This window comes from Giraffa tippelskirchi, chromosome 4 (assembly GCF_054371585.1).
Source record: "Giraffa tippelskirchi isolate mGirTip1 chromosome 4, T2T-mGirTip1v1.2.pri, whole genome shotgun sequence".
Lineage (NCBI taxonomy): Eukaryota > Metazoa > Chordata > Mammalia > Artiodactyla > Giraffidae > Giraffa > Giraffa tippelskirchi.
The window spans coordinates 38,984,754-39,056,842 of record NC_137278.1 but is presented as its reverse complement, the minus strand read 5'-3'; the positions used below and the strand labels follow the sequence as shown (position 1 = coordinate 39,056,842).

The 72,089-nt window shown below is 41.8% G+C and overlaps 1 long non-coding RNA gene across 1 annotated transcript; it reads right to left on the bottom strand.

Annotated features, from left to right (window-relative positions):
- Window positions 1-32,793: 32,793 nt before the first annotated feature.
- Window positions 32,794-70,341, bottom strand: LOC145544912 (uncharacterized). The gene is made up of 2 exons (XR_014081700.1): window positions 70,146-70,341; window positions 32,794-33,885 (listed from the first exon to the last, which is right to left on the bottom strand). It is a non-coding gene; the product is annotated as an uncharacterized LOC145544912 (long non-coding RNA).
- Window positions 70,342-72,089: the final 1,748 nt, after the last annotated feature.

Sequence of the window (72,089 nt, the reverse complement as noted above, 5' to 3'; positions counted from 1 at the left end):
ACATCCTGGAATGTGAAGTCAAGTGGGCCTTAGGAAGCATCTACGAACAAAGCTAATGGAGATGGTGGAATTCCAGTTGAGTTATTTCAAATCCTAAAAGATGATGCTGTGAAAGTGCTGCACTCAATATGGCAGCAAATTTGGAAAACTCAGCAGTAGCCACAGGACTGGAAAAGGTCAGTTTCCATTCCAATCCAAAAGAAAGGCGATGCCAAAGAATGCTCAAACTACCACACAATTGCACTCATCTCACACGCTAGCAAAGTGATTCTCAAAATTCTCCAAGCTAGGCTTCAACGGTACATGAACCGTGAACTTCCACATGTTCAAGCTGGATTTAGAAAAGGCAGAGGAACTGAAGATCAAATTGCCAACATCCAAGAAAAAGCAAGAGAGTTCCAGAAAAACATTTATTTCTGCTTTATTGACTACACCAAAGCCTTTGACTGTGTGGATCACAACAAACTGTGGGAAATTCTTAAAAAGATGGGAATATCAGACCACTTGACCTGCCTCCTGAGAATCTGTATGCAGGTCAAGAAGCAATAGTCAGAACTGGGGAACAACAGACTGGTTCCAAATCGGGAAAGGAGTACGTCAAGGCTGTATACTGTCACCCTGCTTATTTAACTTATATCCAGAGTACATCATGAGAAACGCTGGGCTGGAGGAAGCAAAAGCTGGAATCAAGATTGCCGGGAGAAATATCAATAACCTCAGATATGCAGATGACACCACCCTTATGGCAGAAAGCAAAGAACTAAAGAGCCTCTTGATGAAAGTGAAAGAGGAGAGTGAAAAAGTTGGCTTAACACTCAACATTCAGAAAACTAAGATCATGGCATCTGGTCCCATCACTTCATGTCAAATAGATGGGGAAACAATGGAAACAGTGAGAGACTTTATTTGGGAGGGCTCCAAAATCACTGCAGATGGTGACTACAGCCATGAAATTAAAAGATGCTTGCTCCTTGGAAGAAAAGTTATGACCAACCTAGACAGCATACTAAAAAGCAGAGACATTACTTTGCCAACAAAGGTCCATCTAGTCAAAGCTATGGTTTTTCCAGTAGTCATGTATGGATGTGAGAGTTGGACTATAAAGAAAGCTGAGCACCAAAGAATTGCTGCATTTGAACTGTGATGTTGGAGAAGACTCTTGAGAGTCCCTTGGACTGCAAGGAGATCCAGCCAGTTCTTCCTAAAGGAAATTAGTCCTCAATATTCATTGGAAAGACTCTTGCTAAGCTGAAACTCCAATACTTTGGCCACCTGATGCAAAGAGCTGACTCACTTGAAAAGACCCTGATGCTGGGAAAGATTGAGGGCAGGAAGAGAAGGGGACAAGAGATGAGATGGTTGGATGGCATCATCAACTTGATGGACATGAGTCTGCGTAAGCTCCAGGAGTTGGTGATGAACAGGGTGGCCCCCTGGAGTACACGGGGTCGCAAAGAGTCAGACATGACTGACTGAACTGAACTGAACTGAGCCTACATTATCTCTTTGTCTCTCTCCCTAACCCGTGGAGTTAGCATTATTATTCCATTTTCACAGACTCAGAAATTTTTAAGTTATTTTCCTAAATAGCCTCATCTGGCCATTGACAGTATTTCTTGGGAAAGTGAAAAGAATGAGCACCAACAATTACCATGTTACCCTGTATTAGGTGTTTCACACACAGTCCACCATTTAATTCCCAACAGCTGGGAGGTGATACCTGAAATGTCCATCCAAGCTAGCCAGCCGATGGAGAACCTGGTCAGGGATGAGGGCATAAGTGTCACTAGGAAAAGTTGGGAAAACCTAACACTAAGTCCAAAAGATAGAAGCAGGGCTCCAAGCAAGAGTCAAGGCCCAGTGGTACTGATGAATTTATTTGTAAGGCAGCAATGGAGAAACAGACATAGAGAACAGACTTACGGACATGGGGAGAGGGGAGGAAAGGGTGAGATGTATGGAGAGAGTAATGTGGAAACTTACATTATCATATGTAAAATAGATAGCCAATGGGAATTTGTTGTATGTCTCAGAGAATTCAAACAGGGGTTTTGTATCAACCTAGAGGAGTGGGAGATGAGAGGGAGGTTCAAGAGGGAGGGGACTCATGTACACCTATGGCTGATTCATGTTGATGTTTGACAGGAAACAACAAAATTCTGTAAAGAAATTATCCTTCAATTAAAAAATAAATTAATTAAAAAAAAAAAGTCAAGGGCCTCAAGACACAAAGGAGCCTGGGGAAAATAGGAAGACTAGTGACCTGTAGGTGGAACTAGGCCAGCATGCCCAAGGACCCTCCTGTTAGAAAAAAGACAAAAGAGAAACTAGATCATTGCCTTTCCATTTTGCAGCTGTAGAAACTGAGACATGGGCCTTCAGTAGTTTCAGGTCACACACCTAAGTGGCAAAACTGCATTTGGCTTGTAACGCCACATCCATTCACAGAGCAGACATCTATAGTAACACTAAATCTCCATTCTGAGCGTGGCCTGAGGCCTCCAAAGAAGATATCCCACCCAGCAATCCCACTACTGGGCATATACCCAGATAAGACAAAAACTCTAATTTGAAGAGATACATGTACCCAGGTGCTCACTGCAGCACTATTCACAGTAGCCAAGACATGGAAGCCACCTAAACGTCTATTAGCAGAGGAATGAATAAGGAAGGTGTGGTATGCATACACAATGGCATATTACTCACTCATAAGAATGAAATAATGCCATGTAGAGCAGCATGGATGGACCTGGAGATTATCATACGAAGTGAAGTAAGTCAGAGAGAGAAAAACAAATATGATATCACTTCCATATGGAATTTTTAGAAGTGATACAAATGAACTTATTTAAAAGACAGACTGACAGACATAGAAAACAATTTAGGATTATCAAAGGGGAAGGGAGGAAGGAGGAATAAATTAGGAGTTTGAGACTAACAGATATACACTAACTATATAGAAAATAAACAACAGAGACCTATTGTATAGCACAGGGAAATATTTTCAGCATCTTGTAATAACCTATAATGGAAAAGAATCTGAAATATATATATATGAATCACTTCGGTATAAACCTGAAACTAACACAACATTACAAATCAACTATACTCCAATTTAAAAAAAGAAAAAGATATCCCATTCTTTTGAGCAAGCTATTGCATGAAAACATGCCAAATTGGTCTCTGCTAAGTTGAGTAATTGTACATATATCCCCAATACAATACCTATGGCTTAAACTCACAAGGAAACTCATAGCCCTAGCCAGCATTCTATGCTCAATGGATACACAGAAGCAGTGGAGAAAGGTACAATTTCCCCTTTATATCTTATCAAAGAAAAACTTGGGAGAAAATGGAGAGAAGGAGGCAGAGAAACCTGACCATTCAGTCTGCAGTAAAAAGACAAAAAGGGGCCTCGGGCATTTTAAGTCATCTATGTATTATGTGTTTGACATTTCCCAATCAATGGAAGCCCTCAGGATCCCCGTTTCTGTGGAAGGAGCTGTCTCTAATATTGGCTGGAGGGAAATTGTCTGAATGAGAGTCCATTTCAGCTGCCTGCCTCCAGCCACTTTTCTGAATCCAAGTGACCAGCCGCCTGCTTATAGTGCGGAAGACAAAGCGCTACAAGAGTGGTGATTAGAATGGGCTGGCCAGACATGACGGCCACACAGAGCCACAGCTCAAAAATTAACCATATAAGGTCTCTTCCACTCCTGCCAATGACCGATTTTAGAAATGAAATCCAGTTCACTAGGTTTGTTTCCTAAAAACCTCAATTTCTGTTATAGAATTTAAAATATGCATTTCCACAAATGCTCTTTGTGTATATCTATTCATTTTATGCAGTTTTCCTAACAGTCACTCATAGACCTAGGGAAACTTTCACCCTATTTTCATAACCATCCAGATATGTCACCTGATTAATTCAGTCATTTAATTGCAAACCCAAGCAGGGAGAGTCCTTTTTTTCTCTCTCTTTTTTAAAAATATTTATTGGAGTAGAGTTGATTTACACTATTGTGTTGGTTTCAGGTGTACAACAAAGTTAATCAGTTATACATACACATATATCCACTCTTTTTTAGATTCTTTTCCCATATAGGTGATTACAGAGTACAAAGTAGAGTTCCCTGTGCTATACAGTAGGTCCTTATTAGTTATCTATTGTAGTATCTATATGTCAATACCAATCTCCCAATTTGTCCCTTCCCCTTGCTTACCCCCAGTAACCAAAAGTTTGCTTTATACATCTGTGACTCTATTTTACCAGACCACCTGACCTGCCTCCTGAGAAATCCGCATGCAGATCAAGAAGCAACAGCTAGAACTGGACATGGAACAACAGACCGGTTCTAAATTGGAAAAGGAGTACGTCAAGGCTGTATATTGTCACCCTGCTTATTTAACTTATATCCAGAGTACATCATGTGAAATGCTGGGCTGGATGAAGCACAAGCTGGAATCAAGATTGCCAGGAGAAATATCAATAACCTCAGATATGCAGATGACACCACACTTATGGCAGAAAAGAACTTAAGAGCCTCTTGATGAAAGTGAAAGAGGAGAGTGAAAAAGTTGGCTTAAAACTCAACATTCAGAAAACTAAGATCATGGCATCTGGCCCCATCACTTCATGGCAAACAGATGGAGAAACAATGAAAACAGTGAGAGACTTTATTTACCTGGGCTCCAAAATCACTGCAGATGATAACTGCAGCCATGAAATTAAAAGACACTTACTCCTTGGAAGAAAAGTTATGACCAACCTAGACAGCATATTAAAAAGCAGAGACATTACTTTGCCAACAAAGGTCCATTTAGTCAAAGCTATGGTTTTTCCAGTAGTCATGTATGGATGTGAGAACTGGACTATAAGGAAAGCTGAACACTGAAGAATCAATGCTTTTGAACTGTGGTGTTGGAGAAGACTCTTCAGAGTCCCTTGGACAGCAAGGAGATCCAACCAGTCCATCCTAAAGGAAATCAGTCCTCAATATTCATTGGAAGGACTTTTGCTAAGCTGAAACTCCAGTACTTTGGCCACCTGATGCAAAGAGCTGACTCATTTGAAAAGACCCTGATGCTGGGAAAGATTGAAGGCAGGAAAAGAAAGTAATGACAGAGGATGAGATGGCTGGATGGCATCACTGACTCGATGGACATGAGTCTGAGTAAGCTCCAGGAGTTGGTGATGGACAGGGAAGCCTGGCGTGCTGCAGTCCATGGGGTCGCAAAGAGTCAGACACGGCTGATCGACTGAACTGAACTGACTCTATTTCTGTTTTGTAGATAAAGTTCGTCTGTACTATTTTTATAGATCCCAAGTATAAGGGAGAGGCCTTTTATCAAATGTCTACCCACCTAACACAGCCAACATACTAAGTGATGTAGCTTAATCACTCGAGAGCTATGTCACATCTGGAAATGCACAAATGAATTTTTCACAAGTCAGACAAATCCCTGGAGCCTGGTAAGAAGTTTTTAAGAGCCAAGAGGAGACACAAAGCCCCATTCTCAACAGCTTTCAGGAGGAGAGGTGGATCCCAGCCTGTGTGTCGGAGTGCTTTTCTTTGTGTGATCGCTGGTTGAATACAGTTCCAGTAGGAAGCCAGGAGGAGGACAGGGCAGAGCCATTGCAATTATAACTATGGGAGTTTGAGAGCTCCCTCCTGGGAGACCCCAAAGGCTTTGCAAAGTTGATCTTGGCCCAGTCCCTGTCTCCATACAAAACAGAACCTGAGTGGTCCCACAAACCACTTTTCAGCTCCCCTGAAATCTGATGTTCATTTACTGAAGCATTTATTTTACATCTGCTAGCATATGTAAATCTCCGCTTTGGCACTGGATCATGACTACAGGCTGGGAACACTTAATGCACTAACATCCACATAAAATAGGAAAGCGTCCACCACCACCAAGACGATCTACAGAGTCTTCTCAAGGCAGTTGGCCCACAGATGTTCAGCCTGCCCTGACACTGTTTACTTGACGTTCAAGTTGGGATCCGAATTCTAACAGGCCATCCAATGACACATTAACATTTCATAACGACTCTGTGTGTGTGTGTGTGTGTATCTGTACTCATGAATTTTTGGAGAAGAGGAGGAATTGAAGTCATAGCTGACAACATCTGAAACCTCAGACTGTGTCCCAGCTGCTCTAGCTGGCACTCAACCCCTCAGCAAGGAATTTGAGAACATCACATTTTCAAGGGGTCCATTTTCAGCGTGCACTCCGGCGTCTTAGCATGCTCTCTTGGAAAGAAAAGTCAATCCTAGGTCACCATTTCAATGTAGCTTCCTTCGTACTAAATCCTACTTTCAAGAAAATTCTTGCCATGGTTCACTGGTGTTTAACCTATCATATAATATCCAGGTTTACTGTGTTAGAAGAAGCAGAACAGTATTAAGCTTTTTCCCACAAGCCTGTGATTGCATTTGACCTAGTAACCTGTATTAGATTAACATTTATTCTACAACCGCACAGCAAGCCCTGCACCTTGGTGAGCTCCAGTTTATAGAGGACACTAACCATTTTTACAAGTGGAGCAGGAAAAGGGAATTGAATCTGAGGGAGTAATTCCAGGCAAGTATGTTGCTGCAGCAGTTAAATGGTTTATACGAGAAGTAGGGGAATTACTTCTGACTGACCTCTCTTTTTATCTGCTTAAAAGACAAAGTGCAGGTCTCCATCACTGGGGCAAACTCTGGGGAACGCAGCTTTAAAATGTATAGGAGTCATAGGGCCCCACCAATCCACCAATGAGGAGCAGCTTCAAAGGCAAAGCCGAGCAGGAATGTAAACAAAATAGAGTCTCGGGGATTAGGACGTTTTAACAGTAGCCAGGGTTCAAATGTTCTCCCATCCCCCCTCTAGCAGGCCCTCCAGGTCAGGTGGGACCCAAGTGAAACACAAGTTCAGGATGGGAACAGGCTTCCCCATCACGGATATTTTGATGGAATGGCCTCTTGGTTTGCCTTGGCCCCAGCTCAGTGTGTGGCAGATTCATTAAGGAACAAGTCAGGCTTTGAGGGGAGCTGAAAATGGCAACGAGGGATTGGTGCAGGCATCTGTTTGGGACCAAAAAACAAAAAAAAAACTAAATCCATGAGGAAACAATTATCAGGAAATCAGAATCAGAACTGTCTAAGCATCCACCCAAAATAACAATGAGAGGAGGTCACCCCACAGTATACAGTATCATGTAGTGCGATCCAATTTACCATTTCAGTGAACGCTGGATTCACCCACACATCTGGGATATTGGGGGATATTCCTCCTAACGGAGGCTGAGGGAAGCTGTTTCAATGTGTTGGACTCCTCCAAGAATGTCCAATGGTGCTTTGAAGCGAAGCAAGCAACACAGCAATAAAGAAAAAGCAACATACTTACACTTGAAAACGACACGATAAGAGTGCTAACGCATCCCTGATCACATGTCCCTCCCGTGGAAAAAGATGCGCCAGGAGTATTTCACAATTGCAGCATTTCTTTGTCTACTTGGTAACTTAGTCTCTCAATTTGCAGTGGAATGCTCCAGAAGTTTCTGAGTATTCATGCATGCTCATTAGAAGCACCTAAAAAGAGTGTACTAAACATTACCCAGCCTCCTCCCCAGACATTGAATCAGAGTCAGCCAGAGTGAGGCACCATCTTCTGTACCTTGAGCCACTCTCACAAAGGACTCATGAATGCTCTCAGCTGAGGACCAATGCTCTAGAACCCAGGGAATGTGAAAAATCTACCAAATGGGGGTCTGTTGAAGAGGTGTCAATCAGAGCTCAGTCACAGCTATTTAGGCCCAGCAGCAGAGCCAAAGCTGACCCTGTTCTATTTAGGAATCAGTTCAATTAAAGGTTGATGAAACATCGGCTTCTAAAACCGCAGTTAATAGATGCAATTCCGCAGCTGTCAGTGTCGTGTGGGAACTTGGTCCCGGAGCTGCCCGCCCTCTAAGATTTCCCTTCCCGTCATCTGGGAAGGGAGGTGGGTCTTCATGTATCAAGTTGTCACTGCTTGGGCCCCATCACCAGCACCCCGATTTGGGAGTTGGCCGGCCTTTTTAAGCTGCTTCATTCAGAATAACAGGAAGGTATTTCTTAAATTCTCCACGAGAAGCCTGGATGGCTTCTCTAATCAGATGCCCCAGAAGGGGTTGCTTTTTTGTTTTGTTTTCTTTGTGAGGGGCTAGAAAAGAATACGGATAGGTAATAGAGGGGCAGGTGAGAAGGCAGAAATAAACAAGGTGCACCTGGGAATTTTAAAAAGCAGCAATGAACGAGCTCTGGGTCCCGGATAAGAATGGAATCTGCCCTGGAGACACCACCTACAAACAGGCCTGAACACAGAGCAAAACAGCTCAGCTGGAACAATGCCTGCCAATAAGATGAGCACTGGGGTGAAAAATCTGCATGTGCAAATGCCCTACTTTCAAGCCCGCCTACTCCAGTGGGTGAACAGGGAAGATTCCAGACAGCCAAAGGAGGTGGCTAAATGTACAGGATGGATGCAATTCCCATTATGTCCCTCACCAGCTAGTACCAGAGCCTTGACCTGATTCTCCCACCTGGAGTGTTCAGAGCAAGAGAATGACACCAAAGAATGTGTTTCAGGGACAGATAATCCTGCAGTCAATGGGCTAAGGGGGCTTTCACCCAAATTCACCTTAATCCCAGGCATTTTAATTCTATAGGTTACCTCACTCCTACTAGTTTACCCTTTGGGGGGAAAATAGGAGAAGGATTGAAAAACCTGAACTTTGCTAGTAGAAACAGAAACATCTCTGGGCAGACGTCTACAAGGTTGTGTCATTTCAAAGTCACCATGCAGAGCGCCTCCTAACTACACATGTGTGCCACAAATAGGCAAAGGTAAGTAAACGTTCACCCTCTTCTGTATTTATACATGCAAATGCCTACCCAGGTATACCCATATTTACAGAATTACAAAGTAGATAAGTGACCATGGTAGTGGGGCAATGAAGCGCAGAGAGCCTCAGAATTCAAACCAGAAAAGACTTATCCAATTCAGAAAAAGTGACCCAATTCAATTCCCTCATTTTACAGACAGGGAAATGAAGCCTAGGAGAAGTAGAAAGTAACTTGCCCAAGGTCACACATCACCTCCTAGGAACTGAGTCCAAACTGGAACCCCCTCTCTTTTCTCCCTGTCTGGTGTTCTTCCTGCAGTACCACATTGACTCCATGAGAAAAAAGGGTGGAAAACATGACTTCAGACGTCACCCTGTCAGTATCAGGATGGGTCATAAAGCATCCAGAGCAGCCTCTTTAGCTGGTGTGCAGAATGTCAAGTTGTCGGCTGTGTGTAACGCATCCATTTCGCTGGAGTCTCTAGTGTTAATTACCTCTGCGAGATACAATATGGCTTCATGCAGCTTTGGAATCTGTATCCTTCATTAACCGTTTCCCCATTAACCTTGACTGGAATCACATTCCCCCTCTAACCGGTAAGATGTGTTTTATTTGTAAGCATTCCCATTTTCTCTTTGAAATCATTCTCATATTCTTATTTCATTGTAAATGGTCCTGCTTGCAATAAAGTGCCATTGAACGTATTTACTATTTGCTGCTTAATTTTGTCCTCTTGGAAGGAGACCAATGTCCGCTCCAACAATAGAATATACCTTTGAGCACACACTGTGACCTTTCTCCTGCTCATGCCTGACTTCATTCTCAGATCTCATTAAACAGAAGAAATTATCTTTGGAAAGAGCAAACCCAGAAATTGTGCAGGTTTTGTGCTCAGCTATAGAGAAGAATTTGATTTAAATAGCCCCATGATGATACGCATGTAGAAAATAGAAGAGGAGGAAATTTCCAGCTAAGATGGCCTGTTTTGTCTACCTACTGGGCAGTAAGTATTACATGCACTGTAACGTGGAGAGGATTTGAGTAATTTTGTGTACCTGACTGTCCTACTTTGTATATTACAATATGCAAAGTCTTTCATTGATACACAAGCTGGTTACTTATGAAGCTTGCCTGACCACACCCCAAACCAGGTCTGCATCAGTCAGGGTCTTACCAAAAAACTGATGAAACAAAGGAATGAGCCCTTAGGATTTATCAGGCCTCTAAAAGAGCCCTGAGAAAGACAGGCAGAGGAAAGGAACTTTTTTGAGGAGTAAAAGAAGAAAATTAAAGTTTGGAGAAGATCAAGGATGGAGTCAGTTCTTAAGAAAACAGATCTGGGTCAGAGCAGAGGCTCTGAGTTACTTTATTCCCCACTTCCTGCAATGGGGAAGTGAAGTGAAGTGAAAGTCGCTCAATCACGTCCGACTCTTTGTGACCCCATGTACTGTAGCCTGCCAGGCTCCTCTGTCCATGGAATTCTCCAGGCCAGAATACTGGAGTGGGTAGCTGTTCCCTTCTCCAGGGGATCTTCCCAACCCAGGGATCAGAACCCAGGTCTCCTGCATTGCAGGCAGACTCCTTACCATCTAAGCCACCAGGGAAGCCCCACTGCCAAAAGGGAACCCAAACACAAATAATGAAAACCAAAGACGACAATGGGTTGGGAGAGGAGAGTAAACCAAAGAGAAGTTAACAGAGAGACAATCTTGCCGCTGGACAGTGACCCTGTGCTAAGGGGAGAGGACAGGGCCAGAGATTTGTTCCAGAGTAAGTCAAATACCCAAGCTCTTCCAAGCTCTATCAACTTTCCAGTTTTAGGCTCTGACTCACTCAGCTCTCCCACCACAGACTTTGCTACCACTCTTAGTGGCTTTGATTTAGGTGATTCTTCTAAGACTGGCCTCTCAGTTCCTTGACTTTTGGTTGCTAATGACAATTTTCCTCTTTCCACCCCAGCCAACCACTCCCATGCTTATACCTCGGACTAGTGATCCTCAACGCTGGCCACACATCTGAATTATTTGAGGCAATTTTTCAAAATTATAATTCCCAGGTCCCACAGTTATATTCAGAATCTCTGGAGGGGAAGCCAGTAATCAGTATTTTTCACAAACTCCCCTGGCAATTTTGATATACAGCCAGGGCTGAGAACCAATGACACAGATACTGTTATTATCAATAACTGCATCAATCACAACTTTTCTATTTTAAGCACCTTTCACTCAGGCTAGTCCCCAATTTCAGTTTGCTTATTCTTAAACTTCAATTCCAAAATCCTTCGGCCCCACTGGGACTTCCCAACAGTAGACTCCACCACTTTTGCAGTCTATCCACCCTGCTCATGCCCACATCTCTCTCTTTACTTAGCTTAGAGTCCTCTTGCCATCATCATGTCTATCTTGCTTAGCAAATGCCCTTTCTCCTCTGTGAAGCTTGCCTGACCACACCCCAAACCAGGTTTGCATTAGTCAGGGACTCACGAAGACAGTGATGAAACCAAGAGGGATCATATGGAGAAGAGTTCGTAAAGAGACTATTTCTAAACATGTAGGCAGGTAAAGGAAAAACAATGAGGAGGAAGGAAAGAAGCCAAAGTTAATATCAGTGGAAAGCAGATACCAGCCTTATATTTGAAAGAATAAGAAAAGTGAGTGAATTCTGGGGCCTAAAAAAGCCAAAGCTATGAGAGGGCTGCCCTGTAGGAGCTGAGGGAAATTTTCATAGAGGGATGTAGCCATGCCTACCAGGGGCAACTGGGGAGGAGGTGCAGAAATGATACCAGCACCTTGCTGCCCTCGTGCCTCCGAGATGACGGGAAAGGACAGACATAATTAGTATGTTCAGCACAGTCATGGGATTACAAGGTGATCAGTGACGCTGGGGGTACAGTCTCCTCCTGTACATGCCATTGACCTAACCCCATCCAGAGGCCAAGGAATCCAGAAGTGGCACTCTCCCAGAGCACTGAGCTGAATGAAAAGGGACGAAGAACGGGTCCAAACAGCCAAATGGAGAGTGCCCAGCACATGCTAAATTCCCTTTCTGCTTGCATCTCCCTGCCATCCAAGCATAGCTGGAAAATTACACAGCTACATTGGTTGATCAGTCTCACAAAAGACTAAGATGACAGATGTCAAGTGAGCCCACAACACTGCCCAGAAGCCCTTCTATGTTATCTGTAAATCTGAGTTCTCACTACCCTAGAGGACTAAGAGTCTCCTCCTCTTATTAGTCCCATCTCACTGTCTTCACCTGACATTTACTAACCAGATAGAACCAACCAGAAAAAAAAAACAAAACATAATTCATCTTCCCACTAAATCTATCTTCCACATCTGTTTAGATCTTCTCCACCTTCCCTTCTGTCCCAGAGATGACCTGTCCCTCTTCCTGGCCAAGGCCAACCTCCCTACTTGCAGAATCCATCCTTTCAACTACTCAAAAATTTTGCTTCTGAAAATTAGCTACCTTCTCTCTCTCCTACATCATAAAACAAAACAAAGTAATCCTTGAAAAAAAGCTTTGCTTACACCCCTCACTGACCACCTTGTAATCCCATGTCTGTGCTAAGCATACTAATTATGTTTTTACTCTCCTATCACCTCCAGGAGGAGAAGGCAATGGCACCCCACTCCAGTACTCTTGCCTGGAAAATCCCATGGACGGAGAAGCCTGGTAGGCTGCAGTCCATGGGGTCGCTAAGAGTCAGACACGACTGAGTGGCTTCCGTTTCACTTTTCACTTTCATGCTTTAGAGAAGGAAATGGCAACCTACTCCAGTGTTTTTGCCTGAAGAATCCCAGGGATGAGGGAGCCTGGTGGGCTGCCGTCTATGGGGTCGCACAGAGTCGGACACGACTGAAGTGACTTAGCAGCAGCAGCAGCATCTCCAGGAGCTCTTTCTCAAGATATTTGCATGATTCACTCCTTCCCTTCATTCAGGTCTCTACTCATAGATAACTCATCTTCTCGAACCACCCAACAAAAATAGACTCTCTGCTTCCTCCTCTGCCCTTCTCATACTGTTAACCTGATTAACTTTTCATCATAGCCATTATCACTATGTGAATAGCAGGTATATGCAGTTATGTTTTCATTTTTCATTGTTCTTAACTAGAATCTATTTTTAGTGTCTTTTTTTAAATTGAAGTATTTTGTTAATTTACAATGTAGTGTTGGTTTCAGGTAAATAGCAAAGTGGTTCAGATACAGATATAAATAATATTTTTCAGATTATTTTCCATTTTGGGTTATTATAAGATGTTTAATAGTTTCCTGTACTACACAGTAAGTCCTTGTTGTTTACCTATTATATATATATATATATATATAAATGCATATCTGTTAATCCCAAACTTCTAGTTTATCCCTCCCCTACCTATTCCCCTTAGATAACCGTAAGTTTGTTTTCTACGTCTGTAAGTCTATTTCTGCTCTCTAAATAAGTTCATCTGTATCATTTTTATAGATTCCACATGTAAGTGATATTATGATATTTGACTTTGTCTGACTTACTTCACTTAGTATGATAATCTCTGAGTTCGTCCATGTTGCTGCAAATGGCACCATTTCATTCTTTTTTATGGCTAAGTACTATTCCGTTGTGTATATATACCACGTATACACATTCATGTGTCTTGACATTAAGGTTGCTTCCATATCTTGGTTCTTGTAAATAGTACTGCTATGAACACTAGGGTGCATGCTTCTTTTCAAATTAGAGTTTTCATCTTTTCCAGATATAGGCACAGGAGTAGGGTTGCTGGATCATACAATAACTCTATTTTTAGCTTTTTAAGAAACCTCTATACTGTTTTCCAGCGTGGTTGTACCAATTTACATTCCCATCAACAGTGTATGAGGGTTCCTTTTTCTGCACACCTTCTCCAGAATTTATTATTTGTAGACTTTTTGATGATGGCTACTCTGATTGGAATGAGGTGATCCCTCATCGCAGTTCTGATTTGTTTTACTCTAGTCATTAGGATGTTGAGCATCTTTTCATGTGCCTGTTGACCATCTGTATGTCTTCTTTGGAGAAATGTCTATTTAGGTCTTGCCCATTTTTTGATTGGGTTGTTTCTTATTTTGATATTGAGTTGTATGAGCTATTTGTATATTTTAGAAATTAATCCCTTGTCAATCTATAAATAAGTCCCACGAAGATCTTGTAGGTCATGGTTACTACTATATATCTAGTACCTGAGATAGTATCTGATATATGATAGATTTTGAATGGGAGCTTAGGGGGAAGAAGGAAATGAGGGAGGACTCAAGCACAGAGGTGAGTTGGTGAGACTATTTGCTTGCCACTCCTGCAGGAACCAGGCTTCCAAGGTGAAATGGCTCAGGTTTCAGTAGCTTAGAGATGGGTCTTTATATGCTAACGATTGTGTGTGTGTGTGCGTACTCAGTCATGTCCAACTCTTTGCGAAGTCATAGACCAAAGTCCACCAGGCTCCTCAGTCCGTGAATCTTCCAGGCAAGAATACTGGAGTGGGTTGCCATTTCCTACTCCAGGGGATCTTCCCGACCCAGGCATCGAACCCGGGTCTCATGCATCTCCTGCATTGGCAGTACTGCTGCGCCACCAGGGAAGATCCACCCTAGTGATGGGTGTAAACAAATATAGGGAAATGAGTGTGCATAGTGAAGATTGTGTGTGTGGTTAGTCGCTCAGTCATGTCTGACTCTTTGTGACCCCCTGGACTGTAACCTGCCAGGCTCCTCTGTCCATGAAATCCTCCAGGAAAGGATACTGGAGTAGGTTGCCATTTCCTTCTCCAAGTGAAGATTACAAAGTCCTATGTTTGATCCTGTTTATAGCACTTCGTTTTTGCTATTTTTTATTTTATATGTATTTTTTATTGAAATATGGTTGTTTTACAATATCATGTTAGTTTCAAGTGTATAGCACAGTGACTCAATTATATATATGTGTGTGTGTATATGTATGTAGTTATATACCTACATATATATAGTTCTGTATTCCTTTTCAGATTCTTTTCCCTTATAGGTTATTACAAAATACTGAGTATAGTTCCCTGTGTTGTACAATAGGTCCTCATTGGTTATCTATTTTATATATGGTAGCTGTTTCTAACACTTCTTAACTGTGCCACTTTGGCAAGTTCACTTTACCTTTCTGTGCTTCTATTTCTTTATAAATGAAAAAGGATCAAGAAAGTGAATAGATGCTGCAATGTTTCTGTGAATTTTAAAGCATTATGTAATTGCTTCTTGTAAACTATAGGATCCCACTGATAGTTTAAATTTTTCAACTCTGGCATGTTCCTCTTATTTTCAAACTAAATTGTTTCCTTGCAAAATTATGACCGGGGCCATCACTCATCATACAGGGAAATCGCCCACTATAGTCTTAGTATTCAACATGTTTTTTAATCTCTTCTTTCTGAATTATGAGAAGTGTAAAAATGATAATTTTTAGCCCCAAATCTTATATAGATAAACAAAGAAATATGAATATACAGAGTAAGGCAATATGGCAGGACTGCCAAGTGGGGCATGGAGTTTATGTTAAAAAATCTTTGTTTTCTTTTTTCTCGCCAGCTTCCAGAACTCTAAGGAATCCTGGAGATCTCAGGGTATAGTTTGAAGTCCTCTGGTCTACACATTATCCATTGAGGTACTTTGAACTCTATATCAGCCCTTCTTAACCTGGTAATTTCAAGTTGCAGAGATCAGTGGAAGTTGGAATTCCCCATCTCTCAGAAAAACGTACTAATACAGACAGTATCAAAGTGCCAACCAATAGACCAGGAGCTGCCAGGCCTTCCCTTCTGGACACTATGCTGCCCACACTCAGCCATTTACTACCATTATGGCAATGTGTTTGCAAGAGCCCCGACTAGTAGTATAGTGATTCGTACATCATTAAACACCCTGTCAGAATCAGTTTCCCAAAATAATAGAACCCGTTATTTTTACCTAGGTACATGACATAGAAGAGAGACTGTATATCCAGCCTCTCTTGCAGCTATGCATGGCCAAATAACCAAATTCTGGACAAGAGAATGTGAGTGGAAGTGACGTATTTAACACCCAGGCTGTGTTCTTAAATGATAAGCACCCTCTTTCCTACAGATGAGCACCCTCTTTCCTGCGGGTGCTTACCTGGATCATGGACTTAGGGAGCCATTTAGGATCATTTATATATAAACAGCATCCTAAAGATAGAAGAGAACAAAATAGAAGGAGTTAGGTCTTTGGACAACCTTGTAGAACAGAGCTCCTTGACAGCCCTGGACCTCCTGCTTCCAGATCTTTACATAAAAGAAAAATAAACTGTCTTATGTAAGTCCCTTTTGTTCAGGATCTCTATATTATGTAGGTTGAATGTTTATCCTAACTAATACAATAAGCAAGGTCAGAATCAGGAGAGTATCACCTCAGCCCAACTAGTCCTCCAGCCAAAGAGAAATTCAGTCCTGAGATCAGTCATCCCAGTGGATAAATGTAGTCCCAAGGTCACCTTCGGGAGCTACCACCCACTAGCATTCAAAATCCAACTCCTACTTCTCACCTTAAGGGGAGGAGTCATTGGAAAAGGCAGGTGCAGACAAATGTGAAACCACAGTTCCTCTCTGTTCTATCTCTGCATGTTCTGCAGGGCCTGTCTGTCCACTTCCAGAGCCAGTAGTCACAGCCAGGCCACAGTGCTCCACACTTGGGGAGCACCTCTGAATATGCTCAGCTAGGTAAGGGAGACTCCTAACGGTAGCAGCTGAAACAAACCAGGGCCCCTGTTTCTAACTATACATAGCTGCCATGCAGGCTGCAGGAGAGCTGTACCACTCCCCCTTGCTGAGCACACCCACTCATCCCTAGCCAAAGCCCCAGGCCTCACTCCTCTACCACATCCTACTAGAGGCTACCTCCTGTTTCAAACAGGAGGTAACTATTGAAATGCAATACATTTTCATGAAATTTTAGGAAGTTTCAACCTAATTATGCCTTGTAAAAAGGATATTTTTAAAAATCTTTGTAGCATTCTTTGATAACATCTTATATCCCATGTGGTTTTCCCAGGATTGTCCATTTGTACATTTTGAAATTCCAACCAGATGCAATGCCCAAGAAGGTGTATAATGTGGAATGAAGCTCTCAAGCTGAGCAAGGTGACCAGCCACTTTTCCCTACCCTGACTCACCCCTTCCTGAGCCCTGTTCACCCCATGCCTATACCCTATCCATCTTGGAAGATTACAGGGTGTTAGAATTGCTGGGAATCTTGTAGGTAATCTGATCTGGTGGCTTTCCTTGCAGCAAAATTGCCTTTGATAAAAATTAAATCTTATATGGAACCCTAAAGGTTTAAGGCAAATAAAAGCAGAAATTCACTAGGATATATTTATTTCATGAGTTCAAATATGCCATACATATTGTATATACATTATACATATACATATAAAGTATATCTGTGACAACCCTGAGACTAATTTGGTGGATGTAAAAATTGGGAACAGCCACAGTCATATTATTCTTAGCATCTGATCTATTATCTTACTTTGGTTTAGTTGCACATTATCTAGAGAATACTGATTCATCTAAGTATTTGCAAATTGTAACAGATTTTGTTTTGTTTCGTTTTAAATCAGCTTGCCTTACAGTTTGGGCTTCTGCTCAACCAAATTCATCCAGAAGCTTATAAGAAAAGTAGTAGGAAGTATCTGTTTCAAAGTTGAATTGATAGTAACACCTAATAAATTCTTGCATTTATACCTATAAAGTCAGAAAGGAAGAATTCATTCTAGCTCTAATGTGATATTTTCATGATGTGAGAGAGTTAGTGGTGGATACACAGACAAAGCTTAAGCCAAGAGGAGGACCAATGTAAATAAGCTTGAGCTGGCACTAAACTGAGCAGGTGCAAACGTACTGTGGTCAAGAATGCACTTGTGCAATATTATGCAGCAGTCATGTCAGAATTTAAGAAAGATAACAGTCAGATAGGTGCAAAATATTGATACCCCTCACAAAATATGTACACCCATAGGCAGGCTTTTATTCTGATGTTCATTCCAAAGAAGTTAACTGAGCAGCATATTGAATATGCTAATGTGCTTAGATAAATTAAAATGTGAAATAAAACACATCTGAATGTATGCTATTTTATTACAGTGTTTTAAAATCGTTAAAATATATTCTACAAGGGAAGTTCAAATGAAAAGTTGCAGAACTACTAAAACCCTTCCATGGAGGCCTGATCTGAAAACCACTCCTGAGATTCATGTAAATATCCTAAGTCCAAACAGGTAAATTTAGTTCCCTGAGTCATTGTACCAGGATCAAGACCTAAGGTCTCAGTCTCCAACTCCCATTCTAGTGCTCTTTCAACCAGACCAATCTATGCTTCTCACATCTCCCATTCAAGGCCATGTTCCAGACATGAGATCTAAATCTTGGTAGCTCAATGTTAGAAACCCATTTAGATGGGTGTGTGCCCAGAAATGTTAAGGCTTTTTTACATTCCCTAAAAATAAGGAAATTATAAACTCAAAATTTATGGCTTGGAATTGGTCACTCTCCTCATTGATACATTGCTGGATATGAGATGAGTAGGGTGTGATGTCCGGAGAAGGCAATGGCAACCCACTCCAATATTCTTGCCTGGAGAATCCCAGTGACGGCGGAGCCTGGTGGGCTGCCATCTATGGGGTCGCACAGAGTTGGACACGACTGAAGCGACTTAGCAGCAGCAACAGCAGCAGGGTGTAATGTCATAACTCAGGGCAGATGTTTTTTAATCCATGGTTTCCTATGATAAGGGTTTCCCTCATAGCTCAGTTGGTAAAGAATCCGCCTGCAATGCAGGAGACCCCAGTTCGATTTCTGAATCAGGAAGATCCGCTGGAGAAGGGAAAGGCTACCCACTCCAGTATTCTTGGGTTTCCCTGGTGGCTCAGCTGGTAAAGATTCCGCCTGCAATGTGGGAGACCTAGGTTCGATCCCTGGGCTGGGAAGATCCCCTGGAGAAGGGAAAGGCTACTCACTCCAGTATTCTGGCCTAGAGAATTCCATGAACTGTACAGTCCATAGGGTTGCAAAGAGTTGGACATGACTGAGCAACCTTCACTTTCACTTCCTATGATTAAATCTGATTTCCAAACTAGTTGGTAAAGGTTATGATAATTTCCATAAGGCATTATATTGGCTTCCTAGGGCTGCCATAACAAAATACCACAGACTGGGTGACTTAAACTATAAGAAATTTATTTTCTCACAGTTCCAGAGGCTGGAAATCCCAGATCAAGGTGTAGGCAGGTTGGTTTCTGCTGAGGCCTCTCTCCTTGGCTTGCAGACAGCTGCCTTCTCCTTCTGTCCTCACCTGATCTTTCCTCTTCGCATTTCTGTGTCCTAATCTCTTCCTGTGTGTGCATATGTGCTAAGCTGCTTTAATTGTGACCGACTCTGTGCGACCCTGTAGACTGTAGCCCATCAGGCTCCTCTGTCCATAGGATTCTCCAGGCAAGAATATTGGAGTGGGTTGCCATGCCCTCCTCCAGTGCCTTTCTTTAGGAGGTTTCAAAGCCTTAGGCAGGCACTATTTACTGTGTAATTTGCTGATTCCAAGAGTTGGACTGGACTGAGTGACTTTCACTTTCCCTTTTCGCCCTTCCATGAAGCAGGCCCCGAAAAGGCTGGTCCAACCTGCCATAGCCTCGGGTCTAGGACTTATAAGAAGCAGAAGGGGACAAGATTGTTAAGTGTCACTGAATTCAATCTATCTCGGCCACCCAGATGTGTAGAAATGTAATTTACATTTCCACATACATCTTCTCTCCAGTGCTAGGAAAATTCCAACCCTGCTTTCCTTCCCCAAAGCTAGGCCTTTAATACCCCAAATATGACAGTTTATAAAGTAATCACCATGTTTTCTTTTTTCATTCTGTTTTGCCCTTAAATTTAGGTTCTATGACTTAAAAAATATCAGTTCTGTCTTCCTCTTTTTTAGCTGATCTTGATCTTTTTTCCTGCCTTAACTGTTAAAAATCATATTTTCAAGGTCACTGAAAGGCTCAGTAATATACTTCAACCACATAATTCACAGAAATATCTGCCAGGCAGCTAAATTTTCAACAACTCACACTAACCCAAATTTACATTTTAGGAGAACATTAAACTATTAGAGAAAATGTTCTTTCTACATTGAGTTTTTCAGATATTTTCTAAGGCCATGCATCAAGGTGAAACGAAAATCTAGAATAGTCCCTTCTTTTATTGGAGATCTTCTCCTCAATAGTAAACACTATTAATAATGCTTCTCACTGGGATAGATAAGAACATCTTTCCCACTGACACAAATCACTGAAACTGGAAATATTCAAACCTCAATAACAACAAAAGATTTCCCAAATTCACACTTCCTTTTTTGCATTCTTATTCCTGGTGGCAAAACAAAACCAACAAACAAAAAACACTAGGATCATTTGACTACATCTGTTTTCTTCCTGAAAGCATTCTTTGAGGGACTTGTGTGTTCCCACTGTCACTGTCTTTTTTCCTGACTGCAGCCTGGTGTCGGAATATGTTTAGTCGCTCAGTCACGTCTGACTCTTTGCAACCCCATGGGCTGTAGCCCACCAGGCTCCTCTGTCCACAGGATCCTCCAAGCAAGAATACTGGAGTGGGTTGCCATTTCCTTCATGGGATATTCCCGACCCAGGGGTTGAACCCTAGTCTCCCACATTGTAGGCAGATTCTTTACCATCTGAGCCACCAGAGAAGGCCAGTGTCTGGATAAATAATGACAAAAAAGATCTAGAGAAAGTGAAAAGTATCTGCTCACAATGGTCGAAGGTCTCAGCAGCTGTTGTTTGATTGACCTTGGATGGAGTAGGGGATTCAACACCTACCTCCTTTCAGCTTTTAGTAAAATTCTTTGGATAAGAATACAAAATCAAGTCAAACAGCACGTTGGAGGCTGGCTGGAGCAGGAATGGAGCATTCCCATACTAGAGCATATTTATGCTCTAGGGAGAAAAGAGAGTCAAGAGAACATAAATTCAGAAATCCATGAGCCCTGGGAATAAATCTCACCATCATCTGCCTCTTCGCTGTCTTTGAATAAATAGTCGCTGCAACCTGCAAGTCTTCCTTTAAAGCTGCACCTAACCCAGCTTTCCTGAGGTTTGGGGCTCATAGTTTACTCTTGGAGAAATCAAAGACCTTTAGACAGCTAAGGTGAAATAGATGATCACTGCCCCCCAGCTCTGTGAGATAGCTGAGCACCCTGCTCTGAACTTTATTAGAGCATTCATCACATCGTTGTAATTAATGTTTACATCTCTCTCTCCCACTGGACTGTGAGCTCCCCAAGGGCAGGAGTCATTTCTCATTCATCTCTCTATTCACAGTACTTAGTTCTGTTCTGGGCACATAGAAGACTTCCTATAAGTGTTTGCTGGAAAATGGATGGATGGATGGATGGATGGAAGGATAGATGGATAGTTGAAGGAAGTGGTCCTGGCGTTTAAAAAAAAAAAAACTGACACAAACACACAAGAACAAAAAACAAACAAACAAACCCATCTCCCTATGCTGCTAAGTCGCTTCAGTCGTGTCCGACTCTGTGCGACCCCATAGACGGCAGCCCATCAGGCTCCCCCGTCCCTGGGATTCTCCAGGCAAGAACACTGGAGTGGGTTGCCATTTCCTTCTCCAATGCATGAAAGTGAAAAGTGAAAGTGAAGTGGCTCAGTCGTGTCAGACTCTTAGCGACCCCATGGACTGCAGCCTACCAGGCTCCTCTGTCCATGGGATTTTCCAGGCAAGAGTACTGGAGTGGGGTGCCATTGCTTTCTCCCTATCTCCCTATATTTGCCTGTAAAAAGACTTCCTTTCACTATACTAAAATCTGTATTGAAGGACATTTTCTTGGGTATTTTTTTTTTCAATACTATTCAAATAATCTCATTCTAAATCTTTCTACTTTGTCTATGAAGGAAAATTACTTTAATTGTCCAACATGTCTCAAACATTAGGTTGGAACAATATTCCATAAGATGTTACAGAAAAACCCAAACGAACTTTCCAGCCAATATTTCCAAATAAGATTTTGGGTGATCATGTGTTATTGGAAAGGCAGAAACTTTTCCACTCCAGTGTCAGGATGACCAGCAGCACCAAGCAAATGAGATCGCAGAATAGGAAGAAGGAGGCAGCAAAGGGGATGGGGGACAGGACAACCTTGGGGGTTTAACTGATTAGTCTCTGTGCCAGTTACCATGGTACCACCCCTGACCCCTTGACTCAAGGGAGTTCTCACATGGAAGGGGAGTTCCCCAGTATCTATCAACTGTGACACCCTCCCACCCCATCACAGTAATTTATATAACCAACTCTTTACCCCATGAAAATAAAGCTGTAGGGAAGTCCAGAACCTTATAAAATCATATGGAAAATTATGGGAATCCTGCTTTAAACCCAGGATAATGATTTAACCTAAGGTAGAGGCAGAAGTTATTGCTCCTAGTTTACTACTAGTTTAATCCCTCAGGGACACTTATTCCCATATGATCTTTTCTTTCTTAAGCGTCTACCTCTTCCCTTCCCCTCAACTCATCTACTCATGACCTATACTTCATCCTTGTCATTGGAACCTACAGTCCCCATAGACCTTATTTAACCCCACTAATGGCCCTGAGAACTAAAAAGAGTTCTGACCTTTGGTTTAGGCACATAAATATTCATTGCTATTTATTTCCACTGCACTTTTCTAAAGGGTTTCTCACATTTCACTGTGGCCAGATATATTCCACGAATCCCAAGAAACCCAAGAGACCTGAACCCAGATGGGCCAAAATAGCCACACAACTCCCCAAACCCTTCCGAAGCTTACATTCATCACCTCCCAAACCTTGCACACGGACCCTCAGGTACCATAATTTAGGGGGGAAATGTGGTTCCTATTAAAGAGAACTGTTGTCTCATATTTTGGAAAGTTGCTTTCCCTTCTTCTTTTTCCCAACTTCAAATTAAATCTGCACTTTTGTGGAAAAATAAATAAATAAAGCCCTCACCATGTGAGGAGAGGAGATGTACAAGATGGCTTTATTAACCTGAGTGTGAGCTCACATATCATCCGAACAGCCTCATGGCTAACAGGAAGGGGACAGGGGAGACGGGAGGTCTCATTGTGCTTTATTCGAAACACATCTGTGCAGATGGCAAGCTGGGAACACATCTTCTATCTCTTCCACTGGGAAGATGGAAAAGGAACTCCCCATGCTCTCATTTAAATTTCATGTATACCTTAGAAGATTGTTGGTATTTTGGTAACTAGAGTATAGGAAATAGAATTTGAAGAGACAGCCTCGACTTATAAAGGACTTACTTTTATGATTGCTGTGTTATCTACTCAAATATCCAATAAATAAAGTTTCCATTGCAGGATCAAGAATGACAGTCTCTCACCAGCTTCTATCTCGGTCCATTTTGTGTTTTCTCTCTGGAGGTCTGATTTGTAATCAAACAACCAATGAGACAGGTAGATAGAAGGGGAAAATTTTGAGGTGGGGAAAGGGAACATCCTAACCTTTTCAGCAACATTTTGTTGCTGAAATAAAATTCCAAGTTTTCCAGGAAACCTTGTCAACCACTGCATGAAATCAAACTTCTGCACTAAAGCCAGTCCAACACCATTTAGCATTCAATTGTTCTCCAAATGCTTGTCATCCGGTTGCCTTATCTCTCCAGTCACAAGGAAGGCTCACTCAAGTGGAGACCATGTTTACCTTTGCAGCAGAGAGCTTGTGCAACCCAGTACAAGGTAAAGGCATGTCTGTTGATTGATGGCAAAGTACGCCTCTTTTGACTTCACTTAGTAAAACAAGACTGGCCAGAAATGATCAAAGCAATATATCTTATATTCAAGATAAAATTCTAATGCCCATATTAAATAAGTAGTTTAATGAGAAAGTATATACTAGAAAACCACAAGGGAATATGACCACCAGGAAACAAGGTTTTTGAATAGATAATATATAGTCCCCTTGAGCTCTTATATTTTTGTATGTAGAGCCCATATACAAGAATTTAATATTGCTCAGCGTTGTGTTATTTCAATCATATTTCTCCAGATTTTATCTGGAGCCCCAATGTTGAAGGAACACATTGGAATAAATGCATTTGGGGTAATTTGGGGACAGGACCAAGAGTGCTGGAATTATATGCAAATAAATCTGAAAAATAACCAGAGGAGCTTTAAGTCACCGGCCTTTCCTTCTGATTCAGCTTTGAATATTAGTGAGAACTTTGTGGGGAATTTAGAGCACAAGAGCCCATAGGAGGCAACATAGAGGATAAAAAGGATAACCCAGTAGCTAGTAAAGCTGCCCATTTATAGCACCTTTACCACCCCACACCATATATAGCAGGGTGGAGAGCTATGAGCCAGGTAGGAAGCAGAGTCTAAGTTTTACAACACAAAGACACATTTCTTTGGGAGATTGAGAAGAAATCAAGTTGAAATTTACAAATCAATGAATGCTAGTGGATATAGCAAGTCAAGGGTCTGAAACCAAGAGAGCAGAAAGATACTGTATTAGTTTGCTAGGGCTGCTGTAACAAAGCACCACAAACGATGTGGCTTATACAACAGAAACATATTGTCTCACAGTTCTGAAGGCTGAAGAGCAAGGTGAAGTCTGAGACTAAGGTTGGTTCCTTCTGAGAGCTGTGAGAGAGAAACTGGTGCATGCTTCTTTCCTGGCTTCTGGTAGCTTGCTGGCTAACTTTGGAGTTCCTCAGTTTGTAAAAGCATCATTCTGATCTCTGCCTTCATCTTCACATGGTGTCTTCCTAGGCATGGGTTATTCTTGTGTCCAGATTTTCCTCCTTTTATAAGGATATCAGTCAGAATGGATTATGGCTCACCCTTTTGATGACTTCATTTAAAATTTGATTACGTCAGTAAAGATTCCATCCCCCAAAAATGTCACATTCTGAGGTTCAGGGGTTAGGGCTGCAACGTATCTTTTTTGGGAGGTGGGTGGAGAAGGTCACAATCCAACTCATGATCAATAGGAATAAAAGCAAGAATCAGTGGTCAGAACGACATTGTTCTGGAGCCCAGGGACCCTGGCAGAAAAAAGTAGAACCAATAGTAATTGAGATCATAGTTCAGAACTTTGCAAGAATTCCTTGAATATTCTTCCTGTCTGCAGTCTCTCCTCACTTTCATCTACCAACAATAATGCTGCCAGGTTTCTCACTGCACATAGAGATGACTGCAGCCACCTGTATACTCAGACCCATCCATAGCTACCCACCATTGCTATTAAAGTATAAAACAGCTCAATTTGATGGACCAACTCTTCCTTTGGCACCTTAGAAAGTTCAGGCCCAGAGAGAACCAAAGATTTGACCAGTCTTTCATTTGCCAAACCAGGGGTCACTTAAGCCTCAACTCCTCCCCTTAGTCTGCCCCGCTCCTTGAGTCCTAATTAAAAGGAAACTCTCGTTCAGATTGGTCAGACTAATCCAACAAAATTAGGTAATCACAGAGTAGACTAAGCTTTCCCTTAGTCCAAAAGTATTCTCAAGATGGAACTAGCCAATGTGGAACAAAAGAAGCTGCAACACCCAGAAACTATCTCCCCGGCCTCAGGAAGAACTATACCTCAAGCAGAGGGATCTTGATTAAATGATGCTTGGTTTTCTTCTTTGGCCCCCTCACTTCTCCTCTCACACCTTTTTCCTCTGCCTTTGCCTCCAGCTGCCCTATTCCTTGAACCTAAAATCAGGACATGTGGTCTAGTCAGCATGATTTCTGATGAGTTGGTTCATTCCCACCAATCTCATTTAAGCAGAGATTTTCATCACACTTAATTAGCATAATTAGTGGTTGACCTCAATGATCAGAAAACAGAAAAACAATCAAAACCTAAGTAAAAGTCTGGCTTTAAGGATGGATGCCATTTGTTTGGATGTACAAGGAAGTCTCCTGAACCCAAAATACAGCCTTAAAATGTAGGCAACACATCAGCCATAGTAAACTCTAGGCCAGCTGCCAGTGCCTACCCTGCTTTAGGGTGAAATCCAGCCAAGGGTCAATAAATGCATCTGTTTTCAATTCACCTGCACCGTGAAGGCGAAGGCATCACGGAAGGCAAAGGCAACTCCGCCCGCTGGCTGCACTCCGGCACGGTCCCCATTCAGAGGCTGATAATTAGACTAGCTAAATCTTTTAATCTCACAATTGGAAAGCATGACTTCACGTGGCTCTGTAAATGTTAATGACCAATAAAACCAGCTGTAGCACCACATTTGGTTCAGTTTATTAATGTGCTATTTTAGATGAGCTGAAGTAAAAAGAGACTCTATTATCCAACTTGAGAGCCCTCCCTTGTGCGCCACCTCTTAGAAAACGCTTTTATTCTACAAGAAACCCAGATTCTCAATCTATCCTTTTCTCCGAAGGGCTTAGTTTTTTGTTGTTGTTGTTATTTGGTTTGTTTGGTTGGTTGTGGTGTGTGTGTGTATGTGTGTGTGTAGCAGCATTTTGGCTAAAAAGCAATTAAGTAAAGATGAACAGTCCTTAGGGGCCAAGATAACTGCAACTCCTCTCATCCTCCACAATCACTGCTTCCCAGAACTCAGACATCCACCTCCACTTTTTTGCTCAAAGGTCTACATCTTTCAATCATGAAGTTCAGTGGGCTTGACCACTGTACTAGTGGGCTTGGCCCACAGCAAAAGAGAATAAGTGTCCTACATCTAGGGACTGTACACGTAAAAATCCAATCAATGGTTGCCTCAGCAAACATTGATGGAGCACTTACCCTGTCAGATATGGGGTACGTGGCAATTCAATGAAGTAGAACAATTTATTTATTCTTTCAATCAGCAACTATCTAGAGACCTAGCACATGCCAAGCTTAACTCCAGATGCTAGAGACATGGAGCAGGACAAGTCAGACTACCCTTTGCCCCCATGGAGCTCACTTTGAGTTAGTGAGACAGATCACAGACAAGCACATAAATAATTGTTGTTGTGTTGTGGTGGTTTAGTCACCTAGTCATGCCTGACTCTGCAACCCCATGGACTGCAACACGCCAGGCCTCCCTGTCCTTCACTATCTCCTGAAGTTTGCTCAAGTTCATGTCCATTGCATCAGTATTGCCATCCAGCCATCTCATCCTCTGATGCCCTCTTTTCCTTCTGCCCTCAATATTTCTCAGCATTACAGTCTTTTCCAATGAGTTGGCTCTTCACATTAAGTCACCAAAGTACTGGAGCTTCAGTTTCAGCATCAGTCCTTCCCATGAGTATTCAGGGTTGATTTCCGTTAAGATTGACTGGTTTGATCTTGCTGTCCAAGGGACTTTCAGGAGTCTTCTCCAGCACCACAGTTCAAAGGCATCAATTATTTGGCTCTCTACCTTCTTTACCGTCCAGCTTTCACAACCGTAAGTGACCACTGGGAAGACCAGAGCCTTGACTATACAGACCTTTGTTGACAGAGTAACGTCTCTGCTTTTCAGCACACTGTCTATGTTTGTCATAGCTTTCCTGCCAAGAAGCAACCTCCTTTGATTTGATGGCTGCAGTCACCATCCACAGTGATTTTAGAGCCCAAGAAGAGGAACTCTGTCACTACTTTCACCTTTCCCTTTCTATCTGACTTGAAGTAATGGGGCCAGATGCCATGATCTCAGTTTTTTAATATTTAGTTTTAAGCCAGCTCTTTCACTCTGCTCCTTCACCCTCATCAAGAGGCTCTTCAGTGCCTCTTTGCTTTCTGCCAGTAGAGTGGTAATATCCACATATCTGAAGTTGTTGATGTTTCTCCCACCTATCTTAATTCCAACTTGTAACTCATGCAGCCTGGCATTTCTCAAGATGTGCTCAGCATATAGGTTAAACAAACAGGGTGACAGCAGATAGCCCTGTCACACTCCTTTCTCAATCTTGACCCAATCAGTTGTTCCATACAGGGTTCTAACTGTTGCTTCTTGACCCGCACACAGGTTTCTCAGGAGACAAGTATGATGGTCTGGTATTCCCTTCTCTTTCAGAGCTTTCCACAGTTTGCTATGATCCACACAGTCAAAGGCTTTAGTGTAATTGATGAAACAGAGATAGATGTTTTTCTGAAATTCCCTTGCTTTCCCTATGATCCAGCAAATGCTAGCAATTTGATCTCTGGTTCCCCTGCCTTTTCTAAACCCAGCTTGGACATCTGGAAGATCTTGGTTCTCATAATGCTGAAGCCTAGCATGCAAGATTTTAAGCATGATCTTAAATACTACATAAATACTTTATAGAATGTTATTAAGTAGCTATTGTTCAGTCATTAAGTCATGTCCAACTCTTTTTGGCTCCATGAACTGCAGCACTCCAGGCTTCCCTGTCCTTCACTGTCTCCCAGAGTTTGCTCAGACTCATGTCCATTGAGTCAATGATATCATCCAACCATCTCATCCTCTGATGTCCCCTTTCTCCTCCTGCCCTCAATCTTGCCCAGCATCAGGGTCTTTTCCAGTGAGTCAGCTCTTCGCATCAAGTGGCCAAAGTACTGGAGCTTCAGCTTCAACATCAGTCTTTCCAATGAATATTCAGGGTTGATTTCCTTTAGGATTGACTGGTTTAATCTCCTTTCAGTCCAAGGGACTCTCAAGAATCTTATCCAACTGAACCACAGTTCAAAAACATCATTTCTTTGGCATTCAGTCTTCTTTATGGTCCAACTCTCACACCTGTATGTGACTACTGGAAAAACCATAGCTTTGACTATATGGACCTTTGTCAGCAAAGTGATGTCTCTGCTGCCATGAAAAACATAATAAAGCCAGATAAGAAGGTAGGCAGCAATTGGATTGCTTTAGCAGATGAGAAAGTTGAGAAATAGAATGAATAAAATTATAGAGTCAGCCATGTTCCTGCACACAGAAAAAGTACATGAGGCAAGGTGGTGAGGGTTGTCAGTAAAGACAGTAGGGCCATATTGATTAGACCCTTGTAGGCCACTGAAGAGTTTGGGAGAGGAAAGTTTTATGATCTGATTTTTACTATAGAAGAATCTTCTGGCTGCTGAGTAGGAAAAGGACCACTGGAATTCAAGTGGGGGTCGGGGAAGGAACAGGAATAGAAGCAGGCAGACCAGTTAAGAAGCTACCGGGGTCATCTCTAGAAAGAGATAGGATGGTGGCTTAGCTGAGGTTGGAATTGAAGGAGGGATCATAAATGATTGGATTCAGGATATCTTCCTATCAACAGGATGTGCTGATGGATGTGAAATACGAATTTAAAAGAGACAAGGATGATTTAAGGTTTAGCAATGATAGGGGCCTTTTAGTTCATAAGACACTTTCACATATACTACCTGGTTTAAGATTCATAAGGCCTTTGCTTCTCAAAATGTGATGAGAAGATAGGTATCATCAACATCATCTGGGAGCCTATTATAACTCTCAGGCTCACTTCAGATCCAAGTAATCCACATACACATTAAAGTTTGAAAAGCACTGATCTGAGTGGCAGAAATGATGATGATGATGGAGGTGTTGATGAGGAGCAGGTTGATAAAACAGGCTCCTGGAGGCTAAACGATTTGCTAAAGACGGTCAGGATTCTAGGATTCTGACTGCAAACCCTGTGTTCTTCCCATTACGCTATGTTTTTGAGACATAATAGGTTTACAGCCTATTGGGGAATAGAACCCCCACTAGGTAACAATTATTGTGTGAAACAGGTTCATTGGAGGTCACGATTTAGGGATCACAGGACCGGCTTCAGGGAGGAGACCAAATCATCCTGGATGTAAGGGTGAGTAGAAATTAGATAAGGAAGAGAGCAGAGGTTGTGTGTGAGTGTGTATGTGTGTGTGTGTGTGAGTGTGGAGGCGGAAGTCATGGTGAAGAGGAGAGCCACATGAACAAAGCCCAGAGCTTCCCCTGACACTGATAAATTACCCTCCCCATCACATTCTGCCTACCAGACATATTGATCCTGAACTAATCAAGTAGAAAGAGTCATTGGGGAAAAAATAACAGGCTTAAAAAAAATAAATCCCCCTCACACAATTACTGCTCCAGAAAGAGTGACCTCTGCCCAGCTGATGGCAAATTTGCCAAAGGGCATGGTGGTGGGAGGGAGGGGCAAGAATGTGGGAGGGCAAGCTCCTGCCAGATAGAAGAGGGTGCCTGCCACTGTTTGGTTTTAACCTGTATCCACCGAGCATCTCCAGTGTAACATCTGGGCTCAGCGCAGACCTGATTTAATAATGTGTTGGGAGTTGGCATTTGCTGCAGTCCCGCAGCAGCAGTAAATAATGGCAGGGAAGATGTGTACCAGACCTACGCTGCCCCCTTTTTCTACTTAGAAAGGCACATTAATATTTAATAGAAGAAAAATAATTCATGCAGATTTGAAAGCAAAATCCATGAAAAGGCACATTGAAAAAGCTGAGGGGAAATGGGTCTGTTTCAGGAAAGCTGGATTCTCCCCCGAAACGAACAAAAGCTGGTGATTTACATCCACAGAGGCAACCTAGGCAAATTTCGCCCACCTGCTTCCTCTTATATTTTGGTTCTATGGCTATAAACATCCCTTAACTTCCCACCCAGGCCTTGTGTTTCTGCCTCCTTAGTCTAGTCCTGCGGAGAAGGCAATGGCACCCCACTCCAGTACTCTTGCCTGGAAAATCCCATGGACGGAGGAGCCTCGTAGGCTATAGTCCATGGGGTCGCTAAGAGTTGGACACAACTGAGCGACTTCGCTTTCACTTTTCCCTTTCATGCACTGGAGAAGGAAATGGCAACCCACTCCAGTATTCTTGCCTGGAGAATCCCAGGGACGGCGGAGCCTGGTGGGCTGCCGTCTATGGGGTCGCACAGAGTTGGACACGACTGAAGCGACTTAGCAGCAGTCTAGTCCTGAAAAGGCAGGACCAAAGGCAGGACCTGATGATCAGAATGTCAAATGGGGAGTTGGGGAGGAGCTGAGCCTTCCAGTATCATAATCATTTCTTAGGACAATTCTGGGGCCTCGACTTAAGGTCTCTATTTCTGTTAACTACAGAGCAGGTGTAAGAAAGCAGTTTGCTTGGGGTCCCTTAAGAAAGGATTATATGCAATGGTATTGATCTAGGTGGGAAACAACATTCTCCATCCAAGGCAGCTGGGAGAGAGGGAGAGAAGACATGTCTCAAACCATTCTCATCCTCCTTTGGGCAGATTTCTTCATGAGGATTCCAGGTGGCCAGGGCACACTTGCTGGGCCTTCAACCTGGCCTTGACATTGTGCAGCCCATAGAAAGAAGATCTATACCTAGGCCTTTCCCATCTTCCTGCTCTCATCAAAACTTACCAGTCCTATGTCCTCTCACTGCAGGAGGCTGCTCTTGGCATCCCAGACTGACAGTTGCCAACTGATCCATCCTGCATGTCCATCAGCTCATTGGTGTCGCATCCAAGGAAGTACATTGGTACTTTACCAAGAGTTCTTTAGAGGTCGGGCCTTACTTCTAAAGAGTGACCCTATGTATATCTGGACAAACTATAATTCAAAAAGATCCGTGCACCCCTATGTTTATAACAACACTATTCAAAATAGCTAGGCATGGGAGCAACTTAAATGTCCATTGACAGATGAATGGATAAAGATGTGGTACATATATACAATGGCATATTAGCCATAAAAAGAAATGAAATAAGACTATTTGTAGCAACATGGATGAAACTAACAATGGACCTTATTTCATATTAAGTGAAGTAAGCCAGAAAGAAACAAAAACAGACTTCCAGATATAGAGAACAGACATGTGGTTGCCAAGGGGAAAGGAGTTTGGGAGAAGGAAGGATCGGGACTCTGAAATTACTAGATGTAAACTATTGTTTATAGAGCACTTTATAGCACAGGGAACTATATTCAATATCTGTGCTAAACCATAATGGAAGAGCATATCAAAAAGAATGACCTATAAATATATATGAGCCTACCCGATTGCTCAGAGGGTAAAGAACTGCCTGCCAATTCAGGAGACACACATTTGATCCATGGGTCAGGAAGATCCCCTGGAGGAGGGCCTGGCAACCCACTCCAGTATTCTTGCCTGGAGAATCCCCTAGACTGAGGAGCCTTCTGGGCTACAGTCCAAAGGGTCGCAAAGAGTTTGTTGCAAACAGTTGGACACAACTGAAGTGATATATATCTGAACCACTTTGCTATACAGAAGAAATTAACACAACATTGCAAATCAACTATACTTCAATTTAGATTTTGTTTTGAAAAAGACTGGCCTTAAAAGGGTGACTTGCAGGTGCAGCAGCATGTTGGCAGGGGCACCTGTCAGAGCTTTTGTGTCCCTCAAATTACACAATATAGAGGGGCTTGGCCCTGCTTCCTTGAAACATATCCTATAATACAATTCAGTGAATTTCAATCAAAGATACCCACCCCCTCCGACTCCATCACCTCTTGGGTCACATTAGCCAGCAGGGTGGGTTCTGGTTCCTCTGCCACACCAGGGTCATTTCTTTCTCTCTGCATCCTACAAATTGCCTTCCAAAAGAACCTCCACTTCTACATCTCAGGCCTTAACTCCCCTCAGCTCATGGCGTGAGCAAACTTGCTTTGATGATGAGAGGACAAAGGAGTTGTGGAAGCCAACAGGTGGGCCCAGCCTGCCTCTTTGAGACAGAGAGCAAACCCCACAGCAGAGGGCAAAAACAGTCCCACGAGCACAGGAGATATTGTGGTTATCCCTTTCCCAAGCCCGTAGGGGTAATTCCCAAGCCACATCAGCAGGTTTTCATTTAGCCCAATTTTGCCTCATTTCCTCTAAAATCATTACTGCCATGATTTAATGTTCAGTCTGAGAACAACACATCTTATCCTCTCTCCCTTTCGTACCACGAGCTGCTCTCCCCTGAGGATATAACGGAGACCAGTATGGTGGGCCAGCACCATTTAATAAACGTAAAGCAACATGATTTCACAGGGCAAATGTGTGACGGCATTTTTTCCATGTTAAAATAAGTTTTGTGACAAAGGGACCTTGGACTTTTTTTTCTATGAATAGGCCCATTATAAGCTGCACCTGACCAAGAATCATTTTAGAATTGTTCTTTCCCAAACTTTCTACTTAGCAAATATTTCCTGATGCTAAATCACCCTAAGCTATATTTTATGTCACTGTGAATTTGCTCAAAATAACTTCTATCCACTTCCTTGGATTCTACTTGGCAATGTCTCTCGGTGAAGATTTGACTGTTGAAGAGATTGTTGTTGTTGTTGTCTTAAATCTAGGAAGTTGTTAAGCGGAATGATTTGGGGAGGTGAGGTAGGATTTAGAGGGGGAAAAAAAGTCAGAATCCCTAGGAGTTTTTCCACTAAAGCAAAGCTTATTTAGAATTTGCTTATTTTCTTAAAACCAACAGGAAAGAAAGAATAGTGCTCACAGAGTGGGCTGTTCTCCAGCTAGGGGCCCAGTGGAACAATTTGCAGAGAGACTAGGTCAGCTCAGCCTGTCTCTGCCTCCAAGAAAAATACTCAGGAGAAAGCTCCAGCTTCTCTGGAGGGCCATATCAGCAGGTAACCACGGATGGAAACGGAGTATTAATTATCCCTTCCTGTGTTTTATATTTTCCGATTTAACAGCCATTGGAAAGCCAGACATTGATAAAAATGACAGGAAATATTCTTAGTCAATTAAATCGCCACAATGTCAGGCCTAACATCTGTTCTCTGAACCCTGCAGAAATGTGTGGCATTAATATTTAATTAAAAAAATAGCCCTGATTGGGACTCAACAGCCATTTCACACTGTTCTCCCAGGACATTCACTTCAGGTCTTATAACCCTACAGAATTTAAATACATATGGCTCTCCCCAGTGGCCCTTCTCCGTGGTGTTCAGAGGGGTGCTCGGAGAAGCTTGGCTTTTCCTCTTACTGGACCACACATCTTCCAATCCTACCGCGTTCCCCAGCGGTTTCTGCTCAGTGAAGGCAGCTGTCACAGGATTGACCTTGGACCACACTCACCTATAAATGAAGAGACATCACGTGAGACAACAGCAAAGCTCTGTACTCCAGAGCTCAGCCCACCAGCTGCCCCTCGTCCCTGTGGGCCCCAGCGCTCGGCTGTCTCCCTCTGCGAAAGGCTCAGTTCACCAGGGAGTCTCCCCAGCTGCCGTTTTCTTCTCTATCTCAGCCAACAAGGAGTGGCCCCAAATGGTCCCAACGTCCCTGGACACCTGTCACCTGTGTGCCTTCACTGCTGTTGGGAATCTCCACAGCCATTTCCCTTCAGTATCCACAGTACCTTATGTGGGACCCTAAGAAAAACCCATTGGTTAGAATTTTACCCCTCTCCTTCAGCAGTACCATCACCTTTCCCCCGTTTCTTTCTCACCTGGAATTTACGTAAAATGGGTGACCATAGTGTAGCCCCAGAATTTTCAGATGAAAAACTCCACCTGCCAGAACGAGGACAAGTACCCTCCCTTTTTTCCAGCAGGCCTATGGGAAAGCCACTTCTCCAGAAACTTTCTTTCATTTTCTCCATTTCCAGTCAATCCTGTTTCCCAGGAGCTCCACCATACACTCAACTCAAGTTTAGGAGAGTGGGATGTGAATTGCCAAGGCCATCTGTTTGGAACAAAAACAAAGCTCCTTTTACACAAAGCTTGCCTGGGCAGAGAGAAGGAAGGGCAAAGTCCACACCTGGCTGGAGGCTGGTGCAGCTGAGGAGATGGAAACGATGTTACCTTAGCTTTAGATCTCATGAGAGGAGGTGGCATCATGGCTTAAGTTTCACTTCTCTTCCCTCCTGAGTTCTGAGCAAGTGAGCCAATCTACTCAAGAGTCATGAGGGAAAAGGGTGCCAATGCATTTGTTTTGTTAATGTCCAAATAAATGCTCAATCAACCACAAAGACTGGGTTCTCTGTTCAAGCTGGTGGGGAGGGCACAGGCTGAATTTAGGGGCAAAGTGGAGGCTTCCTTCTCCAAGTTCATATCTAGTCCTTGGGACCTGTAGAGAACCTATCCTAACACATGGCCCAGTAGTCAGGAGAGATGCCAGAGCACGAATCGAGAGAGAGAGGGACTTGTTCAGTCTGACAACCACGCGCAGACAGGAAGTACACGTGCCCATCTGTTCTGGACACAGGCAGAGGCACCAGGCCACACTGAGCAATGGCCTTTCATACAGCCCTGTGGGTGGCAGCCTCTTGGACACCCAATTACCCACCTCAGCCCTCGGGAGTGGGGGAAATTCAAAGTGTTCACTCTCAAACTCCCTACTTTAGGAAACATGAAAGAAATCTCTTTATGAGAAATGTGAGGAGGAGGGGGCTTGGTTAGAAAGAGAGATGCTATCCAGGTGTTGGTAAGAACAGTCTCAAGGAGAAGGAAACAATGTCAGTACATTCGAAGAAAGTTCTGGAGCCATAATCCACCTTACCTGAAAAAGAAAGAAAAAGGGGCCCTGAGAGAAGCCACACCCTAGAATGGATACCACCTCCCACCCCACCCTTCACCCCACCACTTCCTTCTGCAGTCCCACTGCTAGTGAAGAAGCATCTAGCAAAGGAGAGGATCGCAGGAATCCTTTGTCTTCGTTCCCAGAGTGGTAATCCCACTTTGGAAGTACAATGAAAACCTGATTCCAGCCACAGTTCAGGAAGATTCTAATGATGGAATCAGCACCCCAGAAAATAAAGTTTTTCCTTTCACACAAAAATCAAATAACAAGCTCTGGGATAAAAAGATAAGATGTATTCTGAGCTTCTGTGGTGCATGTGATTACAAGTGACTTTATTATACTGTACAGATAAAGGAAAATGAGCCAAACAAATGTCAAGTGCAGAAAAGTGTTTGCTTCAAGTTACTTGAATTTCAACAAATAACTTTTTCAGAGTCATCATTTATAAGTGGCATCTTTCTGCAGAGATAGCATGGGATTATGTTAAAAATAAAGTTATCAGTGGAAAATAAGATCATTTGAAAGTTCTAAATCCTTGACAGTCCACTCCCTGGGATACTCCATCTGATGTTGACATCTCATCCATTCTTTTGTCTTAACCCATAAAAAGGGGAGTATTTAGATTTAATAGGATTTTCCTCTCTCCCTGATATTTCAACACAGCAATAGAAAATCCATCCCAAAATCTCCCAGAGAGTCAAGCACATACATAGCTGCCAACACAAGGGCTTGGCATCTTATGTAGGTCTGGCTTAACCTTGGAGCAGATGAGTGTCTAAAGTTAGCATCAAAATCAGCTTTGTCAAGTTCTGTTTTCCCATTGTCATCAAGTATTTAATGCTTTATCTCAGTTTCAGGTTGCTTTCTATTTTGTAGAGGGACTTAAATCTTTAGCCTGGAGTTCCCCAGCCTCAGCCTCTCCAAACAGAAAGTTAAGGATCCCTAGATACTCATAACAGCTAACATTATTGAGTGCTCACTCTGTCTGAGTCATTTTACTTCATTCATTTAATACTCTGCCTGATGAAGGCACTGATATTTTCCCCATTTTGCAGATGAGGAAAGGCAAGTAGGGGGAAAGATGTCTGCCTCATATCACACAGCAAGCAATAATAGAGGCAAGAACAGAACTCACAAGTCTTCCTCCATCACAAGACCTGATATCTAGTCTAAAGCAGTGCATGGTCCTGTGTTCATCGACAACTGCAGGGTAGTCACACTACAGAGGCTTTCAGTGCTCAATAATCAGGTTTGATTTTCTCAGAAATTACATCCAGGTGCTCAGCAGGACCTGGAAGAAACTTGAAAAGGACTTAAAATTTATCCCTTTTCCAAAAGGGGAAAAAAATCAAAGGGAAAAATGCTAGCAAAGACTCAGTTCTTTTTTTTCACTCCTTGAAGAGAAACCACACAAAAATATGGCTGTCCATTAAAAGGTTCCACTTCACGGGTGAGGATGGGATTGAACAGGAAGAAAGAAGTTTCTCCTGCAGTCATGCCAATGCAATATGCATTTCCCAGAATTCCTTGCTAGTGGCAAGAGAGAAAGAGCTGGTCTCCCTGGGCTCCAAGTCCACCACCAGAGCCAATGTAGTAAGTCCTCACATTTACATAGCATTTTGCCTTTCTAAAGCTGCTTCATGTGTCATCTCTACAGCCTTCCTGTTAAATGTACAGCAGGAATTTTCAACCCATTTTACAGACGAGAGAATGCAAAATCAAGATTTTGATGTGCTCAAGGTTCCCTCTCAGGGAAGATTAAGACAGGATGTAAGAAGTCTCTGAAGAAAAGCTAAAAGAATTTTCTCTTTCCTAACTTTTCCCATGCCTCCTTTCCTGGTAGCAGGGACAACTTGAGACAAATGTCACAAGAGACTTTATTGATGATAAAAAATTTCTCTCTGACATCTTCCACTTCTTTATACCTTTATTAGTGTCCCTCTCCTCTAGGGCCTCTGGCCTCAAGGTGACCTCAGCCCCCCACACAGGAATCTGCCCAGGTCAGTTCAACTCCCATACTATTCCACAATCTGAAGTTCTCTGTCTTTCTTCCTATCAATCAAAATTATCAGTTCATAGACAAGCCAAGGTAGGTGTTCAGAGGAAAGGAACCTAAAAGAATTAGTTCACGGTAAAGCATAGATGTTTGTTAGCCTCCAACATTTTCAAAAGTTGTGGCATTATTTTTAGAAGATAAAATTGGTTGGCCTTCATGAATCTCCACTGCTCAATTAACTGAAATTCTCTTCAATAAAATGAAGAGATTTGGGACACTCCTGGATAAATGACTACATTATACAAGCTAACCTTCCTAGAAGTCTAAGCTAGGAACTGATCATAGGATATGCTGAGCCTCTCACGATTTCTTCCTTTTCCTCCCCATTTCTGGACTTAGATATGTTAAAAGCTCGAAATTACAACTCCCATGAGGGTAGCACCATGACATTGGTGGAGGCTAGGAAAAGAAAGAGACACGTACCTCAGATTCAGAGTTTATAAACTAGACACTACTCTTTAGAACTCCTTGGGACAGAGGAAAACTAATGACAAAACAGAAAAATGTCAAGTATAGATGACCACAATGGTAGCTCAATGCCCCCCCCCCCATAGTCTACCAAAGACTAATGCAGCTGGCCCAGCTGGCCAGGAGATTAAACAAAACAAAAATTGGATCATTTTTAAGGTTAATATTCTGCCAATGGATATCTTTTTTTTTTTTCTCAGAAACCATCTTGGTATGTTAGAATAGGAAAACAAAATGAAGGAGAACAGACTGACCCAGCCAGATAGACTCAGGAGAAAAGTAACTCAACTAGGGGAGTAGCAATTACGTTTTCCATGTAGTGAATGACACCATGTGCCATGTGCTGAACATGTACATCTCATCGAGTCATCCCAATATTCCATAATAGCCATTTTGTCCACGGTACAACAAATACACAGGGACTAAGGCAGGTTAAGTCATTTGCCCAAGGTTCTATGACAACCTCAAGATTAGAATCCAGGTTTGTCTGATTCCAAAAGCCGGAATTCAACTATTATACTAATTAGAAGTCCATAAACTCTTAGTTCTCTGGACATGTTCTCAAGCCTCCAAAATAATGATTCATGAAAATTTAGCAATTTCGTTCTCTTTTTGTAGAAAGATGATAGGCCTTTGGGCACACCTAACTCACAAGAGCCTTGCTCTGGCACTCTGGACTAAACCACTGCAAGCAGCATAGTCACTGGGTGGATCCCGAATTCCTGTGAAGCACTTAGAAACGCTGATTAGCAAGAAACATAATAGCAAATGCACAACAAATACTTACTCTGTCTTAATTCAAACAATAATTGGATTAGCTATCCACTTAATGCAGGTTTAACTAACAATGCAATACTAACCTTTTCTGCTGATAGAGTGAGTAGGAGATGCCTCTTGAAATGGGCATTTGAGGATTGCCTCAAGGCAGAGTATGGGCTAAAAGAAAGGTCCAATTATCCTGAACTACCAAACAAGAACCTGAAGTTTTTAAAGCAATTTTCTATAGCATTCTTATGCAACCAGGCTTTCTCTGCAATAAGAGAGTCACTTTAGTCAACACAAAGAAACAGATAGTATGTAAAATTGAACTTGACATTATATGTCTCGATTACTAAGGATAATGTACACTCTTTCATTTCAACAAAGTGTTACCAATTACAAAATAAATTGATTTAGCCTTTCTATATGATTTTTAATTGGGGAAGGGTGTTAGAGTTACCTAAAAGCTATAAAAGCATAAGAATTTTTCCTTAACTTCATGCATGTACTTATTTAAAACAATTATTAAATAAAAAGTTCCAAGAAGCTTCTTCTTTATTCCTGTGAGAAGTGTTCCGTACATTCTCAAGTTTGGGAAATGCAGGTGTTAGTCATACTCTCCTCAACTATGTTCATAAAGATAAAGGGAGGTATTTTTTACTCAGTGCTGAGGAGGAAGAATTTTCCTCTCCCCTTCTAGGTTCTTCTGGCTGGCATAAGAATTAAGGTGACACAAAACAGATTAACAGAGTAATCAAACAGAAGTTTAGTAACATGTATCCATGGAAGAGACTAGGAAAACTGATTAACGCACCAAAATGGCTGAAGCCATCACGTAAATCTTTAGTTAAAGACAAAAAAGGATGTTGGGGGTAGTGATTTGGGACTTCAAAGGGGAAAAAGGAAGTTGACAAGGAGATGGAAAAGCAAATGTTTGGTAAATAAATGTTTGCTGGGCCATGCAGAGACACTGAGACACAGAGAAGAATTTTAACAAACAATTTAACAAATTTGCTGGATTCCTCCCTGTCTACACACCTAGTTCAAACTATAGTTTTCTGTTGTGATGGCTCCCTTCCTAGATGGCTCCCTTCCCTCCCTTCCTCTATCTACATTCTTTCAGGTAGTTAGGGGGAAAGTCAAAGTTCCTTCCTGAGTCTTTTGGATCTTGATTGTTTACAGCTCAAAATCCACATACCAAAGAGATATTTGGGGATGGAAAATGTTTCTCCCCATATCAGGATAGACTAGGTTCTACCATGCATGCTAAGTCGTTTCAGTCGTGTCTGACTCTTTGTGACCCCGTGGACTATAGCCCGCCAGGTTCCTCTGTCCATGGGATTCTCCAGGCAAGTATACTGGAGCGGGTTGCCATGCCCTCCTCCAGGGGACCTTCGCAACCCAGGGATCAAACTTCCATTTCCTGCAACTCCTGTATTACAGGTAGATTCTTTACTGTTGAGCCACCGGGGAAGCCCAGGTTCTTTCATAATGCCAAATAAATCCTGAAACCTCTATGGTTAATACATCAGTGGTTTACTTCTCACTCTTGTCGCTATTTGAGGCAAAAGAAGCAGTTCTTCTTATTTCTCTTCCATAGTGACTCAGGGAACCACGCTGTTTCCTGGGCCCACTCAGCCCCCTCCTCTGCTGTCACCCCACCCCTTCCTCCACATGGGGAGAGAGAACATGAGGAATTAGCACCAGATCAAAATTGTCTCAGACAAGAAATAATACCAGTCACTTGTGCTCATATCCCACTAGACTCAATGGAAGCACTCATATCGTTTCACATCAAAGAAGGGACACACAGGGAATACTGGGGAAGAACGACAAGGAATCAGAGATGATGAGAAAAGAAGGTTTAATCTACAATATGGATTCTTTGTTGAATCATATTTCATTTACAAAGTTTGATTTATTCACCTTTCCAGAACGTATCTGATGTATAAAAAGTACTTCACTGAATGTTAATTGAGTGTCTATTATGTCCCTGGTACTGAAGATGTAGAGATTCATCAGACAGAAATAAACTGAAAGGACACCCATAGTATCTAGTAACTCAGATGTAAGAACTGATGAAGACAAAACAGTGTTATCTTTAATTTTCAAATGCTTTGCTCCCCTGCCTTGAGCCAAGCTTCTGTTCCTTGGAAAGGATTTCTCTAAAATAAAAAAGAATCAAGAAAAAAATAAACTCGAATGGATTAAACTTATGTAAAGTCTATACCTTGATTGACCAAAAGCTATGTAAAATGGCCTAATTATTCCAAGTTTAGTGGAAATGCAGAAGAAACAGGAAGTTGTTAACAAAGGACTGCTCAGGTAAAGAGCCTTGGGGTCTGGACACCTTTACCACCATCACACACCAAGCCAGGTGGGTGATCCCAATCCCACTGGGCATCAGTCATCTTTGTGAAATGAAGATAATGCCACTTTGCCTTCCCACCTGCAGGTGACCAGTGGGCTGCAGTGTTGCAGGGAAGTTCCACAGGAGCTGACGGTACATTTTGAGCTGAGACAAATTATACTTTACCTGGCTGCTAGCGTGCTTCCTCCTTTCACGATGTCTCGTGTGGTCAGATTGGGGGCAAAATTAGAAAGGAGATAGCACCACTTCATCCTCCCCAGCATCCCTTTTCTGGGTCCTTTCTTCTAGTGGTCCCTCTAGCCTCTCTCCTGAAGACACACAACATTGCCACTACTCTCCAAATTTCCTTTTAGCAAATCCTGCTTCCAATAGGGAGTCGATAAATACACGCTCTTACTAACCACTGTGTGACAGATGTGAATATTTACTAATGATCTACTAGAGCTTCCCAGGTGGCACTAGCAGTGAAGAGCCTGCCTGCCAATGCAGGAGACTTTAGAGATACAGTTTCAATCCCTGGGTTGAGAGGATCCCCTGGCGAAGGGCACAGAAACCCACTTCAGTATTCTTGCATGGAGAATCCCGTGGACAGAGGAGCCTGGTGGGCTACAGTTCATAGGGTCACACAGAGTGATACACAACTGAAACAACTTAGCACAGTACAGTCATCTATTATGTGCCAGATAATATGCTGGGTGCTGACTTACAATAATGCGTAAGATGTATCCATGCACGTAATGAGTTCACAGTGTTATGAAAGAGTCAACAAACAGTGCTGCTTTTTACGAAATCATGCCATGTTAGCCACAGCCTACTCTTCAGAGAGACCAGAGGTGACTACACCCACCCGTTCACTGAAATAATTAATGTTTGTCTCAAGTTTTGTTTGTTTTGTTTTTTTAGATGTTGACTCCTGAGTCCCATTCTAGTTGATTTTACTCATCTAGTATTGGGCCTTTGTACTCTTCAAAACTCCCCATCAAGTGATTTTAATGTGAGACATCTATGTTCTCAATTCATTAAGAAAGTCTTTGCTTTCAGAATCAACTCTCATCTCTGTAGTAATTTTATCATTTGCATGAACCAATTAATAGTGGGATAACATCTATCTTCAACACACAACTGTGTGAATCCAAGTCTGAGACAATAAACTCAGCTAAAATCCACTCAAAGAAAAAAACAATTAGTAAATTCACAGGTTGTGGATTTTTTATTAGCTTGATCTTTACAGGTTTATTAATTTCAGCAGAAACTATAGCTGATATTTACTTTTTAAAGGATGTCTGCCAAAATATAACCCATAAACATATATATTTGTTTCCAAACCTTCCCTAAAACCAAGCTAAAATTATAATAAAAGAGTAATTCACAAGGAGAAAGGAAGAAGACAGTAGTGGGTAAGAGAGACAAAAAAAAATTTTTTTTAATGTTAACAGAATGGGAAATTAACTGAGAAATCAGTGTACCAAGTGTCCACGGATGGGTGAAAAAAAAGAAACATCACGTCGTAACTCAGAGACATTTGCTTATGTGGTCCACCTTATATACAAAAGAAAGATTATGTCAAATAATAAAGTCAAAACAGAATTTATAAGAGAGAGAAGAGAGAAAACTATATTACAGACTGTCTAAGAAGAATGAATCTTGTTTGCCCATTTTGGAGGTAAACTGATAGCCAGCAACTAGCAAAGAGGTAAACCTTGATCAGCCTTCCTGAATTACTAAATGTAGTCATTTAAATTTTGTGTCTTAGGGTGTTAAAGAAAACAACTATAGTTGGTAGGGGCTCTTAAGAAATTCTTGAGCTTTAGCTATGTGACTGTCTCTGACAGATACCTCAAACATAGCTCTACCACTTTAGTTAGACTAGACCTGCCCCATTTTCCTCCTTATAATTTCTCTGAAGTCAGTTGAATCTGCAGAACTAAGGAAAGAAAGAGTCTCAACTCTGTACAAAACAGATACCAAACTTACAGGTGCAATTACCCAGATCCTCCTCATCATCCTCTGTATCCAGGCAACTATCCCCTCTCATCCTCTGAAAACATTTGCCAAAGAGACTCTAGACTCCGCAACATAAGTTCCTTCCACCACTTTATGGTAAGAATGCTGGCAATTATCCCACATCACCACCTCTTCTGGAAGAAGACTGATGGATTCTTTCTAGAGACTTACCCATATGTAAAATCAATATATACTGGCAATTAGTATTCCTCTCACAAAATGGCCAGATGTACCTGATTATTCTACAATGAAAACCACTAGCTGACAAAAAAGAAAAGAAATACACCAAATATCCAGTGACTTGGTACTAACTCAAACATAACCAGACACTGAAAAACCAAGTTGATCTGAAACAAATAGACTGCCAGATATTTCTCCAGCAAAGATAGGTTTATTTGGGATTGGTAGAGAATTGTAATTCAGGGTCTGCAATCTGGCAAGTCACATGCAAGTTCACCACAGCAAGGGAAAGAGGCTGCTTTTATAGAGAGGAAAAGGAAATGGGGAGGGCTATAGAAAACAAAGAGCCTACTGCTTTTCATTGGCTGAGTTTTTGCCACCGAAAAAAAGTCTTTCTTCTTCCTGTTGGGTCTCTGCTACTATTGCAGAGTGTGACAGCTCCCCCTTCTGGTCTCCCAACTTTATTTAATTGAGGTTTTTGTTTATTAATTTATTACATTAACATGATTAAGAAAAGCCTCTAAAATGAAAAAAACAGTAAAAATGAACAAAGAATAACAGGAACAAAATCAGGAGCAGGAGAAAACTGAAATAAAAAACTATCATTGATATCCTCAGAGAAATAAGATATGTTGCATCCCTTATATAAAACAAGAAGCCATAAAAAAGAGCAATCAGAGAATAAACACAAGCACTGGAAAATTTTTTAAAAAGCAGAAAACTGTAAAATCCTGTAGAAGTGGTAGAAGATATACTTGGAGAATCTCAGAAAGTACAGAAAAGGTGAAAAATAGAAAAGGAAAGCCAAGAAAATTAAAGAATTGAGTCAAGATTCCTAATAGTAGAATAAGAGAAGCAACAGAAAGAGAGAACAGAGAAAATGAAAGGAAGAAATTACTAAGTAAATAACAAAAGGGAAAATGACCACACCAAAAGACTGTGAATTTCTATTTTGAAAGAACCCATTGAATATTTAAAACAATAGGTGAAAATTGACCCACATTAAATCATATCATCATAAACTGTCAAACATTGCCAAGAAAAGATATTAAAATATTTCATGGGCAGTGGCAGCAGAGGGTGAATTAAAACTTAGCATGACAGTAGCCTTTCCAGCCATGATACCAGAAATAGAGGCAATAAAGCATTTCTGAGGGAGAATGGTTGCAGATAGTTGCAAGCAAACAAAATGTACCAGTTATCAATTTATTGCCCCTCAGCTCCAAACCCACCCTTCTTTGCCCTACTTTGGAATAATAGAGATGAACCCTGAAACATATTTCCTTCAACACCCAGGTAAGCAGGCTTCATCAATAAAGGGTTCTGGAGAGACACTGGGTTTCCCATTGGCTCAGACGGTAAAGAATCTGCCTGCAATGCAGGAGACCCAGGTTCGATCTCTGAGTTAGGAAGATCCCCTGGAGAAGGAAATGGCAACCCACTCCAGTATTCTTGCCTGAGAAATCCCATGGACAGAGGAACCTGGCAGACTACAGTGCATGGGGTCACAGAGAGTCAGACATGACCTAGAGAGACATTGCAAAGTAGCAGATAGAGGAACTTCTCTTGTTCCCAGTTTGTATTGTCTTCAATTGATGACAAAGTTTCCAGGAGCATGCAGAAAGCCCACTATCACTTGCTCTTCAGCAAGCTTTCTCAGCATCCCAGTGGACACCAACTGCAGCCCAGGGCATCCAGTAAACTTCTCTGCCACCAGCAGCCAAACCATAGTCTCTCCAATATGTTCTAAATCTCAGCCTTGGGGAAGGGAGTACCCCTGATGTGGTTTCAGTCTCCTGACTAGACCCAGGCTGACACATAGTATCAACTATTTTCTTTCATGCATCCTTTCTCAGGAAGCTTCTAGAAATTACAGTCCACAAACACCAGACAGAAAATCATAAAAGAGAAAGGTAGCATATTAAGGAAGCAGATGATCCAACAAAGAAGAAAAGTCAAGAGAATTTTCAGGACAAGGCCTAGGGAGCTGACAGCTCCCCAATGTGTACTATACTCCCCAAGCGTAGTAGAGAGACAGAACACCTGAAGATTTATTTCTCCAGGGAGGGAAAATGGAGCTAATACATCACCTGATGTGTTTGAAATAAGCATTAATTCCAGGAAACTGTACACTTTTTGGTTTAGTGGTCAAAACAATACAAATATTACTTTGACATATAATGCTGATTTATAAGAAATTTTTATTTATTTTTAAATATAAATTAAATTAATTAAAAAATTAAATATGTAAGTAAAATAAAATAAATAAAATTGATTTAAACTCTGTATAAATTTGTGTTTGTGATATTGTGATTTTTACTAAAAAATATATATTTTGTCCTCATTCTCATTTCTGGCACAGAGCTCCTAAAACTTGAAGAATCAAGATTGCTGGAGAAATATCAGTAAACTCAGATATGCCAATCCTAATGGCAGAAAATGAAGAGGAAGTAAAGAGCCTCTTGATAAAGGTGAAAGAGGAGAGTGAACAAGCTGGTTTAAAACTCAACATTCAAAAAACTAATATCATGGCAACCAGTCACATCACTTTGGCAAATAGATTTGGAAAAAAGTGGAAACAGTGATGATAGATTTTATTTTCTAGGGCTCCAAAATCTCTCCAGATGGTGACTGCAGCCATAAAATTAGAAAACTCTTGCTTCTTGGAAGGAAGGCTATGACAAACCTAGACAGTATATTAAAAAGGAAAGACATCACTTTGCCAAGGAAGATCCATAAAGTCAAAGCTATGGTCTTTCCTGTAGTCATATATGGATGTGAGAGTTGGACCATAAAGAAGGCTGAGCACTAAAAGATTGATGCTTTCAAGTTGTGGTACTGGAGAAGATTCTTAAGAGTCCCTCAGACAGCAAGGAAATCAAACCAGTCAATCCTAAAGGAAATCAGTCCTGAATATTCACTGGTAGGACTGATGCTGACGCTGAAGCTCCAATACTTTGGCCACCTGATGTGAAGATCTAACTCACTGGAAAAGAAACCTGATGCTGGGAAAGACTGAGGGCAGGAGAAGAAGGAGGTGACAGAGGATGAGACGGTTGGATGGTATCACTGAGTCAATGGACACGAGTTTGAGCAAACTCTGAGAGATAGCGAAGGACAGGGAAACCTAGCATGCTGCAGTACCTGGGGTTGCAAAGAGTCAGAACAAACAAAAAATAAGCTTATGATAACCTGTGTGTGTGTGTGTGTGTGTGTGTGTTAGTCGCTCAGTTCTGTCCGACTCTTTGCGAACCCATGAACTGTAGCCCACCAGGCTCATCTGTCTATAGAATTGGGCAAGAATACTGGAGTGCATTGCCATTCCCATCTCCAGAGGATCTTCCCAACCCAGGGATCAAACCAGGGTCTTCTGCATTGCAGGCAGATTCCTTACCATCTGAGCCACCATCAGCAAGCTAAATGATACACCCACAGGCTCCATTGACAGTTCCAAGACTGGCCATAAAGATCAAGAAGTGGCAGTGGTCCAATTTCTGGAAATCTCTACTCCTTTCTCAGAATAGCTGGAATACTCCTCCCACTAATTAGCCTATGAAATTACTCAGCCTGTAAAAATCAACCATGCCATATTTTGAGGCTCTCAATGGCACCCCACTCCAGTATTCTTGCCTGGGAAACCCCATGTACGGGGGAGCCTGGTAGGCTGCAGCCCATGGGGTTGCTAAGAGTCAGACATGACTGAGCGACTTCACTTTCACTTTTCACTTTCATGCACTGGAGGAGGAAATGGCAACCCACTCCAGTATTCTTGCCTGGAGAATCCCAGGGATGGAGGAGCCTGGTGGGCTGCCGTCTATGGGGTCGCACAGAGTTGGACACAACTGACGCGACTTAGCAGCAGCAGCAGCTCACCTTCTGAAATGGCCCACAGTCTGTCTGTGGAGTGTGTTTCTCTCTAAAAAAAATCCTTTCTTACCTATCACTTTGTTCCTCACTGAATTCTTTCTTTGATGAGACATCAAGAACCTGAGCTGCATTAAGTCCTGAGATCAGGTGTGTGATCTGTTACAAGATCATGGGTTCAAGTACCAATCTGAGTTACATGGTTTCAGGAGGAACCTCTGATTTATAGGCAGTTGGTCAGAAGCACAGGTAACAACCTGGACTTGCTATTAGCTTCTGAAGTGTAGGGGATGGGAGAGGGGGAGGGGAGAAGGGAAGCAATCTTCTAGGACTAAGTCCTTAACCTGTGGAATCTGACAGCATCTCCAGACAAACAGTCAGAAATGAGTTGAATTGCAGGACATCCAGCTGGTGGTGAAGAATTGTTTGGTAGTATGGGAAACCCTCACACACACATTGGAATTGAAGTCAGAACTTTTGTATCTATGTATGAATTTTGATTTGATTTATAATCAAATTTTGGTTTATAATCAGGGATACTGGTGGGAGAGGAAGTGGAAGTATGTGTGAGTGTGTATGAAAGGGCAGAGGGACTATGAGAGACCTAAATCTTCACCTTAGTAAGCAGTCAACAAGTAACGTCTACATTTGGTAAACCAAAAATAGCACATAAAATATCATTTGCGAATATGGTAATAAATACCAGCAGTGACAGCTAAAACAGTTGAAAGTAGTTTCCTCTGGGAATCTGGACTTGATGATAGGCCTAGAGTGGGGTTCTCTTGTTTTTTATCGTAAGTCTTATATGACTATCTGATTTTTAAAATTATGTACATGCTTTGCTTAAATTAAAAAACAAGAGGTTAAAGCATATCTCGAGATCTTCACAGTGGCTACTTTGAGGTGAAGTTTTTTTTCCATGGACATTTTTTCCTAAGAGCATTCTGTATTTTCCAAGTATGCATTATTTTCATAATTGGTGGGGCATAAATGGTAAAGAGTCTGCCTGCGATGCAGAAGACCCAGGTTCAATACCTAGGTCAGGAAGAAACCCTGGAGAAGGAAATGGCAACCCACTCCAGTATTCTTGCCTGGGAAAACTCATGGACAGAGGAGCCTGGCGGGGTACAGTCCATGAGGTCACAAAGAGTCAACTGAGAGACTAACATGTACACACAAGAAAATAATCAATATATGTTAATATTTTAGCAAATGAAGATAAAATATGACAATACATGCCAGGTACATGGATGTACATGTGTATACACACATATGCATGCATGCACAAGTATATGTACTATCCCTTCTCCACCGGATTTTCCCAACCTAGGAATCAAACCAGGGTCTCCTGCATCACAGGTGGATTCTTTACCTGCTGAGCTACCAGGGAAGCCCCAAGTACATGTACACGTATGTTTATTTGTCATATACAAATACTTTAGATATTTTCTTTCTCATGTGTCCAAAAGTATGTTAAAACAAATTTTAATCTTGTGGATATTTGCCCAAAGAAGTCCATTTTCTTTGTATGTTTCTCCTGGTCTTCCAAGATGTGTGCAAAGAGGGGAGTGTCAGAGAAAGTTCCCCTCTGGAGGGGATGTTTTATCCCTCACTCTGGTGCAATGCATGCTGCACTAGCAGCAGCCAACTGTGAATTTTTTCCTTTCCCCTCCTCATCTTACTAAGACAGGCACTTCAAAGACTCCTTGAGGCCTAAACAGGTGGGTCAGGAGGGGCCAACTGGAAAACAAAATCTTTGAAATGAGACTATTAAGCATCCTGGCAAAGGCTAACAGACTTTGCCAAGAGGATGCACTGGTTATAGCAAACACCCTCTTCCAACAACACAAGAGAAAACTCTACACATGGACATCACCAGATGGTCAATACCAAAATCAGATTGATTATATTCTTTGCAGCCAAAGATGGAGAAGCTCTATACAGTCAGCAAAAACAAGACCAGGAGCAGACTGTGGCTCAGATCGTGAACTCTTTTTGCCAAATTCAGACTTAAGTTGAAGAAACTAAGGAAAACCAGCAGACCATTCAAGTATGACCTAAATGGAATTCCTTATGATTATACAGTGGAAGTGGCAAATAGATTCAAGGAATTTAATCTGATAGACAGAGTGCCTGAAGAACTTTGGACGGAGGTCTGTAACATTGTACAGGAAGCGGTGATCAAAACCATCCCCAAGAAGAAGTGCAAAAAGGCAAAATGGTTGTCTGAGAAGGCCTTACAAATAGCTGAGAAAAGAATAGAAGGGAAAGACAAAGGAGAAAAGGAAAGATATATCCATCTGAATGCAGAGTTCCAAAGAATAGCAAGGAGAGATAAGAAAGCCTTCCTCAGCAATCAATGCGAAGAAATAGAGGAAAACAATAGAATGGGGAAGACTAGAGATCTCTTCAAGAAAATTAGAGATACCAAGGGAACATTTCATGCAAAGACGGGCACAAAAAAGGACAGAAACAATATGGACCTAACAGAAGCAGAAGATATTAAGAAGAGGTAGCAAGAATACACAGAAGAACTATACAAAAAAATCTTCATGATCCAGATAATCACGATGGTGTGATCACTCACCTAGAGCCAGACATCCTGGAGTGAGAAGTCAAGTGGGCCTTAGGAAGCATCACTACGAACAAAGCTAGTGGAGATGGTGGAATTCCAGCTGAGCTATTTCAAATTCTAAAAGATGACGCTGTGAAAGTGCTGCACTCAATATGCCAGCAAATTTGGAAAACTCAGCAGTGGCCACAGGACTGGAAAAGGTTAGTTTTCATTCCAATCCCAAAGAAAGGCAATGCCAAAGGATGTTCAAACTACTGCACAATTGTATTCCTCTCACATGCTAGCAAAGTAATGCTCAAAATGTTCCAAGCTAGGCTTTAACAGTATGTGAACAGAGAACTTCCAGATGTTCAAGCTGGATTAGAAGAGGCAGAGGAACGAGAAGTCAAATTGCCAACATCCATTGGATCACAGAAAAAGCATGAGAGTTCCAGACAAACATCTACTTCTGCATTATTGCCTATGCTAAAGCTTTTGACTGTGTGAATCACAACAAGCTATGGAAAATTCTTAAAGAGATGGGAATACCAGACCACCTTACCTCCCTCTTGAGAAACCTGTATGTAGTAGGTCAAGAAGCAACAGTTAGAACTGGACAAGGAACAATGGACTGGGTTCCAAATTGGGAATGGAAGACGTCAAGGCTGTATATTGTCACCCTGCTTATTTAACTTACATGCAGAGTAATCACACAAAATGCCGGGCTGGATGAAGCATAAGCTGGAATCAAGATTGCTGGGAGTAATATCAATAACTTCAGATATGCAGATGACACCACCCTTATGGCAGAAAACAAAGAACTAAAGAGCCTCTTGATGAAAGTAAAAGAGGGGAGTGAAAAAGCTGGCTTACCACTCAACATTCAAAAAACTAAGATCATGGCATATGGTCCCATCAGATGCTTTGATAGCTTACAGTGAACGGTGTCGGATTCATGATCTCTGAAGATTATTTAACTTTGGGTCCAGGGACCAGGCTTGATCACTGAAGAGCTTTTGTGTAGCAGAGTTTTATTAAAGTAAGAATAGGGCAGAGAAAACTTCTGACACCGACATCAGAGGGGGATGGGGAGTGCCCCCCTCGCTAGCCTAAGCAAGGGAGTTATATACTTTTTTAATTAGTTATTACAATAAATCAAAAGAATGTCTCAAGGTTGTAAAGATCTTACTACACCCACTCCCATAATTTACATTTTAAAATAACAGGATAAGCCAAGAGGTTTTCAGGAAGGAGAAACTGTCCTCAAGCAGGATACATTGTTGTTATATAATCCTTAGTACAGACTTGAAACTGAGTTGTTTGTTGTGTAATCATCAGTTCTAGGCTTAAAGAAAAAAAAAAAATTTTAGGTGACTAAGACTAAGGAATGTAGAGAAAAAAAAAATATTTGTCCTTTCCTCCTCCTTGAGAATTCCAGACACCTATCTCCTCCTTGAGAGCTCCAGACCCCTTTCTCCTCCTCAGGGACCCAGGACTTCTTATCAACCTGCCTAGGAATTCACTCTCTCAACTTCATGGCAAATAGATGGGGAAACAAAGGAAACAGTGAGAGATTTTATTTTCTTGGGCTTCAAATCACTGCAGATGATGACTGTAGTCATGAAACTAAAAGACACTTGCTTCTTGGAAGAAAAGCTATGACAAACCTAGACAGCATAAGCAGAGACATTACTTTGCTGACAAAGGTCCATCTAGTCAAAGCTATGGTTTTTCCAGTAGTCATGTATGGATGTGAGAGTTGGACCGTAAAGAAAGCTGACCGCCGAAGAATTGATGCTTTTGAACTGTGGTGTTGGAGAAGACTTGAGAGTCCCTTGGACTGCAAGGAGATCCAACCAGTCCATCCTAAAGGAAATCAGTCCTGAATATTCATTGGAAGGACTGATGCTGAAGCTGAAACTCCAATACTTTGACCACCTGATGCAAAGAATTGACTCCTTGGAAAAGACCCTGATGATGGGAAAGACTGAAGGCAGGAGGAGAAGGGGATGACAGAGGATGAGATGGTTGGATGGCATCACCAACTCGATAGACATGAGTTTGAGCAAGCTCCGGGAGTTGGTGATGGACAGGGAAGCCTGCTGCGCTGCAGTCCATGGGGTCACAAAGAGTCAGACATGACTGAGCGACTGAACTGAACTGAACTGAAGTGTCCTATTCAAAGGTGTTTAAAACAAGGTTGATGGAGAGGTACATATGTATACATGTACAAATATATGTATATATACACATACATATGTACATTATGTACAAATATATACATGTACATATATATACATAATAGAGAGATATGTAAATAATTACAGATAAATAAGCAAGAGATACGACAGATGGATGTCTAGATAGACAGATACAGAGATATGCCCCCCTCTCCTTGAGAATTGATCCCATATGTGTTTTCCACAGGTCCTGGAGAACAAAAAAGTCATGATTTGGCCTCTCTTTCTCAAGTGTGTCTGGCTTTATGGGAGAGATACTGAATATTTTACTGAGGTCATGAATGGCCTTCCTGGAGTTGGGTGGGGGTGTGTGAGAGCAGTTTGGAACTGGTTTCAGCAATCATCATTTCCCAAATCAGTCACCCCTGACCCCACTCCTTGACGAGCAGGAGAAGTGCCATGCTCATCACCCTCTGTGGAACAGGTTGTTTGGACTGGCATTGGCCATACGAAGATTTCTTTCTGCATTGATCAGAAGAGTGTACAGAGGAGTCAGGGAGGTGGTTGCTGGTTTTGAGGGGCCACTGAAAGCTCAACATAAGTCACTGTAGTTTGCAGTTCAGGTCCATGCTCAGGGCTGCCTTCAGAGAATCCTAGCACCTGCCTTTATCAGCTGAACAATCTCGGTAGCCCTAAGCCCAGTTTTCCCATTTGTCAAACTTGCCAATGGAACTGTTTCAGGACTGACAAGTCAAAACTACCCCCACAAGTGTCTGCTATTGTTTGTGACTATCTTCTCTATAACTCTATTTAGTTGCCAGAGCTGTCACAGCATCTGCAGTCACTCTGTGTTTGAGGTGCGAGGGGTTGGCAACCGAAGCATCATCACCACCTCTGTTTTACAGAGCAAGAGACCAAGGCTCGTGCAAGTGAGTGAGCTGCTTGGTTTTGCACGTGGTGAAGCCAAAACTTATCCCGAGATCTTCTAAATCCACTGCTACACCTTTCCCTGAGCCTGAAGAAGCACCTGCACTCCAACTCAATAGATCATGATATTGCTGTTGAAATCTTGTACTGGTCTGTAGTGAAATTAAAATCACCAAGGATCTTTCCATTAACCAGGATCTGAACTGCTGACCACCTGAGAGCTGTGATCATGGCCCAGAGGCAGATGAACTATAGTTGAGTCCAGCTCTGACAGTGTATGCAGTCCTGGAAAAGTGACTTTCCCTCACTGGGCTTTGGGCTACTAATCTGTAAATCAAGGAAATTCGACTATAAATCTGGAAAGATTGCTAGGAGTTTTATCAGCTCTGAAATGCATGATTCTTTACACTATTTTTCCTCCTTTAAACAGCTTGGTCTTTGAATGACAGAGATGCCCAAAAAAGGATACCTCATCAAACCCAGATAGCTCTTGCACCCTTTAACAGGCAGCTTGCTGGGAGTAATGAGATAGTAATTAAATAGGATCAGTGCTTATCCCAGGAGAGCACCATGGATCTGAATTCAGAAAGCTAAACCTGAACAGTAAGAGAGCATCTCTCTAAACCTGATGAGTTCTCCCATTCACTCTTAGGGAATCTAAAAGTGACTAGGGATCCATCCAATTCTCTCATTTAACAGATCAGAGAACTAAAACAATGGGAATTTCAACGCCTCACCCAAGATGACACAGTTAATTAGCAACAGAGAAGCAACTCTGTTGCCCAGGGCTCCAGGCTCCTTGCCCATGTTCATTGCACTGTGCTGCACTTTATACTCCAGGTTTAGAAAATCTGCATTAATGGTTCAGATGTCTCCCTGCCAGGAGACAGACGTGTAGGGATCAAAGCACATCTGTGAAACTAATGACAGTCTAATTCACTATTGGCAGAAACGTGAGAGATTTGGGGAGAAAATTGCAACAGACTGTTACAGACCATTCTGCAGCACATTGTTGAAAATGGAAAAACACCTCTTAGATCACAAAGTATCATTGAAAGGGGAGCCAACATTCCCTGCTCACTTCACATTCAGTTCCTTTGGATGGTTGGTGGATCCCCCAGATCAACATGTTCCAAATGCACATCTGCTTCCAGGCTGGAGAAACGATAGCCAGGGCTCCACTGCTCTCATCATAAATTTATTTTTTCAAAAGCAGAGTTAAGAGCTTAACTGGATAGACTACAAAAATCAAGTGAGCGTGATGCAATCAATCCCTTCATGTTCCAAAACACAGCCATGGTCCCTGACATCTAGATAGCTATCTTTCCAGACTTTTCCCAGGCTTGCCAGCTGTCATCTGAGTTTAAATTCACTTCCTGCAAAGGAAGAACACAGAAGGATCCTTACTTCGTTGACTGAACAAGTTTTTACTGACCACTTTCCAGATGCCGGAGATGATGCTCAATCATCTCAGAGGCTAATTCTACTGCAATTCTAGTTTCTGGACTAATTTACCAAGGCCACCCTGAAGACCTACTGTCCAACTTGAAGCAGAATTCAGATTCAACAGCCCCAAGCCCCAACCCAAAGGCCTTTCCCCTTCCTGGTAACAAAACTTTATTCTCAAGGGTCCTTAAAGACCACATGATACATATTTTTTATAAAAAAAACACCATCTGAAAAGGTTATATTAACAATGATCCATACATACATATATTATATGCATATATGATGATTAAAATCTCAATTTCAGGTACTCTCCTTATTTAACTTTTATTATAAAAATTTCAAACACACACAAAAATAGACAAAATAGTATAATGAAACTTCAAATACCTGTCACCCAGATTCAACAATTATCCACATTTTCCCCTTGTTATTGCTTCTATTTCCACTTACTATATAAACATATGTAAAGAAATGCAATGTATATATACATATATATGTAGTATTTATGTATATATAGACAGTCTTAGATTATATTTCTTTGTATCAACTAATATCTATTAATAACTTCTAGAGTCCCTTTCATTTTCAAACGTGACCTGGTTGGGATAAATTCTGGGGTCACCTTACCTATAGGCAACATTACTGGTTTGAAACACTTAAGAAAAATGGCTGTACCTCATACTATTCATTATTACTCAGTGTTGTCTGGTTCTTCCATGCTCTTGCCTGTACTTCAAGGGTAGAAACTTGGGAACTACAGTTTAAAGATTTCCTTGCTAAATCCACCACTGAGAGAACTTGGCACGAGATTTGAAAGGCAAAAGAGAAAGAAAAGTCTTACTCTACAGCTGCAGTAGGCAAATAGGAATTGGACAAGAGTGGATGGCAGAAGTGGATTTTGCCTCTGGGGTCAAGGCCACAGGCAGCCCAGATAATAGATGACAACTCTCCAAAATCCCTGAACTTCTGATTTCTTGACAGTGTCCCGACCTTTGTTCCCAGGGTCCAAACATTATAGTGGCCACCCCTTCCCCACATGAAACCTCTTCCATCTTGAAATACCTCGAGTGAATTCTAGTTTCCTGATTAATTGCTGGCTGAAACTGTGAACAAGGGAATCCTTGTTTCTGAGTATTGCTTCCAAGGAGCTCAGCACCATACAAGGTGCTGATGACCATCCACCCCTCCACCCCAATTTCAGCCCCTCGAACCACATCAACAGCTGATACATGGTCAGGAACCTATGCAATTTTATGAGTTGGCCAAAAGTTCTTTTGGGTTTTTCTATACCATCTTATAGAAACACCCAAACGAGCTTTTTGGCCAACCCAATAAAATATTTTAGTATCTATTCTCAGGTTCATCTGTTAATTTCTTCTTCACCTTAGCCCAGCGCTCTTGGCTAATTTCCACTACTCATGCAAGAAGCCAAGTATTTCCTTCTCAAGAAAGTTCTTGCCTCTGTGCTCCCACAGCAATCCAAAATCTCTATCCGCAGATTCAATATCATGAATTTACATTTGAGATGTCTGCTTACATATGCTCACAAATGTATGCTTAAAAGTGTATGTCCTCCTTGAGTATCAAAACCTGGTTCTGTAACCCCATTGCCTAACAGAATTTGATCTACAGTAGACTTCCCTGGTGACTCAGGTGGAAAAGAATCTGCCTGCAATGCAGGAGACCCGTGTCAATTCTCATGTCGGGAAGATTCTTTGGCGAAGGAAATGGCAACCCACTCCAGTATTTTGCCTGGAGAATTCCACAGACAGAGGAGCTTGGTGGGCTACAGTCCATGGGATCCCAAAGAGTTGGACTAAATAAATTAATGAGTAGTTTCTTACCACCTTCAGCAGCTTGAGGATAAAGAATTCTGTGTCTAGAGAGGACAAAGTCCTCTCAGCACTGAATCCATGCCTAAGTCTCTTTCACTGCCCAATAAGTGTGTGGTGGCCACTACTCCCTCAGGCTAATTAATTTTAATTAATTGCTTTAAATAAAATTTAAAAGTCAGTTTCTCAATCACATGGGCCACGTTTCAAGAGCTCACTAGTCATCCATGGCTAATGGCTACCATATTGGATGGCATGGATAGAGGACACTTCCATCATGACAGAATGTTCAGTTGTACTGGGCTGGTCTCTAGAACTAGTAGAACAAAAGAACCATCTTAAGAGGCAAAGCTAGTAAAAGTTTTCTCATCTGGATACACTTGGAGATGACACATTTTTACAGGCTGACTCAGGGACAAAATGACCAGCCAGAATGCTCAGAAACAAACTAACAGTAAGGATATGGGCTCTGTGAGAGAATGAGAATCCCAAAGCTGGCAGTTGTTGAGCAGTTGGTATTATATTGGGCAGTTGCTATTATAGAAGCCACTTTGATAAGTGCTTGACACAAAACTTATTTAAGAAAAATAATTTTATGAGTAAGTGTAAATTCACTATCTTGTATCTACAATTTCAAAAGCCCTGAAAACTATCTCGTTTTGTCAAGTTTTCCACAAGCTCTCTTGGCAATAAAATCTGACCTGCATTTTAACTGCTGCAAGTCTATTCCTAATCCTTATTTAATGTCAATAGTCACTCATAGTATCCCAGAAATGTCAATAGGTTACAGGATACCACCCAGACTTCGCCCTTGCTGGGGATTTAATGTAAACTAGGGGATATGGATTAATTTACTTTCCTAAGATATGAAAGAATCTGAATTCTAAAATACATCCAGCTAGCCCCAAAGGTTTCAGATAAGCAATTGTGGACCTGTATTTTTATTTTCCTATTTTACACACGAGAACACAAAACCCGGAGAGGTTAAAATCATAGAGACAGGGAATTTTCTGGTGGTCCAGTGGTTAAGAATCTGCCTTGCAAAGCAAGGGACATCAGTTTGATCCCTGGACTAGGAAGATCTCACATGCCTCACAGCATATACGCCCGTGCAAAACAGCTCCTGAGCCTGCGCTCTGGAGCCCTTGTGCTACAACTACGGAAGCCCATGGGCTCTAGAGCCTGTGCCGCAACAAGAGAAGCCACCTTAATGATAAGCCCATGGCTTAATGATAAGCCATGTACCACCCGCCACAGCTAGAGAAAGGCCACACACAGCAATGAAGACCCAATACAACCATAAATAAATAAATAAATAACATTTAAAATCATAGAGACAGTGAGTAGGAAGCAGAGATTTATTTAACCCACACAATCTATAACCAAAGGCCAATCCCTAAACACTAGTTAATACTGCCTCCCTCAGCTGTTGTTGAAATAGAAGCAAAACAGTTAGCCTCCGCTACAAACACATAGCTGAAGCCAAGCCACAGAACCTGCAATTAGAGTTTAAAAAACTACATGTTGTGGAGACTTCCTCAGGACCCTAACCGACCCCATAGCCACAACCATAACTGACGGTATTTGGATCTCCATTGCCTAAAACATGTGTATTTCAAAGGAAAGTAACTCTTGCAGTGGAGTTCTCCAGTAAATTACAGTAATTAATATCTTCAGGACCCAGCTATTTAATTCAAAATACCTCAGTGCAGGAGGTCCTCAACAAGAGAGAAATAACGAAAAAATGCACTATCTCAAGAAGTATGGCTTCCTTAATCACAGCAGAGAGCAAAAACTCTCTCCTGCTAAGACAGACCAATGCACTTTCCTTTTTCACAATCCTGCTGAAAAAGAGAATGCCTGGAAAACCCTCAAAGTCCCAGAGGTTTGGCAGTCAGTGCTAGAGGGCAGCCTCTGCGGGCACATCAGATCCCCAGCAGGGACTCGGCGGCGGCACCAGCGACAGGGCTCCCAGGCAGAGCAGCGGAAGAAGCATCTAGACATCTTCTGGTTTGGTTAAGAATTCGTTCCAGAGTGGAGAAGAGCACCAGTTATCTCAGCAATATTCTGCAGTGTGGATAACTCCATCTGGAATTGTTTAATTAGCTAATGAGGTTGGGGAGCAGTTCTTCTGAGGGATCAGTCGTTAAGGTTTAAACACATGAGACTGCAGTAAATTCTCATTTGTAAGAGTCAGCAGATTTTCTTTCTCTTTGATACCCAGTCAAAAGCTGTCACAGTGAGTTGATGACACACTATCTGAAACCCTTAAAGCCACGGTAAGGGGGTTTAAGGCATGGAATTACAGAGGGGCCAGTCAGGTCTAATCCAGCTGGGGCTTAAACTCCTTTCTCGCTCTTTCTATTGTGGGTGTCTGATGATGAGTATAGAGTAGCCTGGTGCCCCCGACAGCTATCACAGTAAAAACAGCAAAGTTTGTTTATCCACACCTGTTTAAGCTCTTGTGGCTTGAATAGGGAGAAAACTGCCTGATCCCCACCCCACCAGGGATTGGCAGCCTAAGTCCAGGTAAAGCACTCCTGCTTCACTCCATCTGGAAAGTTCTTTACCCCCCAAACCACAGTGAAAACACATCACTCATGCACATGCCCTTGAGGCCTTTGTGGAGGGAAATGACTTCAAAAGATTGTATCAGTTGATACTTCAGGAAGCCATTAGTTCCAGATAAACACAAATTCTCTCTTCTACGCAGCAAGTTCAGACACAGGCATGCAGATAATTAACTCCAGGGAAAGATGCTACATCCCTCACCTGTAAGAACTGTCCTCAAAGTGTCCACAGAACTTAGTTCTGCATCATTCTGTGGGAAAGGTCGTTCAGAGGGCTGCCACTGTTGGCAGTTCTACCTGGGATCAGCCAGAGTGAGCGCCTGAGGACAGAAACCCGAAGTGCCAATGATGAACTCTTGCCTGACCAGGATGTCTTATTTCAGTCAAGGCAGAAATAGCAAAAACAATCCAACCCAAAGGAGACACACTTCCACACAATAACCAGCGTTTCTTTTATATAGAGCTGCTGCATTTCCTGTTCCATACTGCTGTTAGAAAGGAAAACAGAGAAAACACATAGAAGATGCATCTGATCTAAAGAGCTTGAATGTCTCCCTTTCCTACTTAGCATTCTTCCTGGCCACACTACAGGCCAAGACTATTAGGCTCCTCTGGGCTAAAACTAAAGATGTTTAGAAACATAAATCTCATGGTGTTCACTGATGATTTTCAAATGATGGTATGTAAAATGTGCTAGTGTAGGAACAGGAATCCACTGAGTGATCTTAGCAAATCTTTGAAGGTCTCTAGGTCTCATCATATGTAGGTTATGTTTGATTCAGGGCATCGACTCTGAACCACACATCTCAGCTGCATTTCTCAGGTTCAAATCTTGACATATTACTACTTACTTTGTGACCTTGGACTTAGGATAGCACCTGGTTTATAGTTCCTGCTATCCACATGTTGATATTATTGTTACAGGTAACATAGCAATGAAACCATTGGTCTTTCCTACACCATAGAGAAGTAATAAGGGACAAAAGAGATGAGACATTTGGAAAACATTCAAAAAGAGTAGGAAAACTATTACGTTAAGCAAACTCCCTACTACAGTTTTTTATAATACATTCTACTAATGTGGTATTCCATTGATTCTAAGACACATTTTTTAACATTCTAACATCTCTGAAGTTAGATGCATCTTACAATTGACATAATTAATTTGACAATCTTTTATTTCTAATGATACACAAAATAATGATGTCTTATCATTAAAGGTATCTTTCAGTCAATGAAATATGATAGTACATTTTAAATAAACACAGCTCAATTAGTTATTTCTGAATTCAGCCCTCCAATCCTGCTGATGTCAAGGATTGTATTTACTCAGATGCCTTCTTTTTTTTTTTTTTATTTCAAACTAATTTGGTCTAGGAGTACTGAACTCTGAAATAGAAGAACTGGGGTTCAATCTCAACAATCAAAACAAACACAGGGGTGGGGAGTACAGGGATTTGATAAAATCTTATCTAAAGAAAAACATGAAAGAAGGAAATTTACAAAAATTAGTTCTAAAATAAATTTGGATATGCATGATGGGATGAAAAAATAACATTTCAAATCCATGGGGAAAGAATAAACTTACTGATCAATAAATTAGCTGAAGACAAAAAGGCAGTTTCTGAAAGGGGGAGAGAGGAAGTACAATTGACACCTACCTTACTCCCTACAGCAAAACAAACTCCAGCTGTATTTAAATGTGAAAATAAACCATACATTTTTTTCAGCATCAAATACTTCCTACATACCTCCTATAAACAAAGTACTGTAGAGGACAAGAAGTTCTTCCTCTTATCACACTTACATTTCAATGCATGGAGAATAATAAGTGCTGTGAAAACAAAGAAAGGCAGAGGAGACAATTTAACTAATTCTAATTTATTCACAAGCCCTTCCTATAGCACACAAATGTGCTAGAGAAAATATTTTTCAAAATAAACTTGGAGTACCACAAACATTCCTAAATATGAATATGACAGAAATGGATAGACACCATAAAGAAATGCACTAATAAATAAAATTTTATTTACATTTTTAAATTTCTGAATTGGGAAAAAAAAATTATAGACAAATGGCAAATGGTGAGGAGGGGGGGAGGGACTGTTACGTTAAGGGAAAAGGGTACATTTTCTTATAAGTACACATTAGTTTTATAACTTTCAAAATCCAGTTTAAGAAAGCAGAAACAGGATTCCAGCTCTGCCTCCAACTAATTTTGTGACTCTGGGTAAATGGCAATCCCCCAATCCCCCACCTCAGTCTAAACCCCCACCCCAAAACCAACCTGTTCTGGACTACCTGGTATTAGTACATGGGTTCTTCCAATTTTAACAGACTCTTGGCAACCCCATGGACTGTAGCCTGCCAGGCTCCTCTGTCCATGGACTTCTCCAGGCAAGAATACTGGAGTGTTAGCCACTCCTTTCTCCAGGGGAATCTTCCAAACCCAGGGGTCCAACCCCTGTCTTCTGCATTGCAGGCAGATTCTTTAACATCTGAGCCACCAGGGAAGCCCCCTAACACTGAGCAACTGTCTGCAAATGTCCAGGTTGTAAAAAAGAGAAAAGGAAAATGCGCACACAAAGAAAACGGAATTTCACAGACGCTACAACATCAATTACAACACTGGTTTTATTGTTTGAATTCCTAAACAATTATTTTGCAGAAGTACAAAATGAGACTACTTATTTGTAACTTAAAATTCTTACAGAGGCATTGGGGTGAAGAGTAACACAGAGTCACATTATGAGCCAGTTCACAACCCGCAAAATGTAAACTGTATCCCTCCCTTTAGTGGGGGTAGAAATAAAGGGTCATTCAGGGGCTACCTTCCCAAGAGTGAAAATTAAATTCCAGTAAATCTGGAAGGAGGGCCCGGCATGTCCACTGAGTGAACCCAACACCTACAAAAACCACAGAGGAAGTGAACGCGGAGGGTGGTTTCCGTCTAGAGCGGTGGGGAGGTGAGGTCCCCGTAGGGTCGCGGTCCACAGCCCGCCCTGCATCTTCCCAGGGAGCCTGACTCGCAGCTAAGCCACTCTAGGTCCCGAGTGAGGAAGGGGCTGGCCCCAGCTGGCTCCTCGTATTTCTAATCTCCGATGCCCTGCTTAACCCCGACTAGGTCACTTCTCACTCCCAGTCTTATCTGCAGACCCCAGACCATAGCAGCATCTCTCCTCCAACTGCCCTCAGGCTGTCTAACCCTTGACGACATGCCCACAGCCCTCCGAGGCTCCCTAAAGCTGCTCCCTTACCCCAGCGGCCGCCGGCGGTTCCAGAACAGTGGCGCATCGATAAAACACAGCCGTCCTGTGATTCGGCTTTCATTAAGCTTTTGAGGAAATCTTTTGCCCTAGACAGTTAGGAAAGGAAACAGAACAAGGAAATAAAAGAGCAGCTCGTTAAACCTGCAGCAGAATCCAGGGCTGAACGTTCCTCACGGGGAAAGGCCTGTTTAGGGACCTAGGGAAGTCTGCAGGCTCTGTAGAAAGGAGAGCTCTCTTGTGAGCATGAAATATCGTCAGCGGCCTTTACATGAAGGGCAGGGGGTTGCGTCCCAGCACTGGGATATGAAATTAGGACAGAACCAAGTTGTTCTAAAGTCGTAAGTCCCTTCCCTGACAACCTCCGGATCCCAAGGCCCACCTGACTCACCTGAGGCTGCTGGACCATCCCAAGACTCTTACTCAGGTGGTCTTTCCCTTTCTCCAAGAGATTCTTCCTTGAAAGGAGACACACTTTGGGGAAATAGCTTTTTACACAGATAAGTATTAAGGGTCTACTCCTCACCAGGTGTCATGTTCCATGGTCTGGTATACGTTGCCCTGTTCCACAGAGATGCAGTTGCAGTCAGATGCAGGGAGTCTGCTGAGACCTAAGAGTCTGTAAAGAAGCCTCTGAGATGAGGTTCCAGTTTTACAAGTTAGGGCTTGGAGCAAACGGTGGCATCCAGCTCAGGTGCCTTCAATGGGGGAGCTTATTAAAATGCAGACCCTAGTTCTGCAGGTCTGTGCTAGGGTTTGAGATGCTTTGTTTCTGACTAACTCTGGGCCTCTCTTCCAGGAGCCAGGCCCCAAACCCTGGAAGAGAAGATGCCAACTTCATAGTCACCACAGCCCTGGCTTTGGTGGGAAAGGGATCTAGCTGCCAAAGATGATCAGAGCTGTCAAAGGATCCTCAGACTGATAACACTCAGCCCCCAGTTTTTCCCAGTTCAAACCCCTAAAGAGAGGTTTGTTTGGTTTTTTTTGTTTTTGTAATAAACCCAGTGGTTAACAACTGGCTTGTAAGTTAAAAGCCTGAAGAACACAGAGGGAGGCTTATGATCTCCTACTCACTTCATTAACTGGAGTAACAACCAATTTCAAGGTGATTATTGCTATTATAAGCTCTGATCAATTTTTTAAACATGTTTCCAGGTTTTGAACCAAAAGCAGGAATATTAGAGCAAGGAGAGCAGCTGTGTTGAGAATTAGTCATATCCCCAGATTAATATCTGATCTTTCCATCAAAGGAACACAGGACACATTTAGTTAGGGTTCTAATTGTACCTCCAATAAACCTCCACCACAGTGAAATATGAGCACCCATAATTTTTAGTTCCAACTTCCTATACATAATCCATCTGACTGGATGGTCTCGAGCAAAGGCAGTTAAAGCAATTTGTTTCACTTATATAAAGGAATAAATCAGTGCTTAATTATGTGAGGTTTATTATTAACAGTGCTGGCAATCTGACCATATGCCATGACTTCATCTTTTTACATCAAGAAAAAATATGAGAATATACTGATGGCCTTTATGATGCCTTTCCCCTCTCCACAGTGGCGCACAGGGAGGAGGGTGGCATGTGATATGACCAGATGAGGAAAAGAAGGGGCCAGGAGTTCCCTGCTCTGAGTGCCCAGTGGGGGGTCTGGCATGGTTGTGGAATGGTGAGAGAACAGTTGCCATGGAGCAGGAGCAGGGAAACTTCGCACCATCCTAGGTATCACTTCTCATCATGAGAACAAGACCCTCAAATCTTTTTCTATAGAACTTCAATGTCTTTCCTAAACCAACTTCCAATTGCTGTCATGCAACAGAGGACAGGAACACAGATCAGTTGTCAGAGATGTGAATCCAAATCTCTACTCTAGCTCTTACTGAGTGACTTGAGTAAGTGATCTAACCCCCTCTGACTTCCTGTTTCCCCAGCTGAAAAATTGGGATATCAGTGCCTCCCGTCCAAGGTCATAGGAGGATTAGACATAATAGATGGGTAACACCTGGCTCATATTAAGTGCACAAAATAAGGTGGCTATTACTATGGGAATTCCTCTGCTGGGGATAAACTGGAGACTGAGACTTAATCATGTCCACATCCTGTTGTCCTTGGTGAACTGGTGACACCAGTGACAATATTTCAAATTGTGCTTTTACACTGTTGCCTTTGATGTCAACTTCTAGCATCCAGGGCCAATTTCCCCACCTTTTTAGATTGCTGTGTATCCCTTAGCAAATTGATGAGCCTCTCTGAGGCCCATCTGTAATTCAGATAAATCAGTTCACTTCCTTGTCTACAAACTCTGGATGCTGGGAGGCTCTGAATGTATGAAGAAAGGGTATTAATGCCTTTGGGATCAGCTGGGAGTATGCAGACTTGCACAGCAAATGCCTCGCATAGGCTTGCTCAGGAACTCCTACTGTGGCCCACAGACAGCTGCCCAGTTAGTGTAGTTAGTATACTTTTCTTCCTTCTCAGTAAATGAATCCAGTTGCAGATCTTAGGCTAAAATATGCCCTTGTAAGTGGGAGTGGCCAATGATATGCAATGGACACTGTTTTCCAGAAAACCTCCTTGAGGGAAGGACACACAACTGGCATCTCCTCCTTTTGCCATTCACTCCCTACCTAGGCGTGGAAGTAATGATGATCAAAATCCAGCAGCCACATTGGACCATGAGGCAGCCCTGCAGATGAAAGCCGTATGCTAAGGATGGAGGAACAGGAAGATGGAAAGAACTTGAGACCCTGAGGACACCATGGAGTTTCCGTATTAGCCTAGACTGCTTGTCTCTTCATCTATCACACAAGAGAGAAACAAAACTCATAACCTTAATAAGCTACTGTTATTTCTGATCTATGTTCCTAATAGCCAAACAGTTCATTTTTGCATTTTTGTGCATATTTGAAATAGACATATACCCCACTCATGAAGAACTCTGGAAGAACAGTGTTCCAGATCTGCACTGGAAATGCAAAGAGCTGAGCATTTTCCACCACAAAGTTCTAAATAAAGCAGTATGTTTCTCATGTTATTGTTAAGTCTCTAAATTGTGTCCGAGTCTTTTGTGACCTCATGGGCTGTAGTCCACCAGGCTCCTCTGTCAATGGGATTTCCCAGGCAAGAATACTGGAATGGGTTGCCATTTCCTTTTCCAAGGGATCTTCCCGACTCAGGGATCAAACCTGCGTCTCCTGCATTGGCAAGTGGATTCTTTACCACTGAGCCACCAGGGAAGCCCTACATTTCTCATAGATGGCTGCAAATGTGCATGTGCCTTCCAAACAGAAGGATTTATTTAATTTAACAATTCTCTAGACTTGTCATAAATACGCCAAAGGCACACCTTCCTCAAGATCTCTAGCTTAATTGACTCCATGTTCTGAAGCTTATGAAGTCACCAGTCACCAGGTCTGCTTTTCATCCTTCACCAAAGCTGCATGAAACTCTCTACTAGACACTGCAGCAAGATAAAACATTCTTGAAAACATTAAGGGCTGATGAACTGGTTTGGATTTTCTCCAATCCTCTAGGCTTTCTCTCCTCCTGATAGATCTTAGGCCAGTCACTTTGAAATGAAGGCATTTGATTTGAGGCCACCACACACTGACTTATCCAGCAGAAGGGGCTTGCATTTTTCCAGCCAGAGAAAAAAGCTTCCATACCATTCTATGTCCCCTTGGTGTGGGGCACTGGGTCTTGGCAGCCAAGTGGAATATACCATCCTATTTCTCGCTCCCATGGAGAGGCAACAGAGATGGCCTGACTTGAAAAAATAACTATTCAGCTCTGGAGAAATATATAAATCCAAAGAAATCCAAATCCTAGTTAGTTTTCTTCACTATATCACACTTTAGGTAACTAAAGTAGAGAGAGGGGGAAAAAAGACAGAATCCATCTGAACTTTAATGAGACATTCAATATAAGTCCATGAACATTTCCATGTTGTCTTAAATTTGCTTATCTTATATTCCTAGTGTATTATATCAGCAATATAATCCACGGATATAACATAGATTGACTGACACTCAACAGGTGGAAATTGTGCAACAAGCTTCAAGAAGGAAAACAAGCTGGTCCCCTACATCTATCCTGGTGTTATTTAAAATCTTTATAAAATGATAAAAGAATAACTTTTTAATGTGGGCAAATGTAATAGCTGAGTTCATATCTAGAAAAGTGGACATAAAATTTAAGATACTTTTATTTGGTTAGAGAACATGGTTCATCTGAACACAGACTGGTAGATAACAGAGAAAAGTGCGAAGGCAAACAAACACCAAAAAAAAGATACCGTCAGAAAACATTTGGTTGGAGAAAGAGGCAAAGGAGACTGTGAGCTGTTCTGAATTCTCCAACAATAATACAAGACTACTAAATGAACTCCCTCAGCTGGCTACTAATTCTTTCCCCAACCAAGGTCACAGGTAAACATTCTGTTTGACATCTAGAACACACCCTGAAAGCTCTGGGTTCGGAATCTAGGGGTCAGTGATTCAGAATTCTACCTCCTAGCTCTAGAAGTGTTGCATGCATGTGAAGTGAAGTTGCTCAGTCATGTCCGACTTTTTGTGATCCCATGGACTGTAGCCTACAAGGCTCCTCCATCCATGGGATTTTCCAGGCAGTGGTACTGGAGTGGGTTGCCATTTCCTTCTCCAGGGGATCTTCCCGACCTGGGAATCGAACCTGGGTCTCCCGCATTGTAGACAGATGCTTTAGAAGACTGAAAGACAATTAATGGTTAACAGTCTACCACTAGCAAGAATATCCCAGTCCTGTCTTCTACAGTCTCCAGCCAGGATTCAATGCAGTGTGAATTTGCACAGCAAAGTAGATTTCTTCATTAAGTAGTTAATTAAACTCCTTTGAAAACGTGATCAACAGAATTGATATATTCAATCCAAATTAGAGCCTTAACTAATAAAAATAATAGCCTTCAGCTCAAAAGTTCCAAACGAAAAGCTTGCAATGCCCACCTCACGTACATTTACACACACACACACACACACACACACACACACACACACAAGTATTAATTACCCAACTCGAGTCCTGAATTTCCTCAATGAGTTTAAATGTGATGGAGGGTTACTTAGAACCTGAAAATGTGATTATAAGAGAAGCCAGATCTCAGTCTAATACATACTGGAAGGCATGGAGAGTCTGGGCCACCTCTGCTTCCAGGACTGGATTCACTTCTAGGTCAAGTTAACATCTTGTCCAGTTTTTCATATTCCTGTGCTCAGAAAATTAGTAGCTCCCTGCCTTTGTCTGGAAATCTCAAAATAGAATTCCCTCTGTATGCATCTTTGTGCTCCTCAGAACATATTAGATTTCCCAAAACTATAATAATATGCTCAGGAATGGCAGCAATATTTCAGAAGATGAATTTTGTAGCACTTGATTTTCAGCCCTCCCCACACACAAACATACCATGTCTTAGTACGTTGTATTGAAAATAAGCTTTCTAATACCATTTTGTTCTAGATTACAAAAAAATATATAACATACTTGAGAATTATAAAAAAAAACAAAGACTACATATATATGCATACATATATAGACACACACACACACATATATATATATCCATAGAGATATGTACTTAGTGTCTCTTTTTCCAGTCATTTTAGAAAAGGTATAAACATGCAATTTTTTTTAATGTATGCCACTCTGTAGCCTATTTTTCCCTGAGGACTATATACTGAACATTTTTCTGTGGCATTAAATATTCTTCTACAAAGTTATTTTGAGCAACTGAATAATAATCTATTATATTTCTTATCATACAGATGAAAATTTAAAAATTTACTTTAATCCATCTTCTCTTATTGAATACTCAGATTATTTCTACATATATATATATTTTTTTACCATTAGAAACATTGCTTCAATGCTTGTCCTTAGAAGTAAGTTATTGCTCACATTCAGTATGATTTTTTTTCTGGGACAAATTGCTAGATGTAGAATGTTTGGGACAAAGGATGTAACAAATTTAAAACATTGATACATGTTTTCAAAATGCCCTGTAGATAAATTGTACCAATTACACTCTACCATTAATATAGGAAAATGTCCCCAAATAGGACCAATCTCCCTATGTGCTCTCCAGCTTTATTATTTTTTTCTCTGTGTGACAATTTTTTTAAAGGCATATTGATTAAAATTTAATTTTTTATTTCTGGCGAGGCTGAACTCTCACAATTTATTTATTCATTGTCCATTTGTATTACTTCTTTCTGAATTATTTATTCATGGTATTTACCCATTTTTCTATTAGAGTATTTGTTTCTTTATTTGATTGGTAAGACTATATTACACATCAGTTTGGTAATAATATGCACCTTTTAATTAAGTTAAAGTCTTTTTGACATTAAGTCTTTTTGACATAAAGATTATGCATATGTTTTTCCAACTTATTTGTCTTTTAACTTTTCTCACAGTTTTTGTCTATAGAAGTGTTGCAAGGCTTTTGTACCCAAATCTATCTTTTATCTTTTTAAAAAATTATTTTTATAAAGTTTTTATCTGTCTCATATCATCATGTATTATATTTGCCATCTTCTTCTCACATTATGTTTATTGGTGTGCTTTGAGCCTACACATTTAATCCATCTGAAATTTATTTTGCCATAATAAGAGGAAAGGCACTTCTAATTCATTCTAAATGGTTATCCATGAGCCCATCTGACCCCACTGATAGGCATGCATTCACTATTCATATAGGACTATATTGGGAGCTTAATTTTAGCATAATGATTAAGGGCTTGGGTTTTAGAGACAGACACACCTGATTTGAATTCACCCTAAGACCTCAGGTCAATTCTCCAACCTTTTTAAGCTTCAGTTTTCTCAACTGCAAAGCACTTAGCACAGGGACCTTGCACATATTAAGTGCTCAATAAATATTAGGCAGTAACAACATTTTCAACAAGATCTCAGAATGACCACCCAAATTCTACATCTGCATCTGATTTGTTTTCATCACAACATTGAAGAATAGTTTAGACAATTTCCCTAATAGCCTGAAGCAGCCTTCCCCACTTCAACCACACCATGGAGAGCCCAATGACAGTTCAAGGGAAGCCAGAGTCACTGCTTTTCTCCACAAAGCTTCTGGTCCTGCCTATCAGAATAAGCCACCGTAAGCCAATAGCAGGGCAAGAGGGATCTGCAACCACAGGGCGACACTCCCGTCTTCCCCATCTGCAAAACACAGGCTCAGCTCCAGCTCCTCTTCTCCCTACCTTGGAGCAGACCGCTCACTTCACTCCATGGTTTAAAGGATTTATTTCTCCTTAAGGAACAACTCATGTCGTTACACTTGGAAAGCTAGATAGTTTAGAACCCAGGAGAAAAGGAAAGTGGGGGAGAGAACACCAGGGTAAGACAGGGAGTTTTCAACGGTTATGCAATTAATTCAGCCAACTGTCCTAATCTCGGATGATTTCTAGAGACTAAAAAACCCCTACCTGGCTATACAGATCCAAGCAGTTAAATATGAAGCATAAATCAGCTCTTGGTTATGACGTTCCCCACCTCTCTCTTAAATCATTACATTCATTCTGATATTTCCTTAGCATGGAAGTGGGAGATAGCTTGATGTACGGTGGAAAGAACTCAGTATTTGGAGTTAGACATAACTGAGTTTGAAGAAGCCCAGTTTCAACACTCACCTGCTGTGTGATTTTAGGCAACAGAATGAGTTTGCCCATCTATAAAAGATGGAGATAAAGCTCTGACTTCACAGAGTTTGGGGGAGAATTAAATCCCCTGACATAAAGATGCTCATGAATGGTGGGAATTGTTACAGATAACCATTGGCATTTCTGTACATATTCTCTGAGTTAAGGTCCTAGGGAGCTAGAAAGGAGATTGGTCCAATCATCTGCTCTTCATTCCACAAATGAGGAATTGAGACCTACCAAAGAGGTCAAAATATATTTCTAAGCCATACAATAGCTATCAAACCCCATCACCTGTCTTCTAGTCTAGTTCAGTTCAGCATGATTTTAGTACCTAGTGTATGCCATATGTGGAGGATAAAATGAAGAATAAGACAGCTTCTGTCCTAGTGCAACTCAGCTTCCAATCTCCCCTGGGTAGACACTCTCCCCCATTAGATCATAATCTCCTCGGCTAGGAAAAATATGTCTGCCACCACCTTCTAGAACCTCCCAGGAGCCAAAGTCTTATATGGTGCCTACAAGAGGGTCCCAACACATTTTGGAAAGAAGAACTGAGATACATCTTTATCGTGTCATGTCAGGTCTGCTCCAGATAGAGAACATCATTTTCCCAAGTAACCCAGGGTTCACAGGATGTGACTTACCTGTCCCTAGCATCTCATCGCCTCCTTAGTCCCAGTCCAGCCCCACAGGAGTAACAGTAAAAGAATCAGATTCTGTGGCTTCCAAGCCTCTCATCACACCATCTCTTCTAACCTTAGAAAAATACAGCAGAGAGTATAGAACAGCAGTCTGCTCTCTGAGTAACAGGCAAGAGCCTCCTGAATGCATCCCTGCTCTGGGTACCAGTGGCATGAAGGCATCATAATGAAGTGCTTGACTTCATTATCCTTTCTTTCTGAGCCTTCCCTGCTTCATCACTTTTATTCATCAGCCTTAGATTGCATGTATAGGCCTTGGCTTTCAGTGTTTCTTATGTCTACCAAACTCTCAATTAACGCTGCAAAGAATTCTCTAGAAGCCAGGTCTTCCTGGCCAAGTACCCTGGGGTCCAAGTGGCTCCTGCATTTTGGCAGATGGTGCCCATACTTCCTGAGTCCTCCAGTCAGCATCAAGGAGACTGCAATCCACTTCCAAATTGCTTACTCCCTCTGTGCATATTCCCATCTTCTTCCTCTGGCTCAAGTTGAGAGAGCCAGGGAGTGAGGTCTCTCTGCCTCTGAAGAGGGTCTGCCTCTGCCCATAGCCATAATTTGATGCCTCTCTCTGGGATACATAGAGGGAGTTATTGAGCCAAGAGTTTATTATCAAGCTTAGCATGAATACACAGTGAGCAGAGCTGAGTGCAAAACCAAATGTTCCAAGTTTTCCTAATTCCTTGTATCTTGAAGTGCCTGGAGCAGGAATTTTATGGAAAAGGCAGAAAGACTCTTCCCTGGTGGTAAATTAAGGATACATCTCTTTAGCTTTGGATCACAATCAGGCCCTTACAGTCAACTAATCCCATTCTCTCTTTATTTTCTCATTGTATTCTTACAAACAACTCTGAGCCTCATTTTCATTGCCTAGGAAGACTTGCTACAAAGCTTCTCTGTTCCGAGGCTGCCTCTCAAACATGTCTTCACTTCCAAGGGTAATGAACTCCTTGATAATAAACGCCTCGCTTTAATGCACACTCTCTTTGGTTTCCAGGAACTGCCTTATAATTACACAGCTCTGGATTGCATGTCAGAGGTTTGCTTCTCCTTTAATATTTTATGAGGAAATTCAGATTTTGACAGTAAAAATATTTAACCCAGAGGACCTGAAACCCAGACGATTATTTTGTAAAGTAGCCATCTAGCTGCACACTTGTGCACGGCGGGCTCTCCCCAATGCATACTCACTCTCTTTGATTCTCTCTGAACAGACCCAACCACATGCTGTCCAGATGGAAACCTGGCTGTATCATTACATTATATTGAAATAACCCAATACCACCTGTTTCTGTTGGGGCTCCTGCCAACATTTTCCCATAAAACATTTATTTTGCTAATATTTTAGTTGGTCACCACAGAAGGACACTTGAAGTTAAAGATTTACCATGTGTTGCAGCCACTCGGAGCCAGAAGAGGCAAAAAAATAAAAAGCCCTTTGAAACCAGGAAGCAGGGTTCAAGAAGAACAAATGTCTATGTATTGTTTCCAAAGGTGGATGCCTCACCTGGCATGATGTCATCACGGGCATGGGGATTTCTGAACAAGGTTTTCTTGGCAATCTTCACAGAATGAATTATTCTAGTGTCTCTGGTGCTCATCCTTGGATCATAAAAATATTTTCAGCTCTGTTAGGAGGCTTTCCTGCTTCTTGGCAAATTTTCCTTCTCCAAAAATGTTGCATTTATAATAAGCTCACAGAGATAGGAAATTGATTCACTTGACTTATAGGAACAAAAGGGCTTCCCTGATAGCTCAGCTGTTAAAGAGTCTGACTGCAATGCAGGAGACCCTGGTTTGATTCCTGGGCCTGGAAGATCTGCTGGAGAAGGGATAGGCTACCCACTCCAGTATTCTTGGGCTTCCCTGGTGGCTCAGCTGGTAAATGTGGGA